Below are 72,089 nucleotides of genomic sequence, written 5' to 3' on the forward strand. Positions count from 1 at the left end.
AAAATTTAAGAGACCTACAATGGGTCTCCAAGATGAAGATGCTCTTATGTTTGAATGATGATGTGTTGTGATTGAATGAAGGAATGAAGATCTATTTATAGGAAAATTTCGGGCTTTACATCGCTTTTACGACGACTTTTTACGACGGTTTTACATTCACCAATCATATTACGACAAGTTTACGACGATTTTGCGATAATCTACAATTGTTAGGTACACATGTTTTAAATGTTTTTCACCTAACTCCTTTTTCGACGTACAATCGTCGTAATATGTACATCGAAACAGAGTCGTCGTAAAGTCGTCGCAAAATTACGACGAATATACGACGACTTTACATTTACTAGCGAATCTCTCGTTATCGATGTATAATCGTCGTAATTCGTCGTAAATTGTACGTCGAGTTTACGACGATTTTTTTATACGACGGTTTTTAAATTAGACGTAAAATCGTCGTAAAATCGTCGCAAATTTACGACAATTTCAAATCCGTCGTAATGGATCGTCGAAAAACCATTGTTTTCTTGTAGTGGAAGTAGAACTAGCTCAAAGCCAAAGCAGCCTCTTAGGTTATATTAGATAAAGAGGCAGCAGGTAATAAAGATATGTGGTGGAGAAACCAGCCATCAAGTATGAATAGGCTAAGATCTTATCTTCCATATTGTCTACTAGAAGACACGGAATAATGTTCAATTTGTGGGGTTGCCACGTTATTGTGCGATGCACAAGTAATGACCAACCACCAGCCTTGCGCTATAAATATAGGTTGATGTTAGGCTTATTTCCACACACTTCACATTTCACACATTTCACACAAACAGTACAAAAGGAAGTAATAGTCATGGCTAAGTTGGCTTCCTTCATCGCTCTTCTCTTCGCTGCTCTTGTTCTCTTTTCTGCTTTTGGTGAGTAATGATCTTATCATATGCATGGCAAAACCAATTGTTTTTATTTTCAGATTAACTGGTCATTAACCATGATATATATATATATATATATATATATAAGCACCAGCAATGGTGAAAGCTCAGAAGTTGTGCGAGAAGCCAAGTGGGACATGGTCAGGAGTTTGTGGAAACAGTAATGCTTGCAAGAACCAGTGCATTAACCTTGAGGGGGCTCGACATGGATCTTGCAATTATGTCTTCCCAGCTCATAAATGTATCTGCTACGTCCCATGTTAATCTACCAAAACATTGGTGCTTGTGTGTTTATTACGTTTTCTTGTGTGTTTATCTACATTCAATATGTCTGTGTCTGCTTGTGTGTTTATTACGTTTTCTTGTGTTTTTGTCTACATTCAATAAGTCTGTGTCACTCTTTGAGTGACCTTATGACATGTACCAGACTACCAGTTATGTATGTTTATGTTGTAATAGTATAAACTTTCATGTACTACGTAATACTGTTTCTATATTTTTCTGTAACACGACCACTATTGGACGTAAGGACAGAGAACTTGATTTTCTAGTGATAAAAATAAGTAAATTCTGGGGATTAAGCAAGATTTAGAGATTTAAATCTCAAACGGAACCGTCGAGAATGTTCTGGACATGGGTTGAGCATTACAAATAGCCTGCATCGATGTCCCTAGGTGCATCATGCCTCCTTTTATATCCACATTTTCTTTATCAATTCTCTCCCTATAGATACATTGAACCAACGATCCTAGAGGCAGTTTCATGGCTAACCGCGAGCTAACCGTGAGCTAACCTGGACGGCTGGACCTAGGAGTCTACGACAAGCTGGTCGTCCGATCCCAAGTAGAATCAACTTTTGATCTGCACCTTTTTGGCTCTTCCCATATATATAGAATTTTGTGTTAAGTTTCCTGAACTTCCAACTTAAAAACCAATTGGCGATAAGTGGAGAGGCCCAAGTCTCTTATATATTAGTGTTAGTCCCTTTAATTTCCCGATGTGAGATTCTAACACGCCCCCTCGAGATGATGGCTCTTATCAGCCCATCTCGAACCGAATCTCACTTTAAAACCGATAATAAATCCTTTTTGGGCCACCCTTATTGGGTCAACAAACGAGGCTCTGATACCATGTTAAGTTTCTTGGGCTTCCAACTTAAAAACCAATTGGCAATAAATGAACCAGGCTCAAATCCCTTATATATTAGTGTTAGTCCCTTTAATTTTCCGATATGGGATTCTAACATTTTGTGCATGGCCCATACGCTTACCAATAACATTGTTCCACGTCCAATCCTAAACGCCACAAGGGGGAGAAGTGTTGGAGCTACCGCATAAGGCCCTAAAGTTTATGTTTTTTCTTAGTGATTTAAAAGACAAGGTCTTCTTGAGCGACTCAAAGAACGCAACGGACCGAAAAAACAAATAAAAGGACGAGTTCTTTCAATGGGGAAAAAGAACCACCTTCCTAAAACCTTGGGACGCCAAATCTTGAATATTCATGTCGGATACAAGCATTATATTTGTGTGGACGTTATCGAGAATCTTAAAATAATGGCGAACAGAGGTATATGCGTACAGACAAGAAACGCAACATTCTTCTCCTTAATCCAAGAAATAGGAAAATTTGGCCACCTATAGACACCTTAAATGACAAGAATATCGGGATTATCACCTTAACGCTTAGTATGGTATTTTCCCTAGGATGATCATGTTCATAAAAAATATAATTACTAAAGTTTCGATGCTCATATTCTAAACAATATCAAGTTCCATTCCACCCTTTTGCATATAGTCAAATATGACCAATGCCTTCTCTAGCTTTTCGTTATCACAATATCCAACTAACAAATTGTGTTGGTCCAACTTATTGGAAATCACCCCGAAAAACCATAAATAACGAGTCTCTGTGTGATTTCTAAAGAGAACATTTATTTTTTTTTGGACATCTCTCAGGACAACATACATACACATTATACACTACGGAACCGAAAATCTACTTTCGTATGCTACATAATCGTATAATTGAGATAGAGATTAATAATGACGGTCTGATATGAGTGGACTAGAGGTTGAGTGTTTTCTTGTTTGTACGAAGCTCATGTCATTCTCGAATGTTCTCTCTGAGACATAATAGCCTGGCTTTACAAAAGCTTCATTTACCTCCACAGTACCTGTCAACATTCCTACCACTTTTGACATCATTGGTCGCATTTGTTGTATCTGTTTGTGTGCATAAGAAGGCCACACAGACTACACGTTTCACTTCTTCCTCGTCAAATACGGTTAGATCCGGATCTACTAGCTCCACATAACTATTCTTTTGGTGTAGGCTCCATGCCTGGAAGATTAGATAAAAAAGAGAGACTAAAGCTTCACCAAATAAGATTTCCAAAACATACTATAGGATATAATACCCATTCGAGAAGGCATTTTTGGTCATCATCCAAGTCTGGTGAAGAGTTTGGCCTCCCACTGACAATTTCCAGAGCCACAATACCAAAGGCAAACACATCCGTCTTCTCAGTCAAGTGTCCAAGCATGGCGTACTCTGGTGAAAGATATCCACTACATTGTTACATCAAACAACGGTAACTAAAAATAAAGAGTTTTTCAGAAGACAAACTGATGTAGCGGAAGCTTTTAAAAAAATAAAATAATGATCCATTGATACTGAGAATACCCAGAAAAAATGTGATAATTGCGAGATTATTCGTTTAGTTTGAGAATACCCAAATAAAACAAGCTTTCTTAAATTCATTGAGATCTTTGTAGATCTACCGAAAACAAGGAACAAAGAGACAAAAGCTCAATTTCATTAATTTATCAAAAATTGAATACAACTTAAGCCTAAACGGCTTATTTATAATAAATCCAAAACACTAGAAAACTCTAAAATAATAAAAGGAATAATTTAAATAAAAAAATAAAATATTAAGATATTTGAAATATTTCTAAATATCTCTCTACATCGTTGAGATCTCTCTAGATCTACCGAAAACAAGGAACAAAGAGACAAAAGCCCAATTTCATTAATTAATCAAAAACAGAATACAACTTAAGCCTAAACGGCTTATTTATAATAAATCCAAAACACTAGCGGAAGCTTACTGATGTAGCGGAAGCTTTAAAAAGATATAATAGTGATCCGTTGATTCTGAAAATACCCGGAAAACTATGATAATCGCGAGATTATTCGTTTAGTCTGAGAATACCCGAATAAATCAAGCCTTCTTAAATTCGTTGAGATCTCTCTAGATCTACCGAAAACAAAAAACAAATAGACAAAATCTCAATTTCATTAATTAATCAAAAAATGAATACAACTTAAGCCTAAACAGCTTATTTATAATAAATCCAAAACACTAGAAAACCCTAAAATAATAAAAGGAAATTATCTAAATAAATAAATAAAATATTAAGATATTTGAAATATTTCCAAATATCTCTCTACATCATTCTCTCCGACGACAAAAAGATTCGTCCTTGAATCTTAGCCGTAATCTTCAATTCCAAAAATTCTGTCTTCTTGAATTCAGTCACTTCTTTTTTTTTTCTAACCTTCCTCCAATAATATTCTTCAAATAAAAGAATATTAATTTGTTCCACTTTAAGGATTTTGCTCGTCCAATAGTGATCAACAAGACGCCACTTAATGAGTTGGACTTTTTTGCTTATATGCTCCACGTTATATTCTTGATTTGAAACCCTTAGGCTCTTTTTCTTAACGCCCTCACACACATCTTTGATTTTTCTGTTGATTTTTTGGGAGACATCGTGGCTTTCTTCCAATGGAATTATCACACTTTGAGGAAAAACGTTATTAGGACTCACGTTTTTCTTATCTTTAACAAGGAATAACACTTCTATTTTCTTTTTGAATAAACCTTCTTCATCAGAAACATCAAAAATTGGATCGCCACAAATTTCTCTGAGATCTTCACACAAACCTTCGGATATAACAAACGGATATGTATCCGTAAAGTAATTCAAACCTTCAACTGTCATGGTGATGGAAACAGAATCGAACCTTGATTGAGAAATCAAAGTACTGGCTCTGATACCAATTGATGTAGCGGAAGCTTTAAAAAAAGATAATATTGATCCACTGATTCTGAGAATATCCGGAAAACTATGATAATCGCGAGATTATTCGTTTAGACTGAAAATACCCGAATAAATCAAGTCTTCTTAAATTCATTGAGATCTCTCTAGATCTACCAAAAACAAGGAACAAAGAGACAAAAGCTCAATTTCATTAATTACTCAAAAACTGAATACAACTTAAGCCTAAACGGCTTATTTATAATAAATCCAAAATACTAGAAAACCCTAAAATAATAAAAGGAAATTATCTAAATAAAGAAATAAATAATTAAGATATTTGGAATATTTCCAAATATCTCTCTACATCATTCGTTGATTCTGATGTAGCAGAAGCTTTAAAAAGATAGAATAGTGATCCGTTGATTCTGAGAATACTCGGAAAACTATGATAATCGTGATATTATTCGTTTAGTCTGAGAATACCCGAATAAATCAAGCCTTCTTAAACTCGTTGAGATCTCTCTAGATCTACTGAAAACAAGAAACAAAGAGAGAAAAGCTCAATTTCATTAATTAATCAAAAACTGAATACAACTTAAACCTAAACGGCTTATTTATAATAAATTATCTAAATAAATAAATAAATAATTAAGATATTTGGAATATTTTCAAATATATCTCTACATCACAAACAGAATCGTTCTGCAAACCAAAAAGATATTTACATGGTTCCAGCTACTCGGTTAGTCATTTGCGTCTTATTGTCATCATATAGTTTGGCCAACCCGAAATCAGAGATTTTTGGAATCAGATCCGATTCGAGAAGAATATTGCTTGCCTTCACATCCCTATGCACTATACGTAGCCTTGACTCTTCATGCATATATGCTAAACCTTTGGCTATTCCCAAGCATATCCCAAAACGGTCTGACCAACTAAGTTGCAAACTCTTTCCGTCTGCAACAATTGTCATGAAAAGTGTAAGTCAAAAGCTGTCATTTACAGAAACATAAGAAGAACATCTTTCAATATTTAAGATGTTCATGAGCATACCAAATCGAGCTAGCTTGATCTAGACTTTTGTTTGAGAGGTATTCATATACAAGAAAACGCTGATTGTCCTCAATGCAACATCCATACAGTTTTACAAGGTTACGATGCTGAACAGCTGATATAGTTGCAATCTCCGCAACAAATTGATCCTTGCCTTGCCTGGAAGCAACTGACAATTGCTTCACAGTCCATCGTTGAGTTTTCCCTGTAGCACTTGATATTTTCAGAATATCATCCAAGGAAAAATCACATAATCTTATATATTACATAATTTGTTGTAACGGATGCAAGAAGAAAACAGTAAACGTAAAGATCACACACAGATTTAACGTGGTCAACCAACGATGCGTTGGCTACATCCACGGACAAAGGAGACTGATTTTATTACGGAGAAAGAAAGTTTTAGAATACATCAGAGATTAGGTTAACATGGTTATTTATAGCATAAACCCTAGTTAACCCTAATCACAATTAGGCTCGCTAACTTAGGCCCATGTAGGAACCTTCATTCACAAACAGCGGCCTAAGTGCACACAGACTTCTACATTGCTCATGCAGGCTGTAGTCTTCGACATCAACTTACATAGCATGTAGATCTCAATATCATCTTCAGGATGCAGAACGCTGCACTCAACTATTTTCTCAAACAGATTGTAAGCTTCAACATACAGCATGTAAACTTACACAACCAACCTCAAGATGCAGCATGTAAGCTTCAACATGCTGCAAGTATCCTGCATACTTGATCGTGCAGCCTGCATACTTGATCTTGCAGCATGTATTATTGATCGTGCAGATTGCATCTGCACGCATCAACACCAGGAAGCTTCTACGCTTCAGGATTCAAGGCATACCAACAAATCTCCACCTTGACTTGAATCCTCCAGAAAGCTTTTACGCATTAGGATTCAAGGCATATCAACAAATCTCCACTTGACTTGAATCCTCTAGAAATCTTCTACGTATAAGGATTCAAGGCATGCCAACAAATCTCCACCTTGACTTGAATCCTCCAGACAGATGTATCAGATGCACCACCATGGTTACCAGATATACCGGACTTCTCCTTTGCCTCAGATTGTACGACATGTACCAGATGCACCATCATGGTGCCAGATATATTGGACTTCTCTAATGCCTCAGAATGTATGACATGTACCCTCACGGTGCCAAATGTACCAGACGTTTTTCATATCAGACATACCAAATGCATTCTCATAGTGCCTGACGTACTCAGAGAACAAGATGTTCCTACAGACCAGACCATATGTCTTTTGGAACCAGATACTCCATAACGGACTCAGATACGCTCTGCAAAACAGGACTCCCTTCACTGGGCTCAGTTATCTGCTTCATGCAGAATCAGACGCCTACACCGGGTTCAAATGCTTCATGCGGAATCAGACACCCTTCACCGGGATCAAATACTCCTTGCAAAACTAGACGCCCTTCATAGAGCTCAGATGCTTCATGCGAAATCAGACATCCTTCATGGAGATCAGATATCCCTGCTGAACCAGATTATCTTCACAGAGCTAAGATGTTTCATCAGACACCTTTCACCAGGTTCAGATGCTCATTGCGGACCCAGACACTCCTCACTGAGTTCAGATGCTAATTTCGGACGCAGACACTCCTCACTGAGTTCAGATGCTTTATGCAGAATCAGACGCTCTTCAACGAACTCGGATGCTTCATACAGAATCAAACGTTCTTCTTTGGAGATCACATACTCCCTGCAAAACCAGATGCTCTTCATAAAGCTCAGATACTCAGACTTCATGCAGAATCAGACGCCCATCTCTGGGCTCAGATGTTCACTGCAGAACCAGACGCTCCTCACTGAGTTCAGATGCTTTATGCAGAATCAGATGCTCTTCACTGAGCTCAGATGCTTCATACGGAATCAAACGTTTTTCTTTGGAGATCACATACTCACTGCAGAACCAGATGCTCTTCATAGAGCTCAGATACTTAGACTTCATGCAGAATCAGACGCCCTTCGGCTAACTCGGATGCTCATGAGAAGCCAGACAGACACCCTTCACAGGCTCAGATTTTCGCAGAGCCAAACGTTCTTCAGCAGACTCAGATGCTCCCCACAGAGCCAGACGCCCTCCCAATGGGCTCAGATGCTTTCTGCGTAGCTAGACCCTTTTTAAACAAACTCAGATGCTACTGTGGAGCCAGACGCCCCACACTGGGCTCAGATTCTCCATGCTGAGCCAGACGCCCTTCTACAGGCTCAGATGCTCCATGCGGAGCCAAACGTCCTTCACGGGGCTCAGATGCTCCCTGTGGAGCTAGACGCCCTTCAATGGGCTCAGATGCTCTTTGCAGATCCAGACGCCCTCTTAACGGGCTCAGATGCTCGATGTAGAGCCAAACGCCCTTCACTGGGCTCAGGTGCTCCTTGTAGAGCCTGACGCCCTTCACAGGTTCGGATTCCCCATAGACCGACAGCAGTTGTTTCGTTAGAAACCTCGATGATGACATCATCTGCAAGACAGAGCAAAATCATTGAGTGTGCCTTCTCCTTCAGACTTGCCATCGCAGCAGCGTCGCCCTTGTTGTCTTTCAACAGCGCCGCCCACAAGCCTTGTTGCTTTAACAACGCTTGCACCTTGATCTGCCAGAGACTGAAAATGTTCCTCCCCGTGAACTTGTTGATACTCACGTTTAACCCAGACATCTTCTTGCCAGACACAGAAACTCACAGAACCTGGAGCTCTGATACCAGTTTGTTGTAATAGATGCAAGAAGAAAACAGTAAACGTAAAAATCACACACAGATTTAACGTGGTTCACCAACGATGCGCCGGCTACATCCACGGACAAAGGAGACTGATTTTATCACAGAAACAGAAAGTTTCATAATACATCAGAGATTAGGTTAACGTGGTTATTTATAGCATAAACCCTAGTTAACCCTAATCGCAATTGGGCTCGCTCACTTAGGTCCATGTAGGAACCTTCATGCACAAACAGCGGCCCAATAGCACACAGATTTCTACATTGCTCATGCAGGATATAGTCTTCGACATCAACTTACATAGCATGTAGATCTCAACATCAGCTTCAGGATGCAGAACGTTGCACTCAACTATTTGCTTAAACAGATTGTAAGCTTCAACATACAGCGTTTAAACTTACACAACCAACCTCAAGACGCAGCATGTAAGATTCAACATACTGCAAGTATCCTGCATACTTGATCGTGCAGCCTGCATATTTGATTGCATCTGCACGCATCAACGCCAAGAAGCTTCTACGCTTCAGGATTCAAGGCATACCAACAAATCTCCACCTTGACTTGAATCCTCCAGGAAGCTTCTACGCATTAGGATTCAAGGCATATCAACATAATTTACATTACGTTACCTGTTCAGTATTACCTCATAAACAGGTCCAAACCCTCCCTCTCCAAGCTTGTTTGAAGGATCAAAATCTTTCGTTGCAGTTTTGAGCTCAGAGTAGCTAAATGTGTAGGGCTTTACGTCCAAACTAAGTAGCACTGGAAAAGAGAGTATCAGTTTGAAAGTTACAATGGCCCAGTAGACTTCACCAATATTGCCGCAGCTTTTACCTTCTTCGTTCGCAGCTCTTTTTCTTTTCTTACGGACGATTATAATGATAGCAAACACTAAGGTACTTATCATCCCTGCTCCTACAATGGCCCCCACAATAACACCAATTTTTTTCTCGTTCTTGGATGGCAACTTGTTACCTACCGTAGGTTGGAAATCTGCAGAGAAAAAATGCGAGGCGTGAGAACTGACATTGAACTGCGACGATCATAAAAGTCACAGGTTCTACCTAGAGTTGCACTGATTGCTGAGACTAACAGCCCATAAGCCCCTGCAAAAGGAACACAACATGTCCCTTTTTCAGCCCAGAAAAGATGTATTTCTAGATGATTTTCAGATACAATTGCCTTATATACTCTTTGAACTACTCGAAAATCAGAATGGTTAGCTGCTGTACGTATATCAAAATCCTTTTCAACAAGTTTTCCCTGATAACAAAAGAAACTCAGAGGTCAGACATCATAAATAAAAGAAGAGAAGTTTGTAATGAGTGTAGTCTGAGAATGTTGAATGTTAAGCATTCAATTGAACAAACCAATATTGCACATTGCACTATACATCACAATTAAGCATATACTTTCATTTGTTTTTACTTGATAACAGACACTGATAATTTTTAATCTCACAAAAAAGTAGAGACCTGTAAGAACTAAGAATATGGTCGGTAGGTAAATGTAATAGAAGAGACCTGGACATATATGTCGAAAACTCTTTTATTAAGACTTCTCCAGGTATTAGAACCTTGTATTTTTGTTTCAAAAAATTGAACTGTTACATTGCAGCCACCATTTTCGAGCCCCAGTCCATAATACCTCAGAGAAGATGCAGACAGTCTCGCTGACTCGAAAGATTGTTTACAAATTGTATATTTGATGAAAGAGCTATGTACTGATTACTGTTACTCCCAGTAAACAGTCCTACATTGCTGACTGCCCATCTCTTCGTTTTACTTACAAAAAATGAAGCTGGTCCAAGCGCCTCCTCATCCCTCTCATATAACGTTCCATTGGAAGACCTGACTTCTGGGTCTCCACAATTGACAGAAAAGTTGAAATCTGGAAACCAATAACAAGAGAAGCATTTTGAGAACATACTGACCAAGATATGCATTCCTAACATTGTCTATTCATTTGCCCATAAAACTTAGAAGTAGAGTTAAAATGTAATAAGTTTCAGAGCACTATTTTTTTTTGCGCTTACATATTCCTTTGCCTCGATTGCAATGGAAATTCTTCTGGAGGCAGTCTATATTGAGGAGTAGGATGTAAATATCATAAAGTATATTCTCATATATTGCATTATGTAATCTTTCCTTTCTTCTTAGGTTAAGTTCACGATGTGTACATGTATATATACCCTTTGAATGGAATAAGAACGACACAACATTCCATCATCTCTTTGTCATGGTATCAGAGCGATCCTTGACCTAATAAGAGAAAAACACAGTTAAAACTTTGAGAGAGGAGAGAGTTAGCGATGGGTGGTAATAAAAACACCGAGAAAAGCGCGGAAGGCGCGACGAAAGTGACCGACGACGGCAACGCGTCGGCAGTGATGGAGAAGGCGATGTTGTCGCCTTTCTATTTGCACCCATCCGATGGACCAGGGAGCTTAATCACAACAGTTAAATTGAGAGGAGAGAACTATGAAGATTGGGCCAAGCACGTGCGGAATGCCTTGCGAACTAAACGCAAATTGGGATTCATCGACGGGACGATGAAGAAGCCAGAAACTGCAGAAGAGCTTGAGCAATGGGGAGTTGTGAACTCAATGATTGTGGCATGGATCATGAACACAATTGAGCCGACGCTGAAGACATATGTGTCGATGGTTGATGAAGCTTACGAGCTGTGGGAAGACTTGAAGTTGCAGTTTTCGGTGGGGAATGGACCACGGATCAGTGAACTACATGGTGAGATTGCAAATTGTCGACAGAATGGAGACACAGTTAATGTGTACTTTGGGAAACTTAAGAAGATGTGGGATGAATTGGCTGTTTACAAACCAATAAGGACGTGTAGCTGTGGTGAATTGACGAAGATATTGGAAGATGATCGTAATGAAGAACGAACAAACACGTTCTTAAACGGTTTAGATACTGCGGGATTTGGGACCGTACGCTCGACTATTACCAGCATCGAGCCACTTCCTAAACTCAACCAAGTCTATCAACGGGTGATTAGAGAGGAGAGACAGCAGATGATGTTGAGGAACAGAGATACTCCGGAAGCAGTCGGGTTCGCGGTAAATGCTGGGAACAAATTTGGTGCAACTTCGTCACATCCACAACGTGAGAAGGAGATGACGTGCACATATTGTGGCAAATATGGGCACCCGAAATCTGATTGCTTTCAACTTAATGGGTATCCTGACCATTGGGGTGAAAGAGGAAGATATTACAATGACCGAGGGAGAGGAAGGTCAGGCCGTGGTGGACGATTTGGTAGAGGTGGTGGAGCAGCTGGCCGCGGAGGTGGAAGAGGACCGACGGTCAGATCGAATGCAGCACAAGGGCCACAGGTAACTGCAGCAGCAGTAGCAGCGGCTAATGCAACACGAAGAGAAGGTGACTTTGATCGCCAGTCCTTACCACAACTAAGTGATGAACAATGGACGTCACTTCTTAGCTTCATCTCTTCTCAGAGAACGGATCCAAATGAAAAACTCAATGGTAAGACAGAATGTGGAGAGTTTATTATTGACACAGGTGCTTCACATCACATGACATGGAATCTTGAATATCTATGTAATGTGAGTGAAATTCCTTCGTGTATGATTGGGTTACCTGATGGTGATAATGCGGTGGCGACGAAACAAGGCGATCTATGTTTAGGGGGAGACATGTGGTTAAGAGGAGTGTTGTACTCGAAGGAGTTGACTTGCTCACTAATCTCTGTTGCAAAACTGTTAAAAGTTTGTAAGGGATTTATTACGTTTACTGATGAGCTGTGTGTGTTGCAGGAACGTACTACGAGGAAGGTGATTGGAGCGGGTGAAGAGTGTGGGGGAGTGTATGTGTTTCGAGGCGTCATTGGCACAAAGACACACAAAGTGGTGAGCTCGGAGACTTGGGATTTATGGCATCGTCGTCTCGGTCATCTATCTAGTCAAGTTATTTTGTTTTTATCGAGTAGTCTGAATTTTGAGAAAAAGGAGAATGTCAAAACAGTTTGTGATATTTGTTTACGGGCGAAACAAACTCGAGATTCTTTTCATGAAAGTTCTAATAAAACTGCTGGTATTTTTGATTTAATTTATTGCGATATTTGGGGTGCGTATCGTATTTTATACCCAGCTGCTTACTTTCTTACGATTGTTGATGATTATTCACGTGCTGTGTGGGTGTATTTGTTGATGGAGAAAAAAGAAGTAGGCACAACACTTAAGAATTTTTTCAGGATGGTCGAGAGGCAGTTTGATAAGAAAGTGAAAATTGTACGCAGTGATAATGGTGGCGAATTTCTGGCTCTAAAATCGTTTTTCTTATCAGAAGGAGTTGTTCATCAAACGTCGTGTGTCTACACGTCACAGCAGAATGGCAGGGTTGAACGAAAACACAGACATATCCTCAATGTCGCTCGTTCACTCATGTTTCAAGCAGGGATGCCGATTCGTTTTTGGGGAGAATGTGTACTCACGGCGTGTCACTTGATTAACCGAACACCATCGGCTCTTCTTAAAGGACTAACGCCATATGAGATATTGTATGGAGCTTCGCCAGATTTAACCTCATTAAGGGTGTTTGGTAGCTTGTGTTTCGCGAGGAGAGTGGTCCGAGACAAAGACAAATTTGGCAAGAGGAGTAGGAAATGCATATTTATGGGTTACCCCTTCGGACAAAAAGGATGGCGAGTATTTGATATTGAGAAGAATGAATTTTTCGTATCCAGGGATGTGGTCTTTCAAGAGATGATTTTTCCATTTCTCTCTTCTGATCACTAGTCCCAACCCGTTACAGTTATGGAATCGAATCCTATTATTGACGATGATGAGGATTTTGTTGAATATACTCGAAATCAGTCTGCAGCAAGGGGGAGTTCATTGATGCCTGCAGATAGGGGGAGTTCACCCACGCCTGAGGTGACTCCTCAGGGTGATAGCAGCTTGTCGCAGGGAGAGATGGTTGGTTCAGAGGAAGAAATTGCTCCTGCAGCAGAACCTCAATTGGGCAGGGGTCAACGAGAACGGCGACCATCTTCTAGACTAAATGACTTTGTCGTGTATACGACAAGGTGCAACACAGATACTCCCACACTCTCACCCGCGCACCCTCCATCATCATCCTCTCCACAAGGTATGGTCCAATATCCAATTGCACATTAAGTGAATTGTGATAATTTTTCTCCATCGCACCGAGCATTTCTTGCAGCGATTACGGTAGGTGAGGCACCAACATCATTTAAAGAAGCAATGAAAGATAAGAGGTGGAGGAATGCTGCAACAATGGAGGTTAAAGCATTGGAAGCTAATCACACTTGGGACGTTACAGACCTTCCCCCAAATAAGAAAGCAATCGGATGTCGATGGGTTTTTACGATCAAGTATCGATCAAATGGAGAAGTGGAGCGTTATAAAGCGAGACTGGTGGCTTATGGTAATCGACAGGAATAAGGGCTAGACTATGATGAGACATTTGCTCCAGTGGTAAAGATGACTACGGTTCGGATGTTTTTAAAAGTGGCTGCGGTTAAGGAATGGGAAGTTCACCAGATGGACGTACACAATGCCTTTCTTCATGGTGATCTTCATGAAGAAGTTTATATGAAGATGCCTCCAGGGTTTGAATCCAAGGACAAGTCGAAGGTGTGTAGACTTAGAAAGTCTTTATATGGACTTCGACAGGCGCCGAGATGCTGGTTTTCTAAACTGACGGCGGCTTTACGAGGTTATGGTTTTACTCAGAAAAAACCAGACTATTCCCTGATTACATTGGTGCGAGGGTCTACGCGATTATATGTGCTGATTTATGTGGATGATTTGTTGATCGGAGGTAATGATCCAGAGGCTATCAAGAAATTCAAAGGTTATCTCAACCAATGCTTTCACATGAAAGACTTGGGTCCATTGAAATATTTTTTAGGTATTGAGGTAGCGAGATCAGCTGAAGGGATTTATTTGTCGCAGCGAAAATATGCGTTAGACATTGTCAAGGAATGCGGTTTGTTGGGCTGTAAACCTGTGTCTACACCAATGGAACAAAACCATACATTTGCTAAAGATGACGGTGAATACCGCAGTGATCCCGAACAGTATCGTAGGTTGGTTGGGCGTTTGGTGTATCTTACTTATACGAGACCGGAATTAGCTTATGCTGTGCATATGCTTGCTCAGTTTATGCAGCAGCCTCGATCGAAACATTGGGATGCAGCGATCAGAGTTGTGCATTACCTAAAGGGCTGTCCAGGACAAGGAATTTTGTTGAGTTCGAAATCTGATTTGCAAATTACGGCATATTGCGATTCCGACTGGGCTACATGTCCGATGACTCGAAGATCTCTTACGGGGTTTATCGTGATGTTGGGCAATTCACCCGTAGCTTGGAAGACGAAGAAACAAGAAGTTGTATCATGTTCTTCGACAGAGGTAGTGTATAGGGCAATGAGCTTTACTACACGGGAATTGAAATGGAATCGAGAAATTCTTTCATGTTTTGGAGTATCTCATTCACAGCCAATGCACCTTCACTGTGATAGTAAAGCTGCATTGCAGATTGCTGCAAATCCCGTCTTTCACGAACGAACGAAACATATGGAAGGTGATTGTCATTTTGTCAGAGACGAGATTCAGATTGGATCACTCACTACGGCACACATTCGTACAAATGAACAGTTAGCCAATATCTTTACAAAGGCGTTGGGTTCAAAACAGTTCACGTATCTTCGCAGCAAGTTGGGCATTAAAGACCTACATGCTCCAACTTAGGGGGATTATTGAGGAGTAGGATGTAAATATCATAAAGTATATTCTCATATATTGCATTATGTAATCTTTCCTTTCTTCTTATGTGTACATGTATATATACCCTTTGAATGGAATAAGAACGACACAACATTCCATCATCTCTTTGTCAGTCTAGTCCCCGGGAAAATTCTTTTAACAAGACCAAAAGGTACATAATGAGGAATATAGCATGTACATATACATATTTATGCTTGATAAATAGAAACATAGTAGAACTTCAAGAAGGAGAACACAAAATTCACGGATTTACCTTCTGTTAGAAGCTCCCAATGTAAAGTGGTTGGCAATCAGGTTACTGCATAAAAAAACACAAAAACTTGTTTTCAGCACAATAATGTATATTCGGACTAATTTGAGCACACAATCCCTAACTTACAGTTGCAGGTTTGGTAGGCTAGCCCAAGAAGGAAGACTCCCCGCTAAATCATTGTACGAGACATCTCTACACATAAGCACGCTGAATTATCTTGACAGGTTTTCAATAAATGGTACCTAAAAAGAACCTGCACTCCCTGACCATATATATCTTACTCACATATTGCTTAGAGAAGAACTCTTTTGAGTGGGTAAAGAACCGTTCAACTAGTTATTATCAAGAAACCTAAAAAAGTTTACAATATTAAACTCAGTAAGTCCGTGAATTCTCAATAAAAGTTAATTATGAGGAAAAGAAAACTACACTTACAAGTGAGTAAGTTGGCTAGAGTTAAAAAGAGAAGCTGGAATTTGCCCAATTAGGTTGTCGAAACTCAAATCACTGGAGAACAAATAATGTAGATTGTTTTGTAATCATATGTAGTCTGTGCTTTAAGCATGTCATCTCATTTTAGTAACAAAGAAGACATGGACAGTTTTCGGAGCATCTAAATATCCAGAACAACATTTTTGTCATCTTGTCCCATACTTACAGTTGTCTCAGATGCACAAATTCTCCAATATTGGAAGGTATGGTGTCCCTAAGATTATTGTTCCTTAATACTCTGCAAGATGTTTCATAAATGTAAAGAAAATAAAGAGGATCCATCAAGGCTAGGAAAAAAACTGAATAGAAGTGCCTTACAAGACACTGAGAGATTTCATGTCCCGGATGAATTCGAGAGTGGAGTTACCATTAGATATATCACCTAGTCTCCTGTATTTCGGGTTGTGGTAAAAATCCAGAACAAGAGAATGAAAAAATAAAGAGAAAAGAGCATATATTTAACACTTACAATTCTGTCAAATAAGTTAAGCTGGCAAATGACGATGGAACTGGACCAGTCAAATTAGTCTATAGAATTCTCCTGCAGTGAAGCTTGTGTCAAAATGTTGAGTATGAGCTTATGGCCATTAACATATAAAATGATCACTATCAAGTGTGTGTTGATTGTTTACAGTAATACTACATGTGGAGATTTGGTCAAGAGAAAGAAGAGTGAAAACAGAACAACAAAAGAGCTGCAATATTAAATTTCTTACAGTGCCGAAAGATTGGTCCACTTTCCTATAAATTCCGGTATCCGACATGTGAGTTGGACATCATTCGTCCAACTTACACAACATAAAAAAAAACTAATAAAAAGTCAATCCAATTATGAGTTATACTTCAGTATAGAAATGAGTAGCCAAAACTCGAAAATAATCCAGAACATATTATATTAAGATAATTCTTACGCCTCTTCTAATTCCACGAGATTAGCAAATGATGAAGGGATCTCACCGGTAAGTCCTGAACTTGCAATGTAACTGTCATAAACATGAGTCTCATCAATCCTACTACATCTCGGAAGCAGTGCTGTGCTTAGACTCATAGAGGCTTTAGGCAAATCGGAAAAATGTGACTTTTATTTTTATAAATATTAAAAAATAATATTGTCATTAAACACACAATAATACTATTTTAACATATTTTTTTATTTTTTTATCATATCATGCATTATTATAATATTTGTTAAAAAAATATGGATCCATATCTATAAAATTGAAAGATACCAATAACAATACTATTGTTATAGGGTTTCAAAGGAATATCCTAACCATATTTACCAAATTATATATAAAAAAATTTAGCTAAAAAAATTGTGGCCTTTTTATTTTTTTTTAATTTTGGTATCCTTAGGCAAGTGCTTAATTTTTAACACTATAAACACGGCTCTGCTCGGAAGCACTCAAGGGAATCCAAACGTTAAATATCGTGAAAAATGGAAAGCAAGAGTCTGATGAACGAATAATCAGTCAGGTGACTCCCCTATCTTAACTTCACATGACGAATCCTCTATCCATTTGAACAAACCAGTGAACCAAACACTCTTAGCCTTACAATATGGTTATAAAATTCTTTTACAAAATGTTCAAAGAGGAAGAAGGCAGACACAAACCTTCTTCGGGATGAGTAGTTTGGTTTTGGGCTTGAACCATTTGAACCGTTCCAGAATTACACACGAACCATACCGTCAAAACAGACATAGAGAGAGCCGTAGCCTCAGCATCGTCGTCGACCAAAACAAAACAACGGTGGTGATGACGATGTGAGAAAGCTCTGTCAAATTCAGACCGTCTTTCGTTCAAAAACTTAAGTCACGTTGACTATATTATGGTGATTTATTTGATTACAGATTATCTATTATATAAAGAGTGAGTTGTGTCTCGCAAATGTGACACATCATCACCTCTTCTTTTGACACATCAGCTTTGAAAAATAAATAAAATATTTAGCAGGAGAAAAAATTGACGGTGGTGAGAGATTAATCAGAACTTCTCCTCCCAACAATCTCGAAATTTGAATAGGCGCAAGCTTTCTTTTATCAGCCCCATTAAATCTCATCTATATTTTACATGTTTGCAAGTGCTTTCAAATTACGACTGATGAATTGGCTTAAAGAATCTTCGAAATCCCTCTACTTCCTCCTAAACCCAAAATAAATGCATCATCCCTCATGGCAGATCGATTCTTTTTCTGATAGATTGGTCGGCGATGTCTGTGGTGGTGGGTAATAAAGCTGGAGAGAGGCTGAGAATGAAAGGAGCTGAAGGAGAAAAAGAAGAATAGAGGAGGAAGGAGGTTGCAAGGAAGAAAGACGAAAAGTATATATAGCTAAAATGATTCAGACTCTTCATATGTATTTAACTTGTTTCTAAGACGTTGTTTAGATTAACGAGTATGACTCTCATTCTCATATTCTCCCATGATTTTTACTTATGTTCTCTTACTACTCTGTTTCTTTCTATGGATAAGATTTTAAGATACTACTCTTACCCTGTAGATCTCCTACAAGTACCAGATTCTAGGAAGGCAATTGTTTAAATATAAGTTTAAAGGCTTATAAGAAGATAGACTATGATGAGAACAAGAACAACTCCTGTATCTTAAAATATTACTATTGAGCTCCTTAGAGACGTTTTATCATGAAATAGGGGAGCTGTGTATTGTTCCATCTTCACTGTTATAGTGGAGGGTGTTTGTTTTGTCGCTGAAACTTCACCATCAGCTCCCTTTCTTCCTCCTCCATATCATGAAAGACCAACTTAGTCTTGGGTTGATACCTAGCTTACTTCATCTTCCCTTCAAGTTTCTCTAGGTTCTCATATATTATTTTTGCATGTGGATGTGACTGATCACATGAAGTAAAGACATGAAACGTTTCAATGATTTTTATTCAAGTATGTTCAGAAGCTTTGACTAGAAGAAGATTTGAAAATATTTTTTATCCTTGCTGATAGGCTAACATGTTTAGAGAATATTTCTCTTTAAGGTTTCTTAGGAGGATAAAAGATAGAGGGCGTGAACCAGAGACGTGATTCAAAATGGTATCCATGGATCCAAGCATAAGCAAAGCCCTCTTTGTCGCTTGAGAAGCAAAGCCCTCTTTGTCACTTGAGAAGCAAAGCACTTGTCAAGGAGCTCTCTTTGTGGTTCTTAAACTCTGATGTCAAAGTTAAAAATGCAAGATGGGAACAAATTAAGAGTATTTAACCATGTTCTATGTTATATCATTTTATGTGCATGAAATGGAGCTTGTAGCTTGGTTTATCTTCATCAGGTCTTGGAGCTGGGAATATTAGTTCTCACAGCAGAAAGCCACGAGAGCAGCATAAGTCAAATCCAATGATGAAAATGGAGAAAGACATATTTGGCTACACGTGATGCAAAATATAATCTCTGAGGTATAAAATACCAAAGGCCGCCATGCTATATTCATTTACTAACTTATCTAACTTCAGTGGAGATTGTGAAGGTCTTTGCCAATAAGAATAGAAAAATTGCATAGAAGTTTATCCATTTATTTAAAGAATATGTCTATTAGGTTCCTAATAATAATATTTAGTATTTGCTAGATTATCATATCTAGATTTGTTATGATGTTCCACGATTAATTGAAGAAATTAATGGTTTTTAGTAGAGGAAGTGTTTGATAAAATTTCATGAAAACAAAAGAAAAAGTCAATTAAAAAAAACTAACCAAAACAAAATCACTTTAAGAAAACAAATAAACAATTAATAATCTCACTCAACATGTATATGGCCATCAAAAAAACAAAAAATCTAAACTAAACTTAAATTTTAAGCAATAAATAATATATTAAAAATAAAACCCACGCATGTGCGTGGGTATTCATCTTGTTTATGTTGATTGAACACACTCCTCATTTCATTTGTGACCACGCCGAGTGGAGCTTGACTTATATTGTACGTTTGCTCTTTCAAGATTTTTCAAAAATGGCGGTTGTGCTTTCATCACCATTCACCACCGTGGACCTTGTCACCAAAGACATGGACAGTTTTCGGGATATAATACCCATTCGAGAAGGCATTTTTGGTCATCATCCAAGTCTGGTGAAGAGTTTGGCCTCCCACTGACAATTTCCAGAGCCACAATACCAAAGGCAAACACATCCGTCTTCTCAGTCAAGTGTCCAAGCATGGCGTACTCTGGTGAAAGATATCCACTACATTGTTACATCAAACAACGGTAACTAAAAATAAAGAGTTTTTCAGAAGACAAACTGATGTAGCGGAAGCTTTTAAAAAAATAAAATAATGATCCGTTGATACTGAGAATACCCGGAAAACTGTGATAATTGCGAGATTATTCGTTTAGTCTGAGAATACCCGAATAAAACAAGCTTTCTTAAATTCGTTGAGATCTTTCTAGATCTACCGAAAACAAGGAACAAAGAGACAAAAGCTCAATTTCATTAGTTAATCAAAAACTGAATACAACTTAAACCTAAACGGCTTATTTATAATAAATCTAAAACACTAGAAAACCCTAAAATAATAAAATGAAATTATCTAAATAAATAAATAAAAAATTAAGATATTTAGAATATTTCTAAATATCTCTCTACATCGTTGAGATCTCTCTAGATCTACCGAAAACAAGGAACAAAGAGACAAAAGCTCAATTTCATTAATTAATCAAAAACAGAATACAATTTAAGCTTAAACGGCTTATTTATAATAAATCCAAAACACTAGCGGAAGCTTACTGATGTAGCGGAAGCTTTAAAAAGATAGAATAGTGATCCGTTGATTCTGAGAATACCCGGAAAACTATGATAATCGCAAGATTATTTGTTTAGTCTGAGAATACCCGAATAAATCAAGCCTTCTTAAATTCGTTAATATCTCTCTAGATCTACCGTAAACAAGAAACAAATAGCAAAAGCTCAATTTCATTAATTAAGCAAAAAATGAATAGAACTTAAGCTTTAACGGCTTATATATAATAAATCCAAAACACTAGGAAACCCTAAAATAGTAAAAGGAAATTATCTAAATAAATAAATAAAATATTAAGATATTTGGAATATTTCCAAATATCTCTCTACATCATTCTTTCCGACGACGAAAAGATTCGTCCTTGAATCTTAGCCGTGATCTTCAATTCCAAAAATTCTGTCTTATTGAATTCAGTAACTTCTTTTTTTTTTCTAACCTTCCTCCAATAATATTCTTCAAATAAAAGAATATTAATTTGTTCCACTTCAAGGATTTTGCTCGTCCAATAGTGATCAACAAGACGCCACTTAATGAGTTGGACTTTTTTGCTTATATGCTCCACGTTATATTCTTGATTTGAAACCCTTATGCTCTTTTTCTTAACGCTCTCACACACATCTTTTTTTCTGTTGTTTTTTTGGGAGACATCGTGGCTTTCTTCCAATGGAATTATCACACTTTGAGGAAAAACGTTATTAGGACTCACGTTTTTCTTATCTTTAACAAGGAATAACACTTCTATCTTCTTTTTGAATAAACCTTCTTCATCATAAACATCAAAAATTGGATCGCCACAAATTTCTCTGAGATCTTCACACAAACCTTCGGATATAACAAACAGATATGTATCCGTAAAGTAATTCAAACCTTCAACTGTCATGGTGATGGAAACAGAATCGAACCTTGATTAAGAAATCAAAGTACTGGCTCTGATACCAACTGATGTAGCGGAAGTTTTAAAAAAAGAGAATAATGATTCATTGATTCTGAGAATACCCGGAAAACTATGATAATCGCGAGATTATTCGTTTAGACTGAGAAGACCCGAATAAATCAAGCCTTCTTAAATTCATTGAGATCTCTCTAGATCTACCAAAAACAAGGAACAAAAAGACAAAAGCTCAATTTCATTAATTAATCAAAAACTGAATACAACTTAAGCCTAAACGGCTTATTTATAATAAATCGAAAATACTAGAAAACCTTAAAATAATAAAAGGAAATTATCTAAATAAAGAAATAAATAATTAAGATATTTGGAATATTTTCAAATATCTCTCTACATCATTCGTTGATTCTGATGTAGCAGAAGCTTTAAAAAGATATAATAGTGATCCGTTGATTCTGAGAATACTCGGAAAACTATGATAATCGTGATATTATTCGTTTAGTCTGAGAATACCCGAATAAATCAAGCCTTCTTAAACTCGTTGAGATCTCTCTAGATCTACCGAAAACAAGGAACAAAGAGACAAAAGCTCAATTTCATTAATTAATCAAAAACTGAATACAACTTAAACCTAAACGGCTTATTTATAATAAATTATCTAAATAAATAAATAAATAATTAAGATATTTGGAATATTTTCAAATATATCTCTACATCACAAACAAAATTGTTCTGCAAATTAAAAAGATATTTACATGGTTCCTGCTACTCGGCTAGTCATTTGCGTCTTATTGTCATCATATAGTTTGGCCAACCCGAAATCAGAGATTTTTGGAATCAGATCCGATTCGAGAAGAATATTGCTTGCCTTCACATCCCTATGCACTATACGTAGCCTTGACTCTTCATGCATATATGCTAAACCTTTGGCTATTCCCAAGCATATCCCAAAACGGTCTGACCAACTAAGTTGCAAACTCTTTCCGTCTGCGACAATTGTCATGAAAAGTGTAAGTCAAAAGCTGTCATTTACATAAACATAAGAAGAACATCTTTCAATATTTAAGATGTTCATGAGCATACCAAATCGAGCTAGCTTGATCTAGACTTTTGTTTGAGAGGTATTCATATACAAGCAAACGCTGATTGTCCTCAATGCAACATCCATACAGTTTTACAAGGTTACGCTGCTGAACAGCTGATATAGTTGTAATCTCCGCAACAAATTGATCCTTGCCTTGCCTGGAAGCAACTGACAATTGCTTCACAGTCCATCGTTGAGTTTTCCCTGTAGCACTTGATATTTTCAGAATATCATCCAAGGAAAAATCACATAATCTTATATATTACATAATTTGTTGTAACGGATGCAAGAAGAAAACAGTAAACGTAAAGATCACACACAGATTTAACGTGGTCAACCAACGATGCGTTGGCTACATCCACGCACAAAGGAGACTGATTTTATTACGGAGAACGAAAGTTTCAGAATACATCAGAGATTAGGTTAACATGGTTATTTATAGCATAAACCCTAGTTAACCCTAATAACAATTAGGCTCGCTAACTTAGGCCCATGTAGGAACCTTCATTCACAAACAGCGGCCTAAGTGCACACAGACTTCTACATTGCTCATGCAGGCTGTAGTCTTCGACATCAACTTACATAGCATGTAGATCTCAATATCATCTTCAGGATGCAGAACGCTGCACTCAACTATTTTCTCAAACAGATTATAAGCTTCAACATACAGCGTGTAAACTTACACAACCAACCTCAAGACGCAGCATGTAAGCTTCAACATGCTGCAAGTATCCTGCATACTTGATCGTGCAGCCTGCATACTTGATCTTGCAGCATGTATTATTGATCGTGCAGATTGCATCTGCACGCATCAACACCAGGAAGCTTCTACGCTTCAGGATTCAAGGCATACCAACAAATCTCCACCTTGACTTGAATCCTCCAGAAAGCTTTTACGCATTAGGATTCAAGGCATATCAACAAATCTCCACTTGACTTGAATCCTCTAGAAAGCTTCTACGTATAAGGATTCAAGGCATGCCAACAAATCTCCACCTTGACTTGAATCCTCCAGACAGATGTATCAGATGCACCACCATGGTTACCAGATATACCGGACTTCTCCTTTGCCTCAGATTGTACGACATGTACCAGATGCACCATCATGGTGCCAGATATATTGGACTTCTCTAATGCCTCAGAATGTATGACATGTACCCTCACGGTGCCAGATGTACCAGACGTTTTTCATATCAGACATACCAAATGCATTCTCATAGTGCCTGACGTACTCAGAGAACAAGATGTTCCTACAGACCAGACCATATGTCTTTTGGAACCAGATACTCCATAACGGACTCAGATACGCTCTGCAAAACAGGACTCCCTTCACTGGGCTCAGTTATATGCTTCATGCAGAATCAGACGCCTACACCGGGTTCAAATGCTTCATGCGGAATCAGACACCCTTCACCGGGATCAAATACTCCTTGCAAAACTAGACGCCCTTCATAGAGCTCAGATGCTTCATGCAAAATCAGACATCCTTCATGGAGATCAGATATTCCCTGCTGAACCAGATTATCTTCACAGAGCTAAGATGTTTCATCAGACACCTTTCACCAGGTTCAGATGCTCATTGCGGACCCAGACACTCCTCACTGAGTTCAGATGCTAATTCCGGACGCAGACACTCCTCACTGAGTTCAGATGCTTTATGCAGAATCAGACGCTCTTCAACGAACTCGGATGCTTCATACAGAATCAAACGTTCTTCTTTGGAGATCACATACTCCCTGCAAAACCAGATGCTCTTCATAAAGCTCAGATACTCAGACTTCATGCAGAATCAGACGCCCATCTCTGGGCTCAGATGTTCACTGCAGAACCAGACGCTCCTCACTGAGTTCAGATGCTTTATGCAGAATCAGATGCTCTTCACTGAGCTCAGATGCTTCATACGGAATCAAACGTTTTTCTTTGGAGATCACATACTCACTGCAGAACCAGATGCTCTTCATAGAGCTCAGATACTTAGACTTCATGCAGAATCAGACGCCCTTCGGCTAACTCGGATGCTCATGAGAAGCCAGACAGACACCCTTCACAGGCTCAGATTTTCGCAGAGCCAAACGTTCTTCAGCAGACTCAGATGCTCCCCACAGAGCCAGACGCCCTCCCAATGGGCTCAGATGCTTTCTGCGTAGCTAGACCCTTTTTAAACAAACTCAGATGCTACTGTGGAGCCAGACGCCCCACACTGGGCTCAGATTCTCCATGCTGAGCCAGACGCCCTTCTACAGGCTCAGATGCTCCATGCGGAGCCAAACGTCCTTCACGGGGCTCAGATGCTCCCTGTGGAGCTAGACGCCCTTCAATGGGCTCAGATGCTCTTTGCAGATCCAGACGCCCTCTTAACGGGCTCAGATGCTCGATGTAGAGCCAAACGCCCTTCACTGGGCTCAGGTGCTCCTTGTAGAGCCTGACGCCCTTCACAGGTTCGGATTCCCCATAGACCGACAGCAGTTGTTTCGTTAGAAACCTCGATGATGACATCATCTGCAAGACAGAGCAAAATCATTGAGTGTGCCTTCTCCTTCAGACTTGCCATCGCAGCAGCGTCGCCCTTGTTGTCTTTCAACAGCGCCGCCCACAAGCCTTGTTGCTTTAACAACGCTTGCACCTTGATCTGCCAGAGACTGAAAATGTTCCTCCCCGTGAACTTGTTGATACTCACGTTTAACCCAGACATCTTCTTGCCAGACACAGAAACTCACAGAACCTGGAGCTCTGATACCAGTTTGTTGTAATAGATGCAAGAAGAAAACAGTAAACGTAAAAATCACACACAGATTTAACGTGGTTCACCAACGATGCGCCGGCTACATCCACGGACAAAGGAGACTGATTTTATCACAGAAACAGAAAGTTTCATAATACATCAGAGATTAGGTTAACATGGTTATTTATAGCATAAACCCTAGTTAACCCTAATCGCAATTGGGCTCGCTCACTTAGGTCCATGTAGGAACCTTCATGCACAAACAGCGGCCCAATAGCACACAGACTTCTACATTGCTCATGCAGGATGTAGTCTTCGACATCAACTTACATAGCATGTAGATCTCAACATCAGCTTCGGGATGCAGAACGTTGCACTCAACTATTTGCTTAAACAGATTGTAAGCTTCAACATACAGCGTTTAAACTTACACAACCAACCTCAAGACGCAGCATGTAAGATTCAACATACTGTAAGTATCCTGCATACTTGATCGTGCAGCCTGCATATTTGATTGCATCTGCACGCATCAACACCAGGAAGCTTCTACGCTTCAGGATTGAAGGCATACCAACAAATCTCCACCTTGACTTGAATCCTCCAGGAAGCTTCTACGCATTAGGATTCAAGGCATATCAACATAATTTACATTACGTTACCTGTTCAGTATTACCTCATAAACAGGTCCAAACCCTCCCTCTCCAAGCTTGTTTGAAGGATCAAAATCTTTCGTTGCAGTTTTGAGCTCAGAGTAGCTAAATGTGTAGGGCTTTACGTCCAAACTAAGTAGCACTGGAAAAGAGAGTATCAGTTTGAAAGTTACAATGGCCCAGTAGACTTCACCAATATTGCCGCAGCTTTTACCTTCTTCGTTCGCAGCTCTTTTTCTTTTCTTACGGACGATTTTAATGATAGCAAACACTAAGGTACTTATCATCCCTGCTCCTACAATGGCCCCCACAATAACACCAATTTTTTTCTTGTTCTTGGATGGCAACTTGTTACCTACCGTAGGTTGGAAATCTGCAGAGAAAAAATGCGAGGCGTGAGAACTGACATTGAACTGCGACGATCATAAAAGTCACAGGTTCTACCTGGAGTTGCACTGATTGCTGAGACTAACGGCCCATAAGCCCCTGCAAAAGGAACACAACATGTCCCTTTTTCAGCCCAGAAAAGATGTATTTCTAGATGATTTTCAGATACAATTGCCTTATATACTCTTTGAACTACTCGAAAATCAGAATGGTTAGCTGCTGTACGTATATCAAAATCCTTTTCAACAAGTTTTCCCTGATAACAAAAGAAACTCAGAGGTCAGACATCATAAATAAAAGAAGAGAAGTTTGTAATGAGTGTAGTCTGAGAATGTTGAATGTTAGGCATTCAATTGAACAAACCAATATTGCACATTGCACTATACATCACAATTAAGCATATACTTTCATTTGTTTTTACTTGATAACAGACACTGATAATTTTTAATCTCACAAAAAAGTAGAGACCTGTAAGAACTAAGAATATGGTCGGTAGGTAAATGTAATAGAAGAGACCTGGACATATATGTCGAAAACTCTTCTTCCAAGACTTCTCCAGGTATGAGAACCTTGTATTTTTGTTTCAAAAAATTGAACTGTTACATTGCAGCCACCATTTTCGAGCCCCAGTCCATAATACCTCAGAGAAGATGCAGACAGTCTCGCTGACTCAGAAAGCTTGTTTACAAATTGTATATTTGTTGAAAGAGCTATGTACTGATTACTGTTACTCCCAGTAAACAGTCCTACATTGCTGACTGCCCATCTCTTCGTTTTACTTACAAAAAACGAAGCTGGTCCAAGCGCCTCCTCATCCCTCTCATATAACGTTCCATTGGAAGACCTGACTTCTGGGCCTCCACAATTGACAGAAAAGTTGAAATCTGTAAACCAATAACAAGAGAAGCATTTTGAGAACATACTGACCAAGATATGCATTCCTAACATTGTCTATGCATTTGCCCATAAAACTTAGAAGTAGAGTTAAAAATGTAATAAGTTTCAAAGCACTATTTTTTTTTGCGCTTACATATTCCTTTGCCTCGATTGCAATGGAAATTCTTCTGGAGGCAGTCTAGTCCCGGGAAAATTCTTTTAACAAGACCAAAAGGTACATAATGAGGAATATAGCATGTACATTCATATTTATGCTTGATAAATAGAAACATAGTAGAACTTCAAGAAGGAGAACACAAAATTCACGGATTTACCTTCTGTTAGAAGCTCCCAATGTAAAGTGGTTGGCAATCAGGTTACTGCATAAAAAAACACAAAAACTTGTTTTCAGCACAATAATGTATGTTCGGACTAATTTGAGCACACAATCCCTAACTTACAGTTGCAGGTTTGGTAGGCTAGCCCAAGAAGGAAGACTCCCCGCTAAATTATTGTACGAGACATCTCTACACATAAGCACGCTGAATTATCTTGACAGGTTTTCAATAAATGGTACCTAAAAAGAACCTGCACTCCCTGACCATATATATCTTACTCACATATTGCTTAGAGAAGAACTCTTTTGAGTGGGTAAAGAACCGTTCAACTAGTTATTCTCAAGAAACCTAAAAAAGTTTACAATATTAAACTCAGTAAGTCCGTGAATTCTCAATAAAAGTTAATTATGAGGAAAAGAAAACTAAACTTACAAGTGAGTAAGTTGGCTAGAGTTAAAAAGAGAAGCTGGAATTTGCCCAATTAGGTTGTCGAAACTCAAATCACTGGAGAACAAATAATGTAGATTGTTTTGTAATCATATGTAGTCTGTGCTTTAAGCATGTCATCTCATTTTAGTAACAAAGAAGACATGCACAGTTTTCGGAGCATCTAAATATCCAGAACAACATTTTTGTCATCTTGTCCCATACTTACAGTTGTCTCAGATGCACAAATTCTCCAATATTGGAAGGTATGGTGTCCCTAAGATTATTGTTCCTTAATACTCTGCAAGATGTTTCATAAATGTAAAGAAAATAAAGAGGATCCATCAAGGCTAGGAAAAAAACTGAATAGAAGTGCCTTACAAGACACTGAGAGATTTCATGTCCCGGATGAATTCGAGAGTGGAGTTACCATTAGATATATCACCTAGTCTCCTGTATTTCAGGTTGTGGTCAAAATCCAGAACAAGAGAATGAAAAAATAAAGAGAAAAGAGCATATATTTAACACTTACAATTCTGTCAAATAAGTTAAGCTGGCAAATGACGATGGAACTGGACCAGTCAATTAGTCTATAGAATTCTCCTGCAGTGAAGCTTGTGTCAAAATGTTGAGTATGAGCTTATGGCCATTAACATATAAAATGATCACTATCAAGTGTGTGTTGATTGTTTACAGTAATACTACATGTGGAGATTTGGTCAAGAGAAAGAAGAGTGAAAACAGAACAACAAAAGAGCTGCAATATTAAATTTCTTACAGTGCCGAAAGATTGGTCCACTTTCCTATAAATTCCGGTATCCGACCTGTGAGTTGGACATCATTCGTCCAACTTACACAACATAAAAAAAATAATAAAAAGTCAATCCAATTATGAGTTATACTTCAGTATAGAAATGAGTAGCCAAAACTCGAAAATAATCCAGAACATATTGATGTAGGAACAAGAGATACTTGTCCTTGCTTGGATGGAAAGGTGGTGAATCTCTAGTTGGCCGTACGGCTCTCTCTAGATGACTCGATAGAAAGGGAGTGATTAAACGATGAGACCGGGTAACAATGGATCGAGAGACTCCACACAGATGATGGAAGAGTCTGTGATAAGTCTTGTTCTTCAGCTTCAAAGGAATCGCACCCAAGAAGAGGAAGGGAACTAGCTGCGGCTAGGGTTTTTGCTTTCAAAGAAAACTCGGTTATTTTATTGATAGGTTAAAAGTTTACATGCTGAGAAGGAACCTTATATAATGGTTCGACAGCGGGGTGGCTTCTCTTGGCCGAAAAATACAGAAAAGGAAACTACAAAGCTCATCGTTTAACTAAAGCAACAAAATGGAAAAATTCTAAAAACTAAGAAAAACGACTAAGGCAAAGAAAAGCTCCTGCAAAACAAACAATAAACTCGTGAAATATAATCCAATTGTAAACACTTACATTGGTTCGATGAGTGGCATTTCCACTTGCTTGGAGATGACAAACGTAGTAGCGTCCTTGATGCCTTGTAAAACAGGTAAGAATGATATGGCTTGACGCTTGAGTTGAGAGTAGTCATTGCTCGGTGTCTCTTTGACTTTCTTGGATTCTTGAAGGTCTTGGCTTGAACCGGCCGAGTCTTCCACGTCGTCTTGTTGGGTCTCAAGCGTGCTGAACTCGGTTAGAGGCTCCATTGGTGTCTCTCGGGTGATCTCCCCTTTGAGTAGCTTCTCTTTGAGTTCCCCGTGCTCTATAAGTGTGATCAGCCCTTCTATTGACTTGTTGAACTCCTCTCTTAGACTCTTAGTTCCTGACCTTGTCCTTGGTGCATGTCTCATGGTGGGTATGTTGATTGGTTCTTCATCAGCTAGTGTTAGGCTTGCCTCGATGACCTCATCACATATTATATTAAGATAATTCTTACGCCTCTTCTAATTCCACGAGATTAGCAAATGATGAAGGGATCTCACCGGTAAGTCCTGAACTTGCAATGTAACTGTCATAAACATGAGTCTCATCAATCCTACTACATCTCGGAAGCAGTGCCGTGCTTAGAGTCATAGAGGCTTTAGGCAAATCGGAAAAATGTGGCTTTTATTTTTATAAATATTAAAAAATAATATTGTCATTAAACACACAATAATACTATTTTAACATACTTTTTATTTTTTTATCATATCATACATTATTATAATATTTGTTAAAAAATATGGATCCATATCTATAAAATTGAAAGATACCAATAACACTACTATTGTTATAGGGTTTCAAAGGAATATCCTAACCATATTTACCAAATTATATATAAAAAATGTTTAGCTAAAAAAATTGTGGCCTTTTTATTTTTTTTTTAATTCTGGTATCCTTAGGCAAGTGCCTAATTATTAACACTATAAACACGGCTCTGCTCGGAAGCACTCAAGGGAATCCAAACGTTAAATATCGTGAAAAATGGAAAGCAAGAGTCTGATGAACGAATAATCAGTCAGGTGACTCCCCTATCTTAACTTCACATGATGAATCCTCTATCTATTTGAACAAACCAGTGAACCAAACACTCTTAGCCTTACAATATGGTTATCAAATTCTTTTACAAAATGTTCAAAGAGGAAGAAGGCAGACACAAACCTTCTTCGGGATGAGTAGTTTGGTTTTGGGCTTGAACCATTTGAACTGTTCCAGAATTACGCACGAACCATACCGTCAAAACCAGACATAGAGAGAGCCGTAGCCTCAGCATCGTCGTCAACCAAAACAAAACAACGGTGGTGATGACGATGTGAGAAAGCTCTGTCAAATTCAGACCGTCTTTCGTTCAAAAACTTAAGTCACGTTGACTATATATAATTGTTATGTTGATTTATTTGATTAGAGATTATCTATTATATAAAGAGTGAGTTGTGTCTCACAAATGTGACACATCAGCACCTCTTCTTTTGACACATCAGCTTTGAAAAATAAATAAAATATTTAGCAGGAGAAAAAATTGACAGTGGTGAGAGATTAATCAGAACTTCTCCTCCCAACAATCTCGAAATTTGAATAGGCGAAAGCTTTCTTTTATCAGCCCCATTAAGTCTCATCTATATTTTACATGTTTGCAAGTGCTTTCAAATTACGACTGCTGAATTGGCTTAAAGAATCTTCTAAATCCCTCTACTTCCTCCTAAACCCAAAATAAATGCATCAACCCTCATGGCAGATCGATTCTTTTTCTGATAGATTGGTCGGCGATGTCTTTGGTGGTGGGTAATAAAGCTGGAGAGAGGCTGAGAATGAAAGGAGCTGAAGGAGAAAAAGAAGAATAGAGGAGGAAGGAGGTTGAGGAAGAAAGACGAAAAGTATATATAACTAAAATGATTCAGACTCTTCATATGTCTTTAACTTGTTTCTAAGATGTTGTTTAGATTAACGAGTATGACTCTCATTCTCATATTCTCCCATGATTTTTACTTATGTTCTCTTACTACTCTGTTTCTTTCTATGGATAAGATTTTAAGATACTACTCTTACCCTATAGATCTCCTACAAGTACCAGATTCTAGGAAGGCAATTGTTTAAATATAAGTTTAAAGGCTTATAAGAAGATAGACTATGATGAGAACAAGAACAACTCCTGTATCTTAAAATATTACTATTGAGCTCCTTAGAGACGTTTTATCATGAAATAGGGGAGCTGTGTATTGTTCCATCTTCACTGTTATAGTGGAGGGTGTTTGTTTTGTCGCTGAAACTTCACCATCATGTCACGGCCCGATTCCTCCTTGAACCAAACCGTGCGGCCTTAACGCTTTACTGTTCCGCGCACACGCTAAGTCAGCCGTCTAAACTCGGACCCTGGTGCTTAGAGAGAGAAAGTGGCGTGTTTTAGGAAGAGAAAGGGGAAGAGAACTCTTATTAGAGAAAACTTGGATTCTGAGATCTACCTACAACTGAGGGAGCTCCTCTCTTTATATAGAGATTTCACTCAACTACCCTAATAAATGTATCTACCCAACTACTACATTTATTCTACTTCCCAACTACTATCTACTCTCTCTAGACCCAACCAAAAAGTTCCACAAGGTTCTAGAGAGTTCCGGAAATACATAAAGGAAAGAAAGCATAGAAATGACTAAGTGTTGGGTCATAACCCCCTGGTTTCGGCCCGTCTCGTCCCAGCACGGCCCATCACGGTCTAAGCAAAATATGGGCGTGACAATCAGCTCCCTTTCTTCCTCCTCCATATCATGAAAGACCAACTTAGTCTTGGGTTGATACCTAGCTTATTTTTGCATGTGGATGTGACTGATCACATGAAGTAAAGACATGAAACGTTTCAATGATTTTTATTCAAGTATGTTCAGAAGCTTTGACTAGAAGAAGATTTGAAAATATTTTTTATCCTTGCTGATAGGCTAACATGTTTAGAGAATATTTCTCTTTAAGGTTTCTTAGGAGGATAAAAGATAGAGGGCGTGAACCAGAGACATGATTCAAAATGGTATCCATGGATCCAAGTATAAGCAAAGCCCTCTTTGTCGCTTGAGAAGCAAAGCCCTCTTTGTCACTTGAGAAGCAAAGCGCTTGTCAAGGAGCTCTCTTTGCGGTTCTTAAACTCTGATGTCAAAGTTAAAAATGCAAGATGGGAACAAATTAAGAGTATTTAACCATGTTCTATGTTATATCATTTTATGTGCATGAAATGGAGTTTGTAGCTTGGTTTATCTTCATCAGGTCTTGGAGCTGGGAATATTAGTTCTCACAGCAGAAAGCCACGAGAGCAGCATAAGTCAAATCCAATGATGAAAATGGAGAAAGACATATTTGGCTACACGTGATGCAAAATATAATCTCTGAGGTATAAAATACCAAAGGCCGCCATGCTATATTCATTTACTAACTTATCTAACTTCAGTGGAGATTGTGAAGGTCTTTGCCAATAAGAATAGAAAAATTGCATAGAAGTTTATCCATTTATTTAAAGAATATGTCTATTAGGTTCCTAATCATAATATTTAGTATTTGCTAGATTATCATATCTAGATTTGTTATGATGTTCCACGATTAATTGAAGAAATTAATGGTTTTTAGTAGAGGAAGTGTTTGATAAAATTTCATGAAAACAAAAGAAAAAGTCAATTAAAAAAAACTAACCAAAACAAGTTCACTTTAAGAAAACAAGTAAACAATTAATTAATCTCTCTCAACATGTATATGGCCATAAAAAAAACCAAAAATCTAAACTAAACTTAAATTTGCTTTCAACATGTATATGGCCATAAAAAAAACCAAAAATCTAAACTAAACTTAAATTTTAAGCAATAGACAATATATTAAAATAAAACCCACGCATGTGCGTGGGTATTCATCTAGTTTATGTTGATTGAACACACTCATCATTTCATTTGTGACCACGCCGAGTGGAGCTTGACTTATATTGTACGTTTGCTCTCTCAACATTTTTCAAAAATGGCGGTTGTGCTTTCATCACCATTCACCACCGTGGACCTTGTCACCAATGGCGATCTTCATTTAATTGCTTTTGTTTTAAGAGAATATAAAATTAATGGTGAATATAAATATATTATATTAGTACCTTATAAAAATAAAGTCAGTAAATCAGACTAAATTTTTGTTGTCATCTAAATATGTAGTACTAAGGGCATCTCCATGACAGGATGAGTCGAGTCTTTTAGGTAGGCCCGACGTCATTTTTAGGTTTAAAATTAATAAAAAAAAAGCTCAAATCCATTCATACAGTATCTTCTTAGTGATACTTATGAACCTGTATCAAGAGAGTATCATCGATATGTGGCAGCTTCTGATTCGGTTTTTGAGAAATGTGGAGACAAATTTACTGTTCCAAAAAAAACAATTATTAAAATAATCCATGAACCCCAATAAAGGAATCAGCGATGGAGATACCCTAAAAGCATGTACATTGGTGATACTTAATTTGGGATTGTTAGCATTTAAATATTATTAATTTTTAGAAGTATGAACAGTGAACAAACCGAGCTCGTTTTGGCATCCATTGGTGATACTGCTTTTGGGATTGTTAATTAGCAAAAAAACATCCAAAAGGTTTTCCCCAACATCCAATCCCCTACTGCCACATTTTGTAATTCGTAAGAGATTGGTTGTTAAATCTCTAATTTAACATACAGGTTCATTGGAAAAAACCTTTTTTCTTTTTAAAAAAAAAACTCGTTAGGCCTAGGTTTTCGAGCCCAAAATGGGTTAACATACCCTGATGAACATGGTCTAAGGTTCTGTTCGTTTGCTCATTTGTCATTTGCATCTAGATGATCCATTTAAATGATTCATCTGAATGAGTCATCTGAATGATGCATTAACATACCCCGATGGACATGGTATAAAGCTCTGTTCGTTTACTCATTTGTCATTTGCATCTAGATGATCCATTTAAATGATTCATCTGAATGAGTCATCTGAATGATGCAAATAACAAATGAGCAAACTAACATTAAAATGAGCAAAACACAAATGAGCAATGGACCTTTATTTGTTTGGTCATTTTAATTGGACGATATATATCTTTATCTTTATGTTTTAATAGCAAAATTATTAAAATATTTATTTATTCTAATTATAAGTTTATAAATCTAATCGAATCTTAAATATATTAAATTTACATTTTTAAATTTTTGGTAAAAACAAATATTTTGTTTTGTATAGAAAACATAATATTTATTTATGGCAAAAAACAGGATTTTATGTTTTTGGCGAGAAAACGAGATTTTACGTTTTGACGGAAAACAAGATTTAATGTTTTTTATACGAAAACGAAATTTTACGTTTTGACGGGAAATTTTTTTTTTTATGTTTTTGAAGGAAAAACAAAATTTTACGTTTTTTCACGGGAAAATAAGATTTTAGATTTTTGACGAAAAAACGAGATTTTATGTTTTTGACGGTAAAATAAAATTTTATGTTTTTTGAAGAAAAAACAAGATTTTACATTTTTTACGGCAAAACAAGATTTTACGTTTTTTCACGGAAAAATGAGATTTTACATTTTTGACGGTAAAATAAGATTTTACATTTTTGACGGAAAAATGAGATTTTACTTTTTCTATGGTAAACTAAATTTTTCGTTTTTGACGGTAAAACGAGATTTTACGTTTTTGACGGGAAAATGAGATTTAAATTTTTTTTACGGGAAAACGAGATTTACTTTTTTGACGGTAAACAAGATTTTTATGTTTTTGACAGGAAAACGAAATTTTACGTTTTTTGACAAGAGAACAATATTTTACATTTTTTTACGGGAAAACGAGATTTTACCTTTTTTATGGTAAAACAAAATTTTATAATTTTGACGAGAAAACAAGATTTTACGTTTTTTCACGGGAAAATGAGATTTTAGGTTTTTGACGGAAAATTTTTCTAAGATTTACGTTTTTGACGTGAAAACGAAATTTTATGTTTTTTGATGGTAAAACGAGATTTTATGTTTTGACGAGAAAACGAGATTTTATGTTTTTTCACAAAAAAACAAGATTTTAGGTTTCTGACAGAAAAAACGAGATTAGAAAATGAGATTTTACGTTTGTGACTGAAAAACAAGATTTTATGTTTTTGATGGGAAAATTAGATTTTACGAGAAAACGATATTTTATATTTTTGATGGCAAAATCTATTATATTAAAACAGAAGCACATTTAGTACTTGCTTCCAAACACTTCTAATTTTTTTTAAGTGTTTAAAAATAATTTTAATAATTATTTATATTTAATTTCGAAAATTAGTTATTAATAAAAATATTTTTAGAGTTCCTTAAATATAGGTAATTTATATTTGATTTGATTGGATTAAAAATAATAAATCAGATATTAATTTAGATTTGATTTAAAGATTCTAATTTAAATAATTTCTATACTATTAAACATTTTTATCAAAAATATGTAGAATTTTTGAAAAAAAATAATTCATATATGAAAAATAATGGCCATATTTGAAATATAAAATATTTATAATGATGTAAATGATATGATATTTATGTTGCTTATATAATATATTTACGATTATGATTTCTTTACAAATCAATAATAAAATAATAGGTAAAATTCAAATGTATAATTCAAATATTAAAATTATTTTTTTTTAAATTCATAGAACTAAATATATATATAAAAATCGGGTTAAAAATATTTTGGTAACTAAAATCACTAATTTTGAATTATACATGTATATCGAAAATATATTTTTCATACAAAATAAAAACATAAAAAATTAAAAATTATTGCATACACTAAAATATGGTTTGAAAAACCAGTTGTACACTCCCTTCGTTGATTAAATTTTCGAAAACTATAATGCTAAATAATACTATTAATACATCTCAAACTTTTAACAAATATTTATATTATACGGTAATATGAACGGAAAAAGTTAGAATTATGTTTTTATAATAGTTCATTTTGAATTAATATTAGCGGACGGGTTAAAATTATATTTTTATAATCATAATTAATTTTAATACTATAAAAATATATTTAAACACAAAAATCAATATTTTCACTTATTAAAAATATATTTATAAAAATAATTATATCTAAACTCAAAAATACAAATTATATTATAAAATTTGTTAAACAATAAAAAATATTCCCGTGCGGATGCACGAGGTTAGAATCTAGTGAGATTTTAAATATTTGGCGAAAAAACGAAATCTACATTTTTTGAGGGAAAATGAGATTTATGTTATTACAAGAAAACATAATTTTAAGTTTTTGGTGGAAATCTAGCGGAGAAATAAAATTTTAAGTTTTTACAAAAATGTGATTTTATATTTTTTTACAGGAAATATGGATTTATTTTTTTAGCGAAATTTTTTAAAATATATTTTTAATGGGAACAAGATTTTAAATAAACAAAAATTGTTATTAATATTTATTATTTATTATTTCTTTGTATTATTTATTAATTTTTGTTAAGTATATTTTTGTCATTTAATTTTTTGGATTGAATCATCTAGATGCTTCAAATTGAATCAGTTGGATGAGTTTCAAATTTCTTCAAAAATTTATAAGTCATCCAGATGATCCATATAGATGATCCATTCAGATGAATCGATTAATGTAATTAAACGAACATCATTTGACTGCTTCATCTCGATGGATCATCCAGATGAGCAAATGAATAGACCCTAAATATTACCAACAGAAGCTTTAGAACAATAACACAGTGATTTCTGGGCAATTTGGATTGCCTCTTTTTTGGCTTTTCATTATCTTAAATAGACAAATACAAGGGAAATAGAGGCGTAGCTCGGGAAAGTGGAGGAGATGGTTTCTAATCAATAAGAAGACTGATTCTCCATTTGTATGCCTGGTTTTTGCCAACTGTTGTAGCTCCTCCCATATTGTTGATTCCTGTGTAAAAACGGCATTCAAATAAGGACTGTTTTTGCGGCGAGAGAGAGCATCAGCAACTTTGTCAGTAGATCCAGGTTAGTAAGTAATGTCATAATCATAACCAACCAGCTCACCACTTTTTTTGGTCTGGAATGAGGATACGCTGCCCGAGGAGGAAACAAAGACTCCACTGGTCTGTTTGAATTGTGAAGTGCCTCCCTAAGAGATAAGGGTGCTAAGTGCGAGCGGCGACTACAATGGCAAGCATCTCTTGAGCATAAGTATACCAATTCTGCTTTGCCACCCCAAGGGAACAACTCATGTCCGTTTTGAGTCAATACCGCTCTGATACCTTCGCCGGATGCATCTGTTTGAATAATGAATGGAGAATAAAAATCAGGCATGGCTAATGTAGGAGTAGAAGACATGGCTGATTTAAGATCCCCAAACGCCTTCTCTGCCTCATCAGACCAAGAGAATTTCCCCTTCTTCAAAAGATTTGTAAGTGGTCGGGCAATGGTGCCGTAATCAGGCATAGATTTTCTGCAATATCCCTTTAACCCCAAAAATCTTCGAAGATCTGTGATTGTTGCTGGTACAGGCCACTCCACCATAGCTTGAATTTTGGTTTGATGCACCTTAACTCCATCGCCTGAAATTATATGATCCAAATACTCCACCTTGTTTTTTTCCAAATTCACACTTTTTGCGTTTCACAAACTGGCTGTGTGTTTGTAAAATCTCCAGAACAAGACGAACATGCTCCAAATGTTCCTCCCAAGATCTGCTATACACCAGTGTATCATAAAAAAAACAAGAACAAATTTCTGGAGGTGTTGGCGAAATACTGCATTCATCAATGACTGAATGTAGAGGGAGCATTACATAATCTGAACAGCATCATCAAATATTCATAATGACAATTGTCGGTTCGAAAAGTGGTTTTATGAACATCTGGTGGGTGAACTCGCACTTGGTGATATCCGGCGATGAGATTGAGCTTGGTGAAGACCATAACATATGGTTAGGTTGAGAATTAAGGTTCTTCTCAACATAAGGAAAACTATCTATATAGAATTAGGATTGGTTTGTGATACATGGAAGGAATCATGTCGTTCTTTTCTTAACCAGAAGAGTAAGAGAAGAAAAGGGACTCGAGCTCGGACTAATCAAACCAGATTGAAGCATTGTTGAGGCGTGCATTATAGTTATTAAACCATTAAGGCGACACAAAGGTCAAGTGGGAGAATGTAAGAATATTTATATTTTTATGTGACCTATGTGTCTTTTCGGTTTAATTGTAAAGATCAAGTTCATATTAAAGTTTACGGTTCTAATATAAAAGATGATACCGTGATGGATCGGTTTCGATTAAAGACATTAGAATCTGGGTGTATTGATAACCCTCCTCCCTTACCATATTAAATTTTATAAGTGTTATTCTCTTAAATGGTTATATATATATATATAATATGAAAGCATATATATGAAAGTACACGATGGTTGGAAAAGCAACTCAATTATCTGTACATATATATATGTTGGTGGTTAATGTTGAAGGGTGTGGAAAACAATTACGTGTCTCTTCACTTAGAAGAGAAACAATTTAGTTTCCTTAAAACAGAAAACCATCGATCAAAGAGAAGATAAGATTCCTTGTCCATCAAAAGGAATCATAAAGGAATTAGAGGTCAAAGGGAGGAAGAAATCAATTGGTGAATAGAATCCATATCAAGTCTTATCAAGCATGGATCAAGGTTAGTCTTTCTTCTTCTGCAAGTATTTGTTTGTGGTTGAATTAAATTAAATCTAAATCATCTTGGGAATTAGATTTCATAATTGAAATAATTAAAGTAAATTTACAGACATTAATTGGATCGCTCCACTCTTTGAGTATGATGTGATGCTGAATTTCCAGAGATTGTGGAATTTGAGTCGGTGTTTGAAATACACCATCGAATTGTTTGAGAAGAAGCTCCATCTCTGCAGGTACGATGGAAACAATATCGTCTTTCTCCAATACTAGATGATTGTCCACGCAATATGTGGATTGTGTATTTATTAGTATTTTGTTATTTTTTAGACTACTTATAATATGATAAAATAATATATTTTTGTTCATATAGAATAGAGAATGAAGTTTGTACATCAAAATCAATGAATTATAGTTTGTCAAAATTTTATATATACTAGATTTTGCATCCAAGCTACGTGTGGATATTTTGTTGATAAAAATTATATTAATCAATTTTATTTATTAAGATATAAATTTTATAGATTAGTGTTTTAATAATATATTAAAAATATTATGGTGTTAATCTAATAATTTTATGGAAATTGTGAGGTTTTAACGGCTTTGTTTCAAATTTGTATACACAATATCATATTTCAAAAACGTATTATTTGGTCAAACTCTTATAAGTTAATATATCCGAACCAACTAAATCTTTTACAAATTAATCAAATACTACTTTTTAAACATAGTATTGACATAATGATTAAATATTATACATTAACTTCTTTAAATCAAAAAGATAATTTTTGTTCATCATTTACTTTTATTCTAATTATATATTTGTTCTTTTAAAACAATAAAAAACAATAAAATTTATAGTTTAATCTTTTTTTTTCTCTTGTTTAACCAATACAATTTATTATATATTAATTAAACAATAAATTAATAGAATAAAAATGTTTGCTTTGAGATTAATAACAATTTTAAATTTGAAACCAAAACAATAGTTAAATATGAAATGAAATAATGAATAAAATCACACAAAGTTTGTTAACTTTTTTCTTGTGAATTAAATATATTTTTGTCAATTAGTTGGGTAAACTTTTGAATAGTTTTTCAATGATTATACATCATCTCTTCTAGTAAGAATGAAATTTTTTTTCATCATGTTCATTTTTATTCTTGTTATATCTGTTTTTCAATAAATATATATTTATTTTAATAATTTTTGTGTAAATATATTCAGTTCATCAAATTCATTCTCACTTCTTCTAATTATAATTAAACAATTTAATACATACAAATTTCGAGAAATGAAATAACAAATTGAACAACTCAAAACTAAGAACTTCCACATTAATCTATTGCAATTCCAAGTTGAATATACAAAATATAATTGTTCTATCATTTTTCGCTAAGGTATCCCAGCCTCAACCGATCCTCGGAAGACCACGACCCGCATACCTTACAAGCTTCTATCAAATCTTCAGTGCTCGGGCCAAAATCCTGATTGACTCCCAATCGCTCCCAGAAATCTTGCATCTCCTCAGTTATCTCAACCACCGGATCCTCGAGGTTGTCCACGTACTCGCAATTCAAGCCAGTAATATGTTCAAACTCATTCAAAGAAAAGTGGATCGGGATTAGACCTACGAGGCTCCAAATCTCAACTTTTTTCTTGCAAACTAGCTGCATGCCGAGAATGTAATGCACCAGTCTAGATGCCCAGCCAAAATCCAGCTGACTGAACTTCAAGAACACTCCCAGTTTAGAGTTCAATATCTCTTCCCACTCATCTTGTGTGAGTGCTTCCTCGAGTGCAGTCATCAGCTTCGTCTCACCTCTATAGTAACCGATGCTTTTCAGCGGAGACGGCTCATCGCCTTTCGAGAAGAGACGCGGGGGGAACTCTGGGTTTTCCATTGGCTGTTCTGACGTCTGCAAAACGAAGTCAAATATTCAAAAAATCTACTTATGAAGACTTACGAAGAAGTCTGCACACGAAGTCAGCCAACTAAGTCTGCAATTGAAGTCTGTAGACCTAATAGTGTAATTAATAAAGTTTCTAAAAAATTAGCCGCCGACAAAGTTCTCTAAAAAAACACAACCCGTTTTGAACTTCGTTTTACGAGATAATACTTCCAAAATAGTTTGCCTAACACTATACAAGTCCGTTTAATAAATAAAAAAAAGTACAGATATCTGTAACACAGCAACTAGAAACTTGGAAACGGGTATTCGATTTTTGTCCGACTTTGGAAATATCTACTCGGTGTTGTCCGATTTTTAGAAAAACCGATGTAGAAACCCAAACGACTAGGAACTTGGAACCCGTAAAGATATTTATTTACAAATTATAAGAAACTAGGTGAATATCCGCACGTTACGTGCGGGTTTTTCTTTTCAAAATTTTCAAACTTTTTTTTATAGTTTTATAAAAATTAATATAATCATCACTTGTTACTTACTTACTTGTTAATATTTTATTCTAAAAAATTATAAAATATTAATACATATTGAATATTATTTAATAATTTAAAGTTATCTTAAGATTAATAAATATCATTCAATATTTTTAATTAGTTATAACATAAATTTTTGTTAACATTTACAGAAATATTAGTTGATAGTCAATTAACTAAAAAATAAAATTAATATAATCATCATTTCATCTGTTACTTGTCAGTATTTTATTATAAATAATTTTAAAAAATTAATTTAAAATACATCTTGAATATTATTAAGTAATCTAGATATTATTAACTAATCTACAGTTATATAAATATTAAATACATATCTTTTTTTGGTCGAATATCTATCAATATTTTTAATTAGTTATAACATAAATTTTTGTTTAACATTAATATAAATTTTAATTAAGAGTCAATTAATAAAACAAACTTTTCATATTCTTTAAGTGCTTTAAAATTTAATATTAAAATTTATTAATTAAAATTTAAGGACATGTGTCAACCTATCCAATGCTGATGTGTCAATCATATGGAGAAAGTTGAGCAACTTTTATATATAAGATTAGTACAGCCAAATACCTTTCCACGACCAACGGCGGAAATGAACAGTTACGGACGGCGGCGACACCAGATCTGGAATAGAAAGCGAAGGAGATTAGGGTTCGTGAATAACACAGACGACTTCGATCCAAAAGAGAAGTCGGCATTAATTTTGACTTACCTTAAACGGTAAACGGATGTACAGTAAAAACCGGCGACAAGTTCCGAAAAAAGTTTTCCAAACGACAGTAGTTTTTTGTTTACCGATTTGTGTTAATACAGTGTCCGTAGAAACTCTTATATATGACCGTAGAAACCTATTAAACCGTCGTACCGGTTCAAACGTCGTACCAGTTCAATAACCGTCGTACTAGTTCAATAACCGTCGTACCAGTTCAATAACCATCGTACCAGTTCAATGTGGTTTATCGATTTTGTTATTTAAAGCGCAATTGGTTTAGCCTTAAATTGGTATAGCTGGTTAGCAATATAATTTTAAAACTGTCTGGTTTAGTTTATTCGACGAATTAAGTCTGCATATTAAGTCTGCCTAAGAAGTCTGCCTAAGAAGTCTGCGTATTAAGACTGTTTAAGAAGTCTGCCTAAGAAGTCTGCATATTAAGTCTGTTTAGGAAGTCTCCAATGAAGTCTGCCTACGGGCATCCTCAGTGCAGATACCCTCATGGGTCTCCAAATGTGTTTTTTATTAATATCATATGAAAAGTAGTTTTAGAGATTGTATGTAGAGACCCTTAACTCACGGCCTGCATATGTAAACAATACACAAAGTGCACATAGATTCCACAGTATACGAACAATGTATATGCAACAGTCAACACCAGCATTAATCACCATAGAAGTCAAATACATATGCAAGCAACAGTCAACACCAGCATTAATCACCATAGAAGATAAATACCTATGCATAATCAACTACTTTCAATTAAAACTGTTTTTCTTGGTTGTTTTCAGGGCAGCGATGAGTAGCTTGCCGGATAGGCTTTTCGCCTTAGGCAATGAACCTGAGAATAAGAAGGTCAACACTTACTTTCAGCTGAATTATATTGACACAATCACTTGCGCTTTGGAAGAAGACCATTTGGAGAAGCTTTCCTCTTCCCAATTTGGCAAAATTATAGAGACTGGAAACAAGATTGCATCTTCAGTGAGATTCCTGCATTTCATGTTATCTAGGCAGTTGGTTACAGCAAAAAAGAAAGAGTTGTGGTGTCTCTTTGCTGGTCAGCCCATTCGGTTCTCAATTCGTGAGTTTGCAATTGCAACCGGCTTGGATTGTTCGAAGTTGCCTCCACAGCGTGAATTAAACGAGAGGAAGCTGAGTAAGCAGAAGAAGAAGTTATTTGGGTCAAGTGCGAATGCAACTCCTGGGTGGATAGCGAGCACACTTTCTGGCAGACCATACAAGGACAAGGAAACCAGATTTAAGCTCGCATGCCTACTCCTCATAGATGGTGTGTTGTGTCCCACGTCTAGAAACGCTAGGATAAGTGGCGACCACATCTTAATGGTTAAAGATGTTGACAACTTCCTTGAATATCCTTGGGGTCGTAAATCATTTGATTTGACCATGGACTGCATCAGAAGTAAGACAGATACCCATTCGAGAAGGCATTTTTGGTCATCATCCAAGTCTGGTGAAGAGTTTGGCCTCCCACTGACAATTTCCAGAGCCACAATACCAAAGGCATACACATCCGTCTTCTCAGTCAAGTGTCCAAGCATGGCGTACTCTGGTGAAAGATATCCACTACATTGTTACATCAAACAACGGTAACTAAAAATAAATAGTTTTTCAGAAGACAAACTGATGTAGCGGAAGCTTTTAAAAAAATAAAATAATGATCCGTTGATACTGAGAATACCCAGAAAAAATGTGATAATTGCGAGATTATTCGTTTAGTTTGAGAATACCCAAATAAAACAAGCTTTCTTAAATTCATTGAGATCTTTGTAGATCTACCGAAAACAAGGAACAAAGAGACAAAAGCTCAATTTCATTAATTTATCAAAAATTGAATACAACTTAAGCCTAAACGGCTTATTTATAATAAATCCAAAACACTAGAAAACCCTAAAATAATAAAAAGAATAATTTAAATAAAAAAATAAAATATTAAGATATTTGAAATATTTCTAAATATCTCTCTACATCGTTGAGATCTCTCTAGATCTACCGAAAACAAGGAACAAAGAGACAAAAGCCCAATTTCATTAATTAATCAAAAACAGAATACAACTTAAGCCTAAACGGCTTATTTATAATAAATCCAAAACACTAGCGGAAGCTTACTGATGTAGCGGAAGCTTTAAAAAGATATAATAGTGATCCGTTGATTCTGAAAATACCCGGAAAACTATGATAATCGCGAGATTATTCGTTTAGTCTGAGAATACCCGAATAAATCAAGCCTTCTTAAATTCGTTGAGATCTCTCTAGATCTACCGAAAACAAAAAATAAATAGACAGCTTATTTATAATAATTACTCAATTTCATTAATTAATCAAAAAATGAATACAACTTAAGCCTAAACAGCTTATTTATAATAAATCCAAAACACTAGAAAACCCTAAAATAATAAAAGGAAATTATCTAAATAAATAAATAAATATTAAGATATTTGAAATATTTCCAAATATCTCTCTACATCATTCTCTCCGACGACAAAAAGATTCGTCCTTGAATCTTAGCCGTAATCTTCAATTCCAAAAATTCTGTCTTCTTGAATTCAGTCACTTCTTTTTTTTTTCTAACCTTCCTCCAATAATATTCTTCAAATAAAAGAATATTAATTTGTTCCACTTCAAGGATTTTGCTCGTCCAATAGTGATCAACAAGACGCCACTTAATGAGTTGGACTTTTTTGCTTATATGCTCCACGTTATATTCTTGATTTGAAACCCTTAGGCTCTTTTTCTTAACGCCCTCACACACATCTTTTATTTTTCTGTTGATTTTTTGGGAGACATCGTGGCTTTCTTCCAATGGAATTATCACACTTTGAGGAAAAACGTTATTAGGACTCACGTTTTTCTTATCTTTAACAAGGAATAACACTTCTATTTTCTTTTTGAATAAACCTTCTTCATCATAAACATCAAAAATTGGATCGCCACAAATTTCTCTGAGATCTTCACACAAACCTTCGGATATAACAAACGGATATGTATCCGTAAAGTAATTCAAACCTTCAACTGTCATGGTGATGGAAACAGAATCGAACCTTGATTGAGAAATCAAAGTACTGGCTCTGATACCAACTGATGTAGCGGAAGCTTTAAAAAAAGATAATATTGATCCACTGATTCTGAGAATATCCGGAAAACTATGATAATCGCGAGATTATTCGTTTAGACTGAAAATACCCGAATAAATCAAGTCTTCTTAAATTCATTGAGATCTCTCTAGATCTACCAAAAACAAGGAACAAAGAGACAAAAGCTCAATTTCATTAATTACTCAAAAACTGAATACAACTTAAGCCTAAATGGCTTATTTATAATAAATCCAAAATACTAGAAAACCCTAAAATAATAAAAGGAAATGATCTAAATAAAGAAATAAATAATTAAGATATTTGGAATATTTCCAAATATCTCTCTACATCATTCGTTGATTCTGATGTAGCAGAAGCTTTAAAAAGATAGAATAGTGATCCGTTGATTCTGAGAATACTCGGAAAACTATGATAATCGTGATATTATTCGTTTAGTCTGAGAATACCCGAATAAATCAAGCCTTCTTAAACTCGTTGAGATCTCTCTAGATCTACTGAAAACAAGAAACAAAGAGAGAAAAGCTCAATTTCATTAATTAATCAAAAACTGAATACAACTTAAACCTAAACGGCTTATTTATAATAAATTATCTAAATAAATAAATAAATAATTAAGATATTTGGAATATTTTCAAATATATCTCTACATCACAAACAGAATCGTTCTGCAAACCAAAAAGATATTTACATGGTTCCAGCTACTCGGCTAGTCATTTGCGTCTTATTGTCATCATATAGTTTGGCCAACCCGAAATCAGAGATTTTTGGAATCAGATCCGATTCGAGAAGAATATTGCTTGCCTTCACATCCCTATGCACTATACGTAGCCTTGACTCTTCATGCATATATGCTAAACCTTTGGCTATTCCCAAGCATATCCCAAAACGGTCTGACCAACTAAGTTGCAAACTCTTTCCGTCTGCAACAATTGTCATGAAAGTGTAAGTCAAAAGCTGTCATTTACAGAAACATAAGAAGAACATCTTTCAATATTTAAGATGTTCATGAGCATACCAAATCGAGCTAGCTTGATCTAGACTTTTGTTTGAGAGATATTCATATACAAGCAAACGCTGATTGTCCTCAATGCAACATCCATACAGTTTTACAAGGTTACGATGCTGAACAGCTGATATAGTTGCAATCTCCGCAACAAATTGATCCTTGCCTTGCCTGGAAGCAACTGACAATTGCTTCACAGTCCATCGTTGAGTTTTCCCTGTAGCACTTGATATTTTCAGAATATCATCCAAGGAAAAATCACATAATCTTATATATTACATAATTTGTTGTAACGGATGCAAGAAGAAAACAGTAAACGTAAAGATCACACACAGATTTAACGTGGTCAACCAACGATGCGTTGGCTACATCCACGGACAAAGGAGACTGATTTTATTACGGAGAAAGAAAGTTTTAGAATACATCAGAGATTAGGTTAACATGGTTATTTATAGCATAAACCCTAGTTAACCCTAATCACAATTAGGCTCGCTAACTTAGGCCCATGTAGAAACCTTCATTCACAAACAGCGGCCTAAGTGCACACAGACTTCTACATTGCTCATGCAGGCTGTAGTCTTCGACATCAACTTACATAGCATGTAGATCTCAATATCATCTTCAGGATGCTGAACGCTGCACTCAACTATTTTCTCAAACAGATTGTAAGCTTCAACATACAGCGTGTAAACTTACACAACCAACCTCAAGATGCAGCATGTAAGCTTCAACATGCTGCAAGTATCCTGCATACTTGATCGTGCAGCCTGCATACTTGATCTTGCAGCATGTATTATTGATCGTGCAGATTGCATCTGCACGCATCAACACCAGGAAGCTTCTACGCTTCAGGATTCAAGGCATACCAACAAATCTCCACCTTGACTTGAATCCTCCAGAAAGCTTTTACGCATTAGGATTCAAGGCATATCAACAAATCTCCACTTGACTTGAATCCTCTAGAAATCTTCTACGTATAAGGATTCAAGGCATGCCAACAAATCTCCACCTTGACTTGAATCCTCCAGATAGATGTATCAGATGCACCACCATGGTTACCAGATATACCGGACTTCTCCTTTGCCTCAGATTGTACGACATGTACCAGATGCACCATCATGGTGCCAGATATATTGGACTTCTCTAATGCCTCAGAATGTATGACATGTACCCTCACGGTGCCAAATGTACCAGACGTTTTTCATATCAGACATACCAAATGCATTCTCATAGTGCCTGACGTACTCAGAGAACAAGATGTTCCTACAGACCAGACCATATGTCTTTTGGAACCAGATACTCCATAACGGACTCAGATACGCTCTGCAAAACAGGACTCCCTTCACTGGGCTCAGTTATCTGCTTCATGCAGAATCAGACGCCTACACCGGGTTCAAATGCTTCATGCGGAATCAGACACCCTTCACCGGGATCAAATACTCCTTGCAAAACTAGACGCCCTTCATAGAGCTCAGATGCTTCATGCAAAATCAGACATCCTTCATGGAGATCAGATATCCCTGCTGAACCAGATTATCTTCACAGAGCTAAGATGTTTCATCAGACACCTTTCACCAGGTTCAGATGCTCATTGCGGACCCAGACACTCCTCACTGAGTTCAGATGCTAATTCCGGATGCAGACACTCCTCACTGAGTTCAGATGCTTTATGCAGAATCAGACGCTCTTCAACGAACTCGGATGCTTCATACAGAATCAAACGTTCTTCTTTGGAGATCACATACTCCCTGCAAAACCAGATGCTCTTCATAGAGCTCAGATACTCAGACTTCATGCAGAATCAGACGCCCATCTCTGGGCTCAGATGTTCACTGCAGAACCAGACGCTCCTCACTGAGTTCAGATGCTTTATGCAGAATCAGATGCTCTTCACTGAGCTCAGATGCTTCATACGGAATCAAACGTTTTTCTTTGGAGATCACATACTCACTGCAGAACCAGATGCTCTTCATAGAGCTCAGATACTTAGACTTCATGCAGAATCAGACGCCCTTCGGCTAACTCGGATGCTCATGAGAAGCCAGATAGACACCCTTCACAGGCTCAGATTTTCGCAGAGCCAAACGTTCTTCACCAGACTCAGATGCTCCCCGCAGAGCCAGACGCCCTCCCAATGGGCTCAGATGCTTTCTGCGTAGCTAGACCCTTTTTAAACAAACTCAGATGCTACTGTGGAGCCAGACGCCCCACACTGGGCTCAGATTTCCCATGCTGAGCCAGACGCCCTTCTACAGGCTCAGATGCTCCATGCGGAGCCAAACGTCCTTCACGGGGCTCAGATGCTCCCTGTGGAGCTAGACGCCCTTCAATGGGCTCAGATGCTCTTTGCAGATCCAGACGCCCTCTTAACGGGCTCAGATGCTCAATGTAGAGCCAAACGCCCTTCACTGGGCTCAGGTGCTCCTTGTAGAGCCTGACGCCCTTCACAGGTTCGGATTCCCCATAGACCGACAGCAGTTGTTTCGTTAGAAACCTCGATGATGACATCATCTGCAAGACAGAGCAAAATCATTGAGTGTGCCTTCTCCTTCAGACTTGCCATCGCAGCAGCATCACCCTTGTTGTCTTTCAACAGCGCCGCCCACAAGCCTTGTTGCTTTAACAACGCTTGCACCTTGATCTGCCAGAGACTGAAAATGTTCCTCCCCGTGAACTTGTTGATACTCACGTTTAACCCAGACATCTTCTTGCCAGACACAGAAACTCACAGAACCTGGAGCCTCATCTCTCCAACCCAGATCACAAACAAATCCTCTTCACGTTTCAAAGCTTTAACCGGATCAAATGCCAAGTCTCATGCATGTTCTTCAAGTGTTCATCAAAGTTTCAACCCAGCACATGACCCCCTGGTGTATGGCCCTCGGTGTGAGACTTCTTCAGATGGCGAGGGGTGGCTCCAGCAACCCAGAAAGGGCGGGTCAGTACCCAGTTTGTCCTGGGCTGACCCGGCCCACACCCTTTTATATAAATAGTTTTTAGAGACTAAAACCCTAGTTATGCTTTATCTTATCCTCTAATCTGCCTCTTTTTGTTTTCTCTCTGCTTCTTAGTGTAAAAACGAGTTTGATCAAGAGATATCTAGCAGATTTAATCATCTTAAAGCTGTTTCTTATCATCTAATCATCTCATCTCTGCTTCTAATCATGATTAACACCACCTCTTGCAAAGGAAATGGTGTGTTAATCATGATTAGTGAGTAGTTATCTTTTAAGCTTCTAGGTGTGTAGATTAGGGTGCTTAGATGATCGGTTTATGATGTTTAGGTTCTAGATTCTCATCTCCTTTCCTTAGTTAGCTGCTCTTAATGCTAGATCTTTGCACATCACTCTGATCTAGACCTTAGTCATTTCTCCACCCACAAGGTGTTTGATGAAATGTCTGAATGAGCTAAGCTAAGGGTTTATGCCTTTTTCGTCATGGGAATGATTTGTTAAATGCATGAATGACATATTAGAACTGTTTCTTAATGCTCACTGATTCATATTTCACAAATGATGATTTGGTTTGAAAGTGGATTAGTGTAGAGATTAATGCCTTCATGAGAGGATTAGTCTAGATTTGAGTTCTAAGTTAATTGGTTTTGAGATCATGTGATTGCTTGTTGCTGCTTTCTGTGTAAGATTCGGTCTCCTTGAAATAGAAACCGTTTGGTCATTATTAGACTTGATACTTTATGCTTGTTGATTGCTTGATCTTGCTTAAGGTGAATTAATCTTGATTAAGTGATTTACAAAGAGTTTATTGTCATGAGAGTGAATTAATCTGCTTTTGAAGTCTAGACTAAAGAGTAACTTGCACTGCATTATTGTTCTTAGCATCATGAATGAATCTCTAAAGCACCCTAATCAATGATCACATCTAGAGGTTTAGCTTTCTCTTTGTTTTGAATCTGAGTCTTTGTTTTGTTGTCTTGTTGCTTGTTCTTAAATTACTGCTTGTTTTTTTTTTTACTTTATATTTTAGATCACCTTGTTACCAACTCATCCGCTTGTTAGACTTGAATTAAGATAGCTCCTCATAGTTCTAGTGTCTAGAATCTCTCCATTTGGATTGATACCTCAAGTGCTACAATGACATGAGTAGTTGAGGAATTGATCAAGGATTGAAAAATTCCTGCTATCAAGTTGTGAACTCAATGATTGTGGCATGGATCATGAACACAATTGAGCCGACGCTGAAGACATATGTGTCGATGGTTGATGAAGCTTACGAGCTGTGGGAAGACTTGAAGTTGCAGTTTTCGGTGGGGAATGGACCACGGATCAGTGAACTACGTGGTGAGATTGCAAATTGTCGACAGAATGGAGACACAGTTAATGTGTACTTTGGGAAACTTAAGAAGATGTGGGATGAATTGGCTGTTTACAAACCAATAAGGACGTGTAGCTGTGGTGAATTGACGAAGATATTGGAAGATGATCGTAATGAAGAACGAACAAACACGTTCTTAAACGGTTTAGATACTGCGGGATTTGGGACCGTACGCTCGACTATTACCAGCATCGAGCCACTTCCTAAACACAACCAAGTCTATCAACGGGTGATTAGAGAGGAGAGACAGCAGATGATGGTGAGGAACAGAGATACTCCGGAAGCAGTCGGGTTCGCGGTAAATGCTGGGAACAAATTTGGTGCAACTTCGTCACATCCACAACGTGAGAAGGAGATGACGTGCACATATTGTGGCAAATATGGGCACCCGAAATCTGATTGCTTTCAACTTAATGGGTATCCTGACCATTGGGGTGAAAGAGGAAGAGATTACAATGACCGAGGGAGAGGAAGGTCAGGCTGTGGTGGACGATTTGGTAGAGGTGGTGGAGCAGCTGGCCGCGGAGGTGGAAGAGGACCGACGGTCAGATCGAATGCAGCACAAGGGCCACAGGTAACTGCAGCAGCAGTAGCAGCGGCTAATGCAACACGAAGAGAAGGTGACTTTGATCGCCAGTCCTTACCACAACTAAGTGATGAACAATGGACGTCACTTCTTAGCTTCATCTCTTCTCAGAGAACGGATCCAAATGAAAAACTCAATGGTAAGACAGAATGTGGAGAGTTTATTATTGACACAGGTGCTTCACATCACATGACATGGAATCTTGAATATCTATGTAATGTGAGTGAAATTCCTTCGTGTATGATTGGGTTACCTGATGGTGATAATGCGGTGGCGACGAAACAAGACGATCTATGTTTAGGGGGAGACATGTGGTTAAGAGGAGTGTTGTACTCGAAGGAGTTGACTTGCTCACTAATCTCTGTTGCAAAACTGTTAAAAGTTTGTAAGGGATTTATTACGTTTACTGATGAGCTGTGTGTGTTGCAGGAACGTACTACGAGGAAGGTGATTGGAGCGGGTGAAGAGTGTGGGGGAGTGTATGTGTTTCGAGGCGTCATTGGCACAAAGACACACAAAGTGGTGAGCTCGGAGACTTGGGATTTATGGCATCGTCGTCTCGGTCATCTATCTAGTCAAGTTATTTTGTTTTTATCGAGTAGTCTGAATTTTGAGAAAAAGGAGAATGTCAAAACAGTTTGTGATATTTGTTTACGGGCGAAACAAACTCGAGATTCTTTTCATGAAAGTTCTAATAAAGCTGCTGATATTTTTGATTTAATTTATTGCGATATTTGGGGTGCGTATCATATTTTATCAACATCTGGGGCTGCTTACTTTCTTACGATTGTTGATGATTATTCACGTGCTGTGTGGGTGTATTTGTTGATGGAGAAAAAAGAAGTAGGCACAACACTTAAGAATTTTTTCAGGATGGTCGAGAGGCAGTTTGATAAGAAAGTGAAAATTGTACGCAGTGATAACGGTGGCGAATTTCTGGCTCTAAAATCGTTTTTCTTATCAGAAGGAGTTGTTCATCAAACGTCGTGTGTCTACACGTCACAGCAGAATGGCAGGGTTGAACGAAAACACAGACATATCCTCAATGTCGCTCGTTCACTCATGTTTCAAGCAGGGATGCCGATTCGTTTTTGGGGAGAATGTGTACTCACGGCGTGTCACTTGATTAACCGAACACCATCGGCTCTTCTGAAAGGACTAACGCCATATGAGATATTGTATGGAGCTTCGCCAGATTTAACCTCATTAAGGGTGTTTGGTAGCTTGTGTTTCGCGAGGAGAGTGGTCCGAGACAAAGACAAATTTGGCAAGAGGAGTAGGAAATGCATATTTATGGGTTACCCCTTCGGACAAAAAGGATGGCGAGTATTTGATATTGAGAAGAATGAATTTTTCGTATCCAGGGATGTGGTCTTTCAAGAGATGATTTTTCCATTTCTCTCTTCTGATCACTAGTCCCAACCCGTTACAGTTATGGAATCGAATCCTATTATTGACGATGATGAGGATTTTGTTGAATATACTCGAAATCAGTCTGCAGCAAGGGGGAGTTCATTGATGCCTGCAGATAGGGGGAGTTCACCCACGCCTGAGGTGACTCCTCAGGGTGATAACAGCTTGTCGCAGGGAGAGATGGTTGGTTCAGAGGAAGAAATTGCTCCTGCAGCAGAACCTCAATTGGGCAGGGGTCAACGAGAACGGCGACCATCTTCTAGACTAAATGACTTTGTCGTGTATACGACAAGGTGCAACACAGATACTCCCACACTCTCACCCGCGCACCCTCCATCATCATCCTCTCCACAAGGTATGGTCCAATATCCAATTGCACATTAAGTGAATTGTGATAATTTTTCTCCATCGCACCGAGCATTTCTTGCAGCGATTACGGTAGGTGAGGCACCAACATCATTTAAAGAAGCAATGAAAGATAAGAGGTGGAGGAATGCTGCAACAATGGAGGTTAAAGCATTGGAAGCTAATCACACTTGGGACGTTACAGACCTTCCCCCAAATAAGAAAGCAATCGGATGTCGATGGGTTTTTACGATCAAGTATCGATCAAATGGAGAAGTGGAGCGTTATAAAGCGAGACTGGTGGCTTATGGTAATCGACAGGAATAGGGGCTAGACTATGATGAGACATTTGCTCCAGTGGTAAAGATGACTACGGTTCGGATGTTTTTAAAAGTGGCTGCGGTTAAGGAATGGGAAGTTCACCAGATGGACGTACACAATGCCTTTCTTCATGGTGATCTTCATGAAGAAGTTTATATGAAGATGCCTCCAGGGTTTGAATCCAAGGACAAGTCGAAGGTGTGTAGACTTAGAAAGTCTTTATATGGACTTCGACAGGCGCCGAGATGCTGGTTTTCTAAACTGACGGCGGCTTTACGAGGTTATGGTTTTACTCAGAAAAAACCAGACTATTCCCTGATTACATTGGTGCGAGGGTCTACGCGATTATATGTGCTGATTTATGTGGATGATTTGTTGATCGGAGGTAATGATCCAGAGGCTATCAAGAAATTCAAAGGTTATCTCAACCAATGCTTTCACATGAAAGACTTGGGTCCATTGAAATATTTTTTAGGTATTGAGGTAGCGAGATCAGCTGAAGAGATTTATTTGTCGCAGCGAAAATATGCGTTAGACATTGTCAAGGAATGCGGTTTGTTGGGCTGTAAACCTGTGTCTACACCAATGGAACAAAACCATACATTTGCTAAAGATGACGGTGAATACCGCAGTGATCACGAACAGTATCATAGGTTGGTTGGGCGTTTGGTGTATCTTACTTATACGAGACCGGAATTAGCTTATGCTGTGCATATGCTTGCTCAGTTTATGCAGCAGCCTCGATCGAAACATTGGGATGCAGCAATCAGAGTTGTGCGTTACCTAAAGGGCTGTCCAGGACAAGGAATTTTGTTGAGTTCGAAATCTGATTTGCAAATTACGGCATATTGCGATTCCGACTGGGCTACATGTCCGATGACTCGAAGATCTCTTACGGGGTTTATCGTGATGTTGGGCAATTCACCCGTAGCTTGGAAGACGAAGAAACAAGAAGTTGTATCATGTTCTTCGACAGAGGTAGTGTATAGGGCAATGAGCTTTACTACACGGGAATTGAAATGGAATCGAGAAATTCTTTCATGTTTTGGAGTATCTCATTCACAGCCAATGCACCTTCACTGTGATAGTAAAGCTGCATTGCAGATTGCTGCAAATCCCGTCTTTCACGAACGAACGAAACATATCGAAGCTGATTGTCATTTTGTCAGAGACGAGATTCAGATTGGATCACTCACTACGGCACACATTCGTACAAATGAACAGTTAGCCAATATCTTTACAAAGGCGTTGGGTTCAAAACAGTTCACGTATCTTCGCAGCAAGTTGGGCATTAAAGACCTACATGCTCCAACTTAGGGGGATTATTGAGGAGTAGGATGTAAATATCATAAAGTATATTCTCATATATTGCATTATGTAATCTTTCCTTTCTTCTTATGTGTACATGTATATATACCCTTTGAATGGAATAAGAACGACACAACATTCCATCATCTCTTTGTCAGTCTAGTCCCGGGAAAATTCTTTTAACAAGACCAAAAGGTACATAATGAGGAATATAGCATGTACATATACATATTTATGCTTGATAAATAGAAACATAGTAGAACTTCAAGAAGGAGAACACAAAATTCACGGATTTACCTTCTGTTAGAAGCTCCCAATGTAAAGTGGTTGGCAATCAGGTTACTGCATAAAAAAACACAAAAACTTGTTTTCAGCACAATAATGTATGTTCAGACTAATTTGAGCACACAATCCCTAACTTACAGTTGCAGGTTTGGTAGGCTAGCCCAAGAAGGAAGACTCCCCGCTAAATCATTGTACGAGACATCTCTACACATAAGCACGCTGAATTATCTTGACAGGTTTTCAATAAATGGTACCTAAAAAGAACCTGCACTCCCTGACCATATATATCTTACTCACATATTGCTTAGAGAAGAACTCTTTTGAGTGGGTAAAGAACCGTTCAACTAGTTATTCTCAAGAAACCTAAAAAAGTTTACAATATTAAACTCAGTAAGTCCGTGAATTCTCAATAAAAGTTAATTATGAGGAAAAGAAAACTAAACTTACAAGTGAGTAAGTTGGCTAGAGTTAAAAAGAGAAGCTGGAATTTGCCCAATTAGGTTGTCGAAACTCAAATCACTGGAGAACAAATAATGTAGATTGTTTTGTAATCATATGTAGTCTGTGCTTTAAGCATGTCATCTCATTTTAGTAACAAAGAAGACATGGACAGTTTTCGGAGCATCTAAATATCCAGAACAACATTTTTGTCATCTTGTCCCATACTTACAGTTGTCTCAGATGCACAAATTCTCCAATATTGGAAGGTATGGTGTCCCTAAGATTATTGTTCCTTAATACTCTGCAAGATGTTTCATAAATGTAAAGAAAATAAAGAGGATCCATCAAGGCTAGGAAAAAAACTGAATAGAAGTGCCTTACAAGACACTGAGAGATTTCATGTCCCGGATGAATTCGAGAGTGGAGTTACCATTAGATATATCACCTAGTCTCCTGTATTTCAGGTTGTGGTCAAAATCCAGAACAAGAGAATGAAAAAATAAAGAGAAAAGAGCATATATTTAACACTTACAATTCTGTCAAATAAGTTAAGCTGGCAAATGACGATGGAACTGGACCAGTCAATTAGTCTATAGAATTCTCCTGCAGTGAAGCTTGTGTCAAAATGTTGAGTATGAGCTTATGGCCATTAACATATAAAATGATCACTATCAAGTGTGTGTTGATTGTTTACAGTAATACTACATGTGGAGATTTGGTCAAGAGAAAGAAGAGTGAAAACAGAACAACAAAAGAGCTGCAATATTAAATTTCTTACAGTGCCGAAAGATTGGTCCACTTTCCTATAAATTCCGGTATCCGACCTGTGAGTTGGACATCATTCGTCCAACTTACACAACATAAAAAAAAATAATAAAAAGTCAATCCAATTATGAGTTATACTTCAGTATAGAAATGAGTAGCCAAAACTCGAAAATAATCCAGAACATATTGATGTAGGAACAAGAGATACTTGTCCTTGCTTGGATGGAAAGGTGGTGAATCTCTAGTTGGCCGTACGGCTCTCTCTAGATGACTCGATAGAAAGGGAGTGATTAAACGATGAGACCGGGTAACAATGGATCGAGAGACGCCACACAGATGATGGAAGAGTCTGTGATAAGTCTTGTTCTTCAGCTTCAAAGGAATCGCACCCAAGAAGAGGAAGGGAACTAGCTGCGGCTAGGGTTTTTGCTTTCAAAGAAAACTCGGTTATTTTATTGATAGGTTAAAAGTTTACATGCTGAGAAGGAACCTTATATAATGGTTCGACAGCGGGGTGGCTTCTCTTGGCCGAAAAATACAGAAAAGGAAACTACAAAGCTCATCGTTTAACTAAAGCAACAAAATGGAAAAATTCTAAAAACTAAGAAAAACGACTAAGGCAAAGAAAAGCTCCTGCAAAACAAACAATAAACTCGTGAAATATAATCCAATTGTAAACACTTACATTGGTTCGATGAGTGGCATTTCCACTTGCTTGGAGATGACAAACGTAGTAGCGTCCTTGATGCCTTGTAAAACAGGTAAGAATGATATGGCTTGACGCTTGAGTTGAGAGTAGTCATTGCTCGGTGTCTCTTTGACTTTCTTGGATTCTTGAAGGTCTTGGCTTGAACCGGCCGAGTCTTCCACGTCGTCTTGTTGGGTCTCAAGCGTGCTGAACTCGGTTAGAGGCTCCATTGGTGTCTCTCGGGTGATCTCCCCTTTGAGTAGCTTCTCTTTGAGTTCCCCGTGCTCTATAAGTGTGATCAGCCCTTCTATTGACTTGTTGAACTCCTCTCTTAGACTCTTAGTTCCTGACCTTGTCCTTGGTGCATGTCTCATGGTGGGTATGTTGATCGGTTCTTCATCAGCTAGTGTTAGGCTTGCCTCGATGACCTCATCACATATTATATTAAGATAATTCTTACGCCTCTTCTAATTCCACGAGATTAGCAAATGATGAAGGGATCTCACCGGTAAGTCCTGAACTTGCAATGTAACTGTCATAAACATGAGTCTCATCAATCCTACTACATCTCGGAAGCAGTGCCGTGCTTAGACTCATAGAGGCTTTAGGCAAATCAGAAAAATGTGGCTTTTATTTTTATAAATATTAAAAAATAATATTGTCATTAAACACACAATAATACTATTTTAACATACTTTTTATTTTTTTATCATATCATACATTATTATAATATTTGTTAAAAAATATGGATCCATATCTATAAAATTGAAAGATACCAATAACAATACTATTGTTATAGGGTTGCAAAGGAATATCCTAACCATATTTACCAAATTATATATAAAAAATGTTTAGCTAAAAAAATTGTGGCCTTTTTATTTTTTTTTTAATTCGTGTATCCTTAGGCAAGTGCCTAATTATTAACACTATAAACACGGCTCTGCTCGGAAGCACTCAAGGGAATCCAAACGTTAAATATCGTGAAAAATGGAAAGCAAGAGTCTGATGAACGAATAATCAGTCAGGTGACTCCCCTATCTTAACTTCACATGACGAATCCTCTATCTATTTGAACAAACCAGTGAACCAAACACTCTTAGCCTTACAATATGGTTATCAAATTCTTTTACAAAATGTTCAAAGAGGAAGAAGGCAGACACAAACCTTCTTCGGGATGAGTAGTTTGGTTTTGGGCTTGAACCATTTGAACTGTTCCAGAATTACGCACGAACCATACCGTCAAAACCAGACATAGAGAGAGCCGTAGCCTCAGCATCGTCGTCAACCAAAACAAAACAACGGTGGTGATGACGATGTGAGAAAGCTCTGTCAAATTCAGACCGTCTTTCGTTCAAAAACTTAAGTCACGTTGACTATATTATGGTGATTTATTTGATTAGAGATTATCTATTATATAAAGAGTGAGTTGTGTCTCACAAATGTGACACATCAGCACCTCTTCTTTTGACACATCAGCTTTGAAAAATAAATAAAATATTTAGCAGGAGAAAAAAGTGACAGTGGTGAGAGATTAATCAGAACTTCTCCTCCCAACAATCTCGAAATTTGAATAGGCGAAAGCTTTCTTTTATCAGCCCCATTAAGTCTCATCTATATTTTACATGTTTGCAAGTGCTTTCAAATTACGACTGCTGAATTGGCTTAAAGAATCTTCTAAATCCCTCTACTTCCTCCTAAACCCAAAATAAATGCATCAACCCTCATGGCAGATCGATTCTTTTTCTGATAGATTGGTCGGCGATGTCTTTGGTGGTGGGTAATAAAGCTGGAGAGAGGCTGAGAATGAAAGGAGCTGAAGGAGAAAAAGAAGAATAGAGGAGGAAGGAGGTTGAGGAAGAAAGACGAAAAGTATATATAACTAAAATGATTCAGACTCTTCATATGTCTTTAACTTGTTTCTAAGACATTGTTTAGATTAACGAGTATGACTCTCATTCTCATATTCTCCCATGATTTTTACTTATGTTCTCTTACTACTCTGTTTCTTTCTATGGATAAGATTTTAAGATACTACTCTTACCCTATAGATCTCCTACAAGTACCAGATTCTAGGAAGGCAATTGTTTAAATATAAGTTTAAAGGCTTATAAGAAGATAGACTATGATGAGAACAAGAACAACTCCTGTATCTTAAAATATTACTATTGAGCTCCTTAGAGACGTTTTATCATGAAATAGGGGAGCTGTGTATTGTTCCATCTTCACTGTTATAGTGGAGGGTGTTTGTTTTGTCGCTGAAACTTCACCATCATGTCACGGCCCGATTCCTCCTTGAACCAAACCGTGCGGCCTTAGCGCTTTACTGTTCCGCGCACACGCTAAGTCAGCCGTCTAAACTCGGACCCTGGTGCTTAGAGAGAGAAAGTGGCGTGTTTTAGAAAGAGAAAGGGGAAGAGAACTCTTATTAGAGAAAACTTGGATTCTGAGATCTACCTACAACTGAGGGAGCTCCTCTCTTTATATAGAGATTTCACTCAACTACCCTAATAAATGTATCTACCCAACTACTACATTTATTCTACTTCCCAACTACTATCTACTCTCTCTTGACCCAACCAAAAAGTTCCACAAGGTTCTAGAGAGTTCCGGAAATACATAAAGGAAAGAAAGCATAGAAATGACTAAGTGTTGGGTCATAACCCCCTGGTTTCGGCCCGTCTCGTCCCAGCACGACCCATCACGGTCTAAGCAAAATATGGGCGTGACAATCAGCTCCCTTTCTTCCTCCTCCATATCATGAAAGACCAACTTAGTCTTGGGTTGATACCTAGCTTATTTTTGCATGTGGATGTGACTGATCACATGAAGTAAAGACATGAAACGTTTCAATGATTTTTATTCAAGTATGTTCAGAAGCTTTGACTAGAAGAAGATTTGAAAATATTTTTTATCCTTGCTGATAGGCTAACATGTTTAGAGAATATTTCTCTTTAAGGTTTCTTAGGAGGATAAAAGATAGAGGGCGTGAACCAGAGACATGATTCAAAATGGTATCCATGGATCCAAGTATAAGCAAAGCCCTCTTTGTCGCTTGAGAAGCAAAGCCCTCTTTGTCACTTGAGAAGCAAAGCGCTTGTCAAGGAGCTCTCTTTGCGGTTCTTAAACTCTGATGTCAAAGTTAAAAATGCAAGATGGGAACAAATTAAGAGTATTTAACCATGTTCTATGTTATATCATTTTATGTGCATGAAATGGAGTTTGTAGCTTGGTTTATCTTCATCAGGTCTTGGAGCTGGGAATATTAGTTCTCACAGCAGAAAGCCACGAGAGCAGCATAAGTCAAATCCAATGATGAAAATGGAGAAAGACATATTTGGCTACACGTGATGCAAAATATAATCTCTGAGGTATAAAATACCAAAGGCCGCCATGCTATATTCATTTACTAACTTATCTAACTTCAGTGGAGATTGTGAAGGTCTTTGCCAATAAGAATAGAAAAATTGCATAGAAGTTTATCCATTTATTTAAAAAATATGTCTATTAGGTTCCTAATCATAATATTTAGTATTTGCTAGATTATCATATCTAGATTTGTTATGATGTTCCACGATTAATTGAAGAAATTAATGGTTTTTAGTAGAGGAAGTGTTTGATAAAATTTCATGAAAACAAAAGAAAAAGTCAATTAAAAAAAACTAACCAAAACAAGTTCACTTTAAGAAAACAAGTAAACAATTAATTAATCTCTCTCAACATGTATATGGCCATAAAAAAAAACCAAAAATCTAAACTAAACTTAAATTTGCTTTCAACATGTATATGGCCATCAAAAAAACCAAAAATCTAAACTAAACTTAAATTTTAAGCAATAGACAATATATTAAAATAAAACCCACGCATGTGCGTGGGTATTCATCTAGTTTATGTTGATTGAACACACTCATCATTTCATTTGTGACCACGCCGAGTGGAGCTTGACTTATATTGTACGTTTGCTCTTTCAACATTTTTCAAAAATGGCGGTTGTGCTTTCATCACCATTCACCACCGTGGACCTTGTCACCAATGGCGATCTTCATTTAATTGCTTTTGTTTTAAGAGAATATAAAATTAATGGTGAATATAAATATATTATATTAGTACCTTATAAAAATAAAGTCAGTAAATCAGACTAAATTTTTGTTGTCATCTAAATATGTAGTACTAAGGGCATCTCCATGACAGGATGAGTCGAGTCTTTTAGGTAGGCCCGACGTCATTTTTAGGTTTAAAATTAATAAAAAAAAAGCTCAAATCCATTCATACAGTATCTTCTTAGTGATACTTATGAACCTGTATCAAGAGAGTATCATCGATATGTGGCAGCTTCTGATTCGGTTTTTGAGAAATGTGGAGACAAATTTACTGTTCCAAAAAAAAAAACAATTATTAAAATAATCCATGAACCCCAATAAAGGAATCAGCGATGGAGATACCCTAAAAGCATGTACATTGGTGATACTTAATTTGGGACTGTTAGCATTTAAATATTATTAATTTTTAGAAGTATGAACAGTGAACAAACCGAGCTCGTTTTGGCATCCATTGGTGATACTGCTTTTGGGATTGTTAATTAGCAAAAAAACATCCAAAAGGTTTTCCCCAACATCCAATCCCCTACTGCCACATTTTGTAATTCGTAAGAGATTGGTTGTTAAATCTCTAATTTAACATACAGGTTCATTGGAAAAAACCTTTTTTCTTTTTAAAAAAAAAACTCGTTAGGCCTAGGTTTTCGAGCCCAAAATGGGTTAACATACCCTGATGAACATGGTCTAAGGTTCTGTTCGTTTGCTCATTTGTCATTTGCATCTAGATGATCCATTTAAATGATTCATCTGAATGAGTCATCTGAATGATGCATTAACATACCCCGATGGACATGGTATAAAGCTCTGTTTGTTTGCTCATTTGTCATTTGCATCTAGATGATCCATTTAAATGATTCATCTGAATGAGTCATCTGAATGATGCAAATAACAAATGAGCAAACTAACATTAAAATGAGCAAAACACAAATGAGCAATGGACCTTTATTTGTTTGGTCATTTTAATTGGATGATATATATCTTTATCTTTATGTTTTAATAGCAAAATTATTAAAATATTTATTTATTCTAATTATAAGTTTATAAATCTAATTGAATCTTAAATATATTAAATTTACATTTTTAAATTTTTGGTAAAAACAAATATTTTGTTTTGTATAGAAAACATAATATTTATTTATGGCAAAAAACAGGATTTTATGTTTTTGGCGAGAAAACGAGATTTTACGTTTTGACGGAAAACAAGATTTAATGTTTTTTATACGAAAACGAAATTTTACGTTTTGACGGGAAAATTTTTTTTTTTATGTTTTTGAAGGAAAAACAAGATTTTACGTTTTTTCACGGGAAAATAAGATTTTAGATTTTTGACGAAAAAAACGAGATTTTATGTTTTTGACGGTAAAATAAAATTTTATGTTTTTTGAAGAAAAAACAATATTTTATATTTTTTACGGCAAAACAAGATTTTACGTTTTTTCACGGAAAAATGAGATTTTACATTTTTGACGGTAAAATAAGATTTTACATTTTTGACGGAAAAATGAGATTTTACTTTTTCTATGGTAAACTATATTTTTCGTTTTTGACGGTAAAACGAGATTTTACGTTTTTGACGGGAAAATGAGATTTAAATTTTTTTTACGGGAAAATGAGATTTACTTTTTGACGGTAAACAAGATTTTTATGTTTTTGACAGAAAAACGAAATTTTACGTTTTTGGACGAGAGAACAATATTTTACATTTTTTTACGGGAAAACGAGATTTTACCTTTTTTATGGTAAAACAAAATTTTATGTTTTTGACGAGAAAACAAGATTTTACGTTTTTTCACGGGAAAATGAGATTTTAGGTTTTTGACGGAAAATTTTTCTAAGATTTACGTTTTTGACGTGAAAACGAAATTTTATGTTTTTTGATGGTAAAACAAGATTTTATGTTTTGACGAGAAAACGAGATTTTATGTTTTTCACGAAAAAACAAGATTTTAGGTTTCTGACAGAAAAACGAGATTAGAAAATGAGATTTTACGTTTGTGACTGAAAAACAAGATTTTATGTTTTTGATGGGAAAATTAGATTTTACGAGAAAACGATATTTTATATTTTTGATGGCAAAATCTATTATATTAAAACAGAAGCACATTTAGTACTTGCTTCCAAACACTTCTAATTTTTTTTGAAGTGTTTAAAAATAATTTTAATAATTATTTATATTTAATTTCAAAAATTAGTTATTAATTTAAATATTTTTAGAGTTCCTTAAATATAGGTAATTTATATTTGATTTGATTTGATTAAAAATAATAAATCAGATATTAATTTAGATTTGATTTAAAGATTCTAATTTAAATAATTTCTATACTATTAAACATTTTTATCAAAAATATGTAGAATTTTGAAAAAAAATAATTCACATATGAAAAATAATGGCCATATTTGAAATATAATATATTTATAATGATGTAAATGATATGATATTTATGTTGCTTATATAATATATTTACGATTATGATTTATTTACAAATCAATAATAAAATAATAGGTAAAATTCAAATGTATAATTCAAATATTAAAAATATATTTTTTAAAATTCATAGAACTAAATATATATATAAAAATCGGGTTAAAAATATTTTGGTAACTAAAATCACTAATTTTGAATTATACATGTATATCAAAAATATATTTTTCATACAAAATAAAAACATAAAAAATTAAAAATTATTGCATACACTAAAATATGGTTTGAAAAACCAGTTGTACACTCCCTTCGTTGATTAAATTTTCGAAAATTATAATGCTAAATAATACTATTAATACATCTCAAACTTTTAACAAATATTTATATTATACGGTAATATGAACGGAAAAAGTTAGAATTATGTTTTTATAATAGTTCATTTTGAATTAATATTAGCGGACGGGTTAAAATTATATTTTTATAATCATAATTAATTTTAATACTATAAAAATATATTTAAACACAAAAATCAATATTTTCACTTATTAAAAAATATATTTATAAAAATAATTATATCTAAACTCAAAAACACAAATTATATTATAAAATTTGTTAAACAATAAAAAATATTCCCGTGCGGATGCACGAGGTTAGAATCTAGTGAGATTTTAAATATTTGGCGAAAAAACGAAATCTACATTTTTTGAGGGAAAATGAGATTTATGTTATTACAAGAAAACATAATTTTAAGTTTTTGGTGGAAATCTAGCGGAGAAATAAAATTTTAAGTTTTTACAAAAATGTGATTTTATATTTTTTTACGGGGAATATGGATTTATTTTTTTAGCGAAATTTTTTAAAATATATTTTTAATGGGAACAAGATTTTAATAAACAAAAATTGTTATTAATATTTATTATTTATTATTTGTTTGTATTATTTATTAAATTTTTGGTAAGGTATATTTTTGTCATTTAATTTTTTTGGATTGAATCATCTAGATGCTTCAAATTGAATCAGTTGGATGAGTTTCAAATTTCTTCAAAAATTTATAAGTCATCCAGATGATCCATATAGATGATCCATTCAGATGAATCGATTAATGTAATTAAACGAACATCATTTGACTGCTTCATCTCGATGGATCATCCAGATGAGCAAATGAATAGACCCTAAATATTACCAACAGAAGCTTTAGAACAATAACACAGTGATTTCTGGGCAATTTGGATTGCCTCTTTTTTGGCTTTTCATTATCTTAAATAGACAAATACAAGGGAAATAGAGGCGTAGCTCGGGAAAGTGGAGGAGATGGTTTCTAATCAATAAGAAGACTGATTCTCCATTTGTATGCCTGGTTTTTGCCAACTGTTGTAGCTCCTCCCATATTGTTGATTCCTGTGTGAAAACGGCATTCAAATAAGGACTGTTTTTGCGGCGAGAGAGAGCATCAGCAACTTTGTCAGTAGATCCAGGTTTGTATGTAATGTCATAATCATAACCAACCAGCTCACCACTTTTTTGGTCTGGAATGAGGATACGCTGCCCGAGGAGGAAACAAAGACTCCACTGGTCTGTTTGAATTGTGAAGTGCCTCCCTAAGAGATAAGGGCGCTAAGTGCGAGCGGCGACTACAATGGCAAGCATCTCTTGAGCATAAGTATACCAATTCTGCTTTGCCACCCCAAGGGAACAACTCATGTCCGTTTTGAGTCAATACCGCTCTGATACCTTCGCCGGATGCATCTGTTTGAATAATGAATGGAGAATAAAAATCAGGCATGGCTAATGTAGGAGTAGAAGACATGGCTGATTTAAGATCCCCAAACGCCTTCTCTGCCTCATCAGACCAAGAGAATTTCCCCTTCTTCAAAAGATTTGTAAGTGGTCGGGCAATGGTGCCGTAATCAGGCATAGATTTTCTGCAATATCCCTTTAACCCCAAAAATCTTCGAAGATCTGTGATTGTTGCTGGTACAGGCCACTCCACCATAGCTTGAATTTTGGTTTGATGCACCTTAACTCCATCGCCTGAAATTATATGATCCAAATACTCCACCTTGTTTTTTTCCAAATTCACACTTTTTGCGTTTCACAAACTGGCTGTGTGTTTGTAAAATCTCCAGAACAAGACGAACATGCTCCAAATGTTCCTCCCAAGATCTGCTATACACCAGTGTATCATAAAAAAAACAAGAACAAATTTCCGGAGGTGTTGGCGAAATACTGCATTCATCAATGACTGAATGTAGAGGGAGCATTGCATAATCTGAACAGCATCATCAAATATTCATAATGACAATTGTCGGTTCGAAAAGTGGTTTTATGAACATCTGGTGGGTGAACTCGCACTTGGTGATATCCGGCGGTGAGATTGAGCTTGGTGAAGACCATTGCTCCATGTAGCTCGTCAAGCATGTCTTCAACAGTTGGTATTGGAAATCGGTCCTTCACCGTTGCAGCATTTAGAGCTTTGTAATCTGTGCAGAATCTTCAAGAGCCACCTTTTTTCTTAACCAGAAGAGTAAGAGAAGAAAAGGGACTCGAGCTCGGACTAATCAAACCAGATTGAAGCATTGTTGAGACTTGTTTCTCAATCTCCTCTTTCTGAAAGTGAGTGTAACGGTATGGGCGGACATTGTAAAAATATTTATATTTTTATGTGACCTATGTGTCTTTTCGGTTTAACTGTAAAGATCAAGTTCATATTAAAGTTTACGGTTCTAATATAAAAGATGATACCGTGATGGATCGGTTTCGATTAAAGACATTAGAATCTGGGTCTATTGATAACCCTCCTCCCTTACCATATTAAATTTTATAAGTGTTATTCTCTTAAATGGTTATATATATATATATATAATATGAAAGCATATATATGAAAGTACACGATGGTTGGAAAAGCAACTCAATTATCTGTACATATATATATGTTGGTGGTTAATGTTGAAGGGTGTGGAAAACAATTACGTGTCTCTTCACTTAGAAGAGAAACAATTAAGTTTCCTTAAAACAGAAAACCATCGATCAAAGAGAAGATAAGATTCATTGTCCATCAAAAGGAATCATAAAGGAATTAGAGGTCAAAGGGAGGAAGAAATCAATTGGTGAATAGAATCCATATCAAGTCTTATCAAGCATGGATCAAGGTTAGTCTTTCTTCTTCTGCAAGTTGTTTGTGGTTGAATTAAATTAAATCTAGATCATCTTGGGAATTAGATTTCATAATTGAAATCATTAAAGTAATTTACATGTGGTATCAGAGCCAAACTAGGTTTAATTTATTCACCAATTAAAATATGTGTTCATGAACAAAACATAATCGAATTTTGATCATGCAACCATGAACGTAAGACTTGTTCCATAAATTGTTATGTTTACTGGATCAAGATTCATTGTCGCATGAATCTGAATTTATATATGCATGTATGGGCTTGCATATATAATAATGAAAAGACGCATGAACACCATTTTACTGCATCATTTAGAAATTCTGGGTTTATTGTTGACGGTTACTACATGTTCTATTTTGTGGATCAAGTCACAATTGAAAAGTAGAAGAATAGTAATAACGCCGTTAATAAAGTAACCGTTTATGCATGAAAAGTTTTTTGTTCTCATGATCGCATGCATATCGGCATAATTCTGGAAGTTTGCATGCATAATTAAACAAAACTGCATGCATGTGTAAGGCATACTCGAAACGTAATTTTAGTGGTGTTGGAGAATAAACAATAATACTGCTATGCATGAAAAGTTATATGCATGTAACCGTTCTTTTGTTCACGTCGCTCTACATAGTAAAATCATAATTTATGAAAACAATATTAAACTGAAGACATGCAGTTATTTAAGAAAGAATAAAACTTCTGCATAATAAAGTTTTTTATGTAGTAATTTAAGACACGTATATAAGAGGATAAAATATTTGCATGAGTGGATTCATAAATGTGAACAGAATCCATAATCATGGGTAATTTAAAATTTTTCGCTGTGCATTTGAATAAAAGGATAATTTGTGTTATGAAATATTAACACAATAAAAAATATATATATTTTATCCATTAAATTTTTAATGTTTATATTGTATATAACATGTTAGTCACCAAAGTGGCTTTGTTATTTACATACATACATTAAAAGGTAATAAAATTTATAATTGATTATGATTAAAAGAGATGTTATAAATGATATTAAAGTTTTGATTGATCAATTATTTTACTATCTATATTCTAGGAGATTACCCAAAGGTGGATCATTGAATATAGTTAGTAGTACGAAAAGGATTAATCATTTTTACTATAGTCAATAATATGCATACCCAAAAGTAGCATACTTATTTGACTTGCGTATGATTTGATTAATTATAAAAGTTTAAATTTAACATCGATGAAAGTGTATGCATTTAAGTATTGCCCAAAGGTTGTTTAAATTCATACTTTAAAGTTTTTATCACGGATTTTGAATCTGTATTAAAGTCTCAAAGCACTAATGGGTAAGCATGTATAAATGTTTGCAGCTTCATCAAATTTGTTTGCATCTGCTAACTCTGTCATAAAGTTCAATGGGCTTAATTATGGAGAATGGTCCGAACAGATCCGGTTTACACTTGCTGTTATGGCATTGGACTCTGCCATATTAACTGATGAGGAGCCCTCAGCCATTACAGAAGATAGCTCTGAATCTGAAAAGTCTCGATATGAGAGATGGGAGCGATCTAACAGGCTGAGTTTGAACCTCATGAAGATGACGATGGCGGAAAGTATTAAGCCATCTATGCCTAAGACAGAGAAAGCAAGAGAATTTTTACAGAAAATTAAGGAGTGTTCCCACTCAGATTTGGCTGACAAGTCAATTGTAGGAAGCTTAATGAACGAGCTTACTACAAGAAAGTTTGACTGGTCTCAGCCAATCCATGATCATGTGACGCACATGTCTAATTGGCAGCAAAGTTAACGACCTTGGGAATGGAGGTTCATGAACAGTTCTTGGTCCAATTCATCATGAACTCTCTACCTTTTGAGTTTAGCCAGTTCCAGGTGAATTACAACACCATTAAGGATAAGTGGAACTTTAAGGAATTAAAGGCTATGCTGGTTCAAGAGGAAGGGAGATTAAAGAAGATGAAGGATTAAGTTGCAAACCTCGTAGGTCATGGAAGTGCCAGCAGCAATAAAGGAAAACCAAGTAGAAAGGACAAAAGAAAGGCTTTCATGAAAGGACCTGAAAGCAAAATCCATAAGGAAAAGAAGTGTTTCTTTTGCAAGCAAATGGGACACTTCAAGAAAGATTGTCCGAAAAGAAAGGCATGGTTCGATAAGAAAGGTAAGCATCAGGTTTATGTTTGCTCGGAACTGAATCTTATTGAAGTGCCTAATAATACTTGGTGGTTAGATTCTGGTGCCACTACTCATGTGTCTCATATTAAACAGGGATTCAGTTCGATCCAGCCCATAAGAAGACCTGAACAGTATTTGTTCATGGGAAACAGGATGAAGGCAAGAATAGAGGGCATTGGGACATATAGATTGATCATGGACACTAAGTGTCATTTGGATCTTGAAGGGTGTCTTTATGTACCTGAATGTGCTAGAAACCTTGTTTCCGTAAGTAGATTGGACAATTTAGGTTTTGACTTTAAGGTTGGACATGGTGTTTTCTCATTGTACTGGAATGATTGCTTTTATGGTAGTGGTACTTTGTTTGATTCACTATACAATTTCAATCTTGATTCAAAGTTCTCTAAATCCCTATTTAATATTGAAAGTCGAGGCATAAAGCGTAGTGCATCTGATGAAAGTTCTGCTTTCTTGTGGCATCAAAGATTAGGTCACATTTCCAAAGAAAGGATGATGAGGTTGGTAAAGAATGAGATTCTTCCTCAGTTGGATTTCAGTGACCTAAATGTATGCATAGATTGCACTAAAGGAAAGCAAACTAAGCATATTGTAAAGAAACCAGCCACTAGAAGCACTCAGCTTCTTGAGTTAATACATACCGATATCTGTGGCCCTTTTGATGCTCCTTCTTGGAGCAGTGAAAAGTACTTTATCACCTTTATCGATGATTACTCACGTTATGGTTATACATATCTACTGCATGAAAAGTCCAAGTCAGTGAATGTCTTAGAGGTATTCATTGATGAAGTGGAAAGGCAGTTAGATAGAAAAGTAAAGGTTGTGAGGTCTGATAGAGGTGGTGAGTTTTATGGAAAATTCGATGAAAGTGGACAATTTCCAGGTCCATTTGCAAAGTTACTTGAAAAGAAAGGCATTTGTGCACAGTATACAATGCCTGGTACACCTCAGCAGAATGGGGTAGCTGAGAGGCGGAATCGTACTTTAATGGATATGGTTAGGAGCATGTTAAGTAATTGTTCTTTACCTCTTTCTTTGTGGGTATATGCATTAAGGACTGCAACGTATGTACTTAACCGGGTTCCTAGTAAGGCAGTTCCTAAGACCCCTTATGAACTGTGGACAGGAAGGAAACCTAGTTTAAGGCATTTGCGTGTTTGGGGTTGTCCAGCAGAAGTAAGGCTATATAACCCACATGAAAAGAAACTTGATTCGAGGACTGTCAGTGGATTTTTCATTGGCTATCCTGAAAAATCAAAGGGGTATACTTTTTACTGTCCTAACCATAGTACGAGAATAGTTGAGTCGGGTAATGCTCGGTTCATTGAGAATGGTGAAACTAGTGGGAGTGGTGAACCAAGAAAGGTTGACATTCAAGAAATACAAGTTAAAGTCCCTCCACTTGGTATTGTACCTAAGATTGATGTTCCTATTGTTGCATCACAGTTAAATGGCACAATAGAACACCATAATGATGTACAAACCCCACTAGCTGAAAATACAATTAATGAACCAGTCATAATTCAAGAAGAGAATAGTGATCCACAAGAACCATTACGGCGATCTGGAAGGGAAAGAAGATCTGCCATTTCAAATGACTATGTGGTTTATGCTATTGAAAGTGAATGTGACATAAGCATTGATGAAGACCCGAAGTCATTCCAGAAAGCCATGGAAAGTGACAATTCTGGAAAGTGGTTGATTGCTTCAAAAGAAGAGATAAAGTCTATGGATGATAACAAAGTATGGGACTTAGTAGAGTTGCCTAACGGTTTCAAAACCGTTGGATCTAAATGGGTCTTTAAGACTAAACGCGACTCGAAAGGTAACATTGAAAGGTACAAGGCTCGCCTTGTTGCTAAAGGTTTCACCCAAAAAGACGGCATCGACTACAAAGAGACCTTCTCTCCGGTTTCAAAGAAGGATTCTCTAAGGATTGTTTTGGCTTTGGTGGCTCAGTATGATCTCGAGCTTCACCAAATGGATGTGAAAACCGCCTTTTTGAATGGAGAGCTTGAGGAAGAAGTATATATGGACCAACCTGAAGGTTTCGTGGCCACAGGAAAAGAACATCTGGTATGTAAGCTGAGAAAGTCAATATATGGACTAAAACAAGCTTCCAGACAATGGTATCTAAAGTTTAATGATACCATCACGTCATACGGTTTTGTAGAGATCATTGTTGATCGTTGTATCTACATTAAGGTCAGTGGGAGCAAATTTGTGATTTTAGTCCTATATGTTGATGATATTTTGCTTGCTGCAAATGACATGGGCATGCTACATGATGTAAAGAAGTATCTCTCTAAGAACTTTGAAATGAAAGATATGGGTGAGGCATCTTATGTGATCGGAATAGAAATTCTTCGAGATAGATCACAGGGATTGTTAAGCTTGTCTCAGAAAGGATATATCAATAAAGTTTTAGAGAGATATAAAATGGATAAATGCTCCTCAGGGATAGCTCCAATTCAGAAGGGGGACAAGTTCAGTAAAATGCAATGTACTAAAAATGAATTGGAGCGTAAGGAAATGGAAAGAATTCCATATGCATCAGTGGTTGGAAGTTTGAACTATGTTCAGACATGTACTTGACCAGATATCAGTTTTGCTGTTGGTATGTTGGGTCGATATCAAAGTAATCCCGGAATGGACCACTGGAAAGCTGCAAAGAAGGTTCTCAGGTACTTGCAAGGCACCAAAGAGCACATGCTTACATATAGGAGATCTGACCAGCTAGAGGTCATTGGATATTCAGATTCAGACTATGTCGGGTGCGTCGATAGCAGGAAATCGACGTTTGGCTATTTGTTCCTATTAGCTGGAGGTGCAATATCATGGAAAAGTGGGAAGCAGTCTGTCATTGCGACTTCCACTATGGAGGCCGAATTTGTGGCATGCTTTGAGGCCACAAT

The 72,089-nt window shown here is 36.5% G+C and overlaps 2 protein-coding genes and 1 pseudogene across 2 annotated transcripts; 1 reads left to right on the plus strand and 2 right to left on the minus strand.

The window, feature by feature from the left end:
* Positions 1-786: 786 nt before the first annotated feature.
* Positions 787-1,416, plus strand: LOC18022237 (defensin-like protein 1). Its single transcript, XM_006405118.2, has 2 exons — positions 787-905; positions 1,009-1,416. The coding sequence occupies exons 1-2, from the start codon at positions 842-844 to the stop codon at positions 1,182-1,184; spliced, it is 240 nt and encodes a 79-aa protein (XP_006405181.1). The 5' UTR covers positions 787-841; the 3' UTR covers positions 1,185-1,416.
* A 1,540-nt stretch (positions 1,417-2,956) lies between these two features.
* LOC18022238 lies at positions 2,957-38,385 on the minus strand (annotated as a pseudogene).
* Positions 38,386-57,063: 18,678 nt separating this feature from the next.
* On the minus strand, positions 57,064-59,694 carry LOC112088148. Its single transcript, XM_024158390.1, has 3 exons — positions 58,466-59,694; positions 57,808-57,833; positions 57,064-57,729 (listed from the first exon to the last, which is right to left on the minus strand). The coding sequence occupies exons 1-3, from the start codon at positions 58,575-58,577 to the stop codon at positions 57,295-57,297; spliced, it is 573 nt and encodes a 190-aa protein (XP_024014158.1). The 5' UTR covers positions 58,578-59,694; the 3' UTR covers positions 57,064-57,294.
* Positions 59,695-72,089: the final 12,395 nt, after the last annotated feature.

This window comes from Eutrema salsugineum, unplaced genomic scaffold, assembly GCF_000478725.1.
Source record: "Eutrema salsugineum unplaced genomic scaffold, Eutsalg1_0 scaffold_15, whole genome shotgun sequence".
Lineage (NCBI taxonomy): Eukaryota > Viridiplantae > Streptophyta > Magnoliopsida > Brassicales > Brassicaceae > Eutrema > Eutrema salsugineum.

Excerpts from the sequence above, each read along its gene's own strand:
- LOC112088148 (XM_024158390.1), bottom strand. The coding sequence starts at position 58,577 with ATGCTGAGGCTACGGCTCTCTCTATGTCTGGTTTTGACGGTATGGTTC. Across the intron at positions 57,834-58,465 it reads AACTACTCATCCCGAAGAAG|TTACATTGCAAGTTCAGGAC; the intron begins GTTTGTGTCTGC and ends TGTTTATGACAG. Across the intron at positions 57,730-57,807 it reads TGCAAGTTCAGGACTTACCG|GTCATCGAGGCAAGCCTAAC; the intron begins GTGAGATCCCTT and ends ATATGTGATGAG.
- LOC18022237 (XM_006405118.2), top strand. The coding sequence starts at position 842 with ATGGCTAAGTTGGCTTCCTTCATCGCTCTTCTCTTCGCTGCTCTTGTT. Across the intron at positions 906-1,008 it reads TGTTCTCTTTTCTGCTTTTG|CACCAGCAATGGTGAAAGCT; the intron begins GTGAGTAATGAT and ends TATATATATAAG.